We start from the raw sequence: 69,895 nt of genomic DNA on the forward strand, positions 1-69,895 counted from the left end.
CAAAACTGATTTGGACGCATGAAGTCTAGAGATTTGTGGAAGAGCAAACAGAAAAAAGAAAGAGAAAAGAAAAGAAAAGAAAAAAACGATCTTAGTTTATAGTCACAGTGTAGTTGGGTGTGTGTATTAAGACTTTCGGGATTATATAAAACGATGTAATGACATAGAAGGAATCGGTATGGAATGTTTGTCCATATACATTTTCCGTATTTTTCTTTTAGAGGTGAGTACAAATAATAATAGATTGTAATAAAGCAAGCCTGACCTACACAGCCACTTAATCCCAGAGGGAATGTGACCCAGAGGAGGGAGGGGCAGAGCTCAGGAATGCGTTGCCGTGACACATTGATTCCAGGACGCCCCGGGCTTCATCTGCACCTGAGATATGGACAAAGTATGTTTGGATGCTGTGGAGGTTTCTTTTTGTCCGCTCCCCAGTTAGGAGGATGGCAGCTGGGGTGACTGTGCCACTCCCAAGGGCACCTGGTGTACACAGGCTTGGGAATCCAGGGGCCTGATGGGGCTGAGGGACGTTCCTCTCCCTTCCATACCAAGTGTGTGCAATACCAGCAGCCTCCAGGATTTAAAGGGGAGAACTGGAGGCAATGATACTGATCATAAGGTTCATAAAGACTAAACCGATGATTATAATCAGCATGAGTGCTGGGGAACAATAGAACCTTTATAAAGACATACTTTCCCCTACATATTAATTATAACACATCTCTCTCATAAGAGAATTACCTAGTGATTTTTTAATCCTTTAAAATTTTTGATTGAAGGGTGCCATGAAAGTGTCAAATGTAACTATCATTAGGTAGCATTTTGCTTCATATCATGTGGGACCCAAATCCTGTAAAAGGAGGAATAGTTCTTGACCATGCACGTGGTCCTTCAACTAACACAAAAAACTGCTTTGGGAAGAGCGTTGGCAGTCTCTTTTGTATTCATTGCAAATACCTTCACCCTAGAGAAACTTTATTCAAGCTCAGGAAAATAGCTGACAATCTGGGCACTCTCCCTAACCGCGTGACAGGTAAGGAAAGGCCACCTTTAGCCCTCTCTCTTATTTCCCTTTATATTTGGAAGCCAAGAGCCATCCTAGTGGAAACAGACCTAGTGTCTTTTAAAGTCTACTGTATAATATTGATACTCTGGTTCTCAACTGTTTTCCCCGCTCCAATCTTACTCTAAAGGATGCCACTCGCTCAGATCAGTAGCAGTGGCTCATCATGGTAATAACTGCCCTGCTGAGGAAGGCGACAGAAGGAAAGAATCAATGTGGTTGGTGGGTGGAAATTCTGCCTTGGATTCCCGCTCCCCGCTCTCCCCGCCCCGCCCGCCGCCTCATTTTCACAAGCTCTTCAAATCTAATACGAATTTACAAGCATTTTGGAGCAATCTTTACTTCATTATCTACCTGAAAGAATTTACGTCCTGTAAGTAGAGTTTCTCTAAACTCATCACTGTCAATTTTTTTGTTTGCGATACTGCAAAATTATTCTATTCTTGGGGACAGTTATTCCTTTCAAGTTCCTTTTTACGTTTGTTTGTTTTGTTCTGAAAGCCTTAGAGCTGCAGGCCAGGGTGACTGGGACAGAGGTGGGGTCCCTACCTAGTGAATAGGACTTGGGAGGCAGAGGACTTGTTTTTACGCCGGTAAAGAGTAAAATCCCGAGTCGCAGTTGATTTCATGCAAGCAGGGCTGGAGAGGCCCAGGGAGGACCTAGTTTGGGGTGAGCACCGGGATCTGTGAGCCAGTATTGCTTCAGCGTCTCACAGTACGTGTGGGGGGAGGCAGGTCCCCTGTCCCTCCTGGTCCCATTGGCACTACCCTTCACCCCAGTCTCTTTGGAACTATATTAATAGAAGGCGACACTTCACATTGGCGCTCAGACCCCAAAGGGAGTCTGGCAATGGCTTGGCAGGTGGGCAAGAAGCCGGGAGATGGGTGGGAGAGTGGGGCGGAGGCATCGTCGAGCGGCGTTTGGCTCAGCCAATGATAGTTCGGGGCAGGGGTGGCAGAGGCGGAGGCACAGAGGAGGATCAGCCAATGGAGGGCGAGCAACTACTGGAACGACCTGGTGACGTGAGGAGCGTTCCATTCGCCCAGTGGTGGGCGGCTGCCACAGCTGGTTTAGGGCCCCGACCATTGGGGCCCCTTGTCAGGAGGAGGCAGCCTCCGGGCTGGGGAGAAGCCGCTGCCACCTCGGGCGGCCGACGCGGTCCCCTGGGACAGTGCACTTCCTGGCCTCGGTTCCCGGCCGAGTTCTGTCTCCGGGGTTCAGGTAACAAGGGGTGGGGGTGGGGGTCTCCGGGGTTCGGCCGCGTGGTCTACCGCTCCCGCGGCTACTCCGGGACGCGCGGACCCTGGCTCTCCCCTTCTCGGCTAGGCAACTTCCGAGCCCCTGGCCGAGGGTGACTACACGTGGCGGGGCGTGTGTGAGTGTGTACGAGCGTGCGGAGGTGGCGCACGTCCCAACCTGCCCGGGGCGGTGGTCGGCGGCGTGGCCGAGGCAGGGCGGGCCTCCCGAGGCCGCGCCCGCCGCCCGCCTGGGACTCCGGCCTCGGCCCCGTGCCGTTGGGCCGGTCGCTGGTTCTTGACGGATTTTGATCTTTGTTCTCCCAGGCCCGGCTCCCCTTCCTGGTCTCTCTTCTCTCGCTGGGCCGGTTTATCAGGAGAAGATTGTTTTCCAGGTTAGTTTTACACAAAGGAAGTGTTCTCTGTACCTCTGGTGCCCCCTCCCCTTTCCCAAGCCTTCCACCTTCTCCTTTTCCTGCTCAGTTCCTCGTCTCTCTTGGGACCCTTACCCTCTCCAGCCCAGGAATGATTTCGAGTTGGTTGTTTCTCATCAGTCAGTTGGGCTGCAGGCTTCCGCCTCATTCTTGCCAGCGCGGGGCATGTGGTATCAGTAAATAGAGGCCACAGCACCCGACCTGAGAGGAGGAGAAGGGTGGCAGTGGCAGAGAAAGGCTGGGCCTGGGGATTCAGGATGCTAAGTGGAGATGGTACTTCTGAAATGTCCCAGAAAGCACCTTTATGACTTTTCTTGACTGCTGCCGTCCCCCCCCCCCCGCCCCTCCTCCCCCCAGCCATATCAGAACCTCTCCTGCTTAAGTCAGCCTTTCACCTACAGGTCTGTGATGTGGTTTCATTAAGATTCCCACCAATGTTAGGCTAGACCAGCAAGGTTGGTTCATTTCCCGGACTCAGGAAGTTAGGAGGGTTTGATTAGGGGAAATCTGTTTTGAGTAAATACAACCTGGGTTTGTGTACAGAGTGTCCACAACCTCCTAGCTCTGCCAGAGGATGACTTGTTCCCTGGTGTGATTCACATTTGAGTGGCTAATTGAAGAAAGAAGGCGAAGAACTGGAGGAGGGGTGGGAATGGCTCCTTAAGGGCAGAAACTCTACTATTATTTTTAGAGTCCTCTTTGTGATGATTATAGAAAAATATGGTATAGTGGAAAGTTCCCTGGACTGAAAGTCAGCAGACCTGTTTTCTTGGCTTCGCTTCATGGCTTTGTGACCCTGGAGAAGTTATCTCCCCTCTTCGGTCTTCACTTTACTCATTTCCAAAACAAAGTAATTGGGCCTATCAACTACAAAATCCCTTCTAGTTCCAAGGTTCTATGATAATCACATCATCAGTATTATATTGGAAGTAAAGGGGTATATTTAAGAAGATATGCTAGCCCCCTTCTCTTTTTGAGAACCTTTAACCTTTTCTTCTTTTAGGGGACAAAAACAGATTGGAAATAAACTCTCCCATTTCTTCACCCCCATCCCTTCAAGCAGTGCTCATCTTTCTGCCTCTGGGAAAGGAAGATTGAACTGCATTTTCTTGTTCCTGTCTCATTTGTGTGTGTGTGTGTGTGCTTTTTCTTAGGGCTAGAAATTGGACTTCTGATGATGTTTGACCCAGCGGCAGCAATAGCAGGCAACGTGATTTCAAAGCTGGGCTCAGCTTTTGTTTCTTCCCTCTTGTAATCACAAAACCCATTTTGGACCAGCAATTCCAATCATGTCTGTGATGGTGGTGAGAAAGAAGGTGACACGGAAATGGGAGAAACTCCCAGGCAGGAACACCTTCTGTTGTGATGGCCGCGTGATGATGGCCCGGCAAAAGGGCATCTTCTATTTGACCCTCTTCCTCATCCTGGGGACGTGTACACTCTTCTTCGCCTTCGAGTGAGTTTCCATTGAGTACAGTTGCCTGATTATGGTTACCTTGGGTCCAGGGGAAGAACCTTCTTTCTGGGGAGTTTGTGGCTAGTCCTTGGATGGCTGTCATTGTCCTCTTGGGCAGTGTCTATAGATCATGCCAACTGAATTCATTGCTTTGAGCTTATAGCAGAGTATGTGCCTCCTAGAAACACCAAGACCCTTGATACCAATTTTATAGCACTGATTTGGGGCCACCCTTGGAACACTTGGGAAATAAAAGAGTTTGTCTTTATTACTCACCTCCCCTTTTCAGTGGTCTCCTTAGGTGCTTAGTGACAGACTGCCTCTTCCCTACCCCTCCCGAGCCTAGGGGCACGCCCCGTGGTCATAACTCCACCCCATAATACTCACTTATTCTGTTATTCTGGGTCCTATTTCCTTAGGGCTCCAATTTAACAGTTAGCTGTTAAATTGAAAAGCCAACTGAATTGGGAACCTGCAGATTGGTTCCAGCCTCAGCTGTGCCACAATCTAGCTGTGTGTGTGGCACATATGTGCTTATTAAATGTGAGTTGCTCTTTCTTTCACTCAGAATCGCTCAACATAAACAACTCTCTATTCTGTGTGTGCCTGATACCAGCCTTGGAGTTATTTTTTCTGTGATGTAATAGCTAGTACTAGAGCCACTGTTTGAAGTCCGTGTAGGTCACTGCTCAAGGGAAGTGGCCAGTTGGATTCTAGGGTACTGTGGCATGACTCCTGGGTATGCTGAGAATGCTGTACACTCTAGGGCTGGGAGTAATGCTGATCGGTTTGGGATTACAGTATTATGAGGAAGGCCTTGAGGAGCCAAGAGGTGTGTTTGTGGACTGTGAACCACACCTAATAGGAGCCTGCTACAGTTCCTGTGCCCCGTGACCTGGAAATGGAGCTCCCATGAGGGGGTGTGGCCATGGGACGGAGGACAGGGCTTCTTGGCCAGATTTCGTGGGTAATTAAAATGAGCTCTGGTCTCTTGGGGCTCATTTTTGTCTTTCTTCTATAAGGGCTTCAGGCTTACCCAGTGCATCAAGAGTGATTTTTTTTTGGGCTGCTTTACCGGACTTTTTTTTTTTTTTTTTTTTTTTTTGCGGTACGCGGGCCTCTCACTGCTGTGGCCTCTCCCGTTGCGGAGCGCAGGCTCCAGACGCGCAGGCTCAGTGGCCATGGCTCACGGGCCCAGCTGCTCCGCGGCACGTGGGATCTTCCCGGACCAGGGCACGAACCCGTGTCCCCTGCGTCGGCAGGCGGACTCTCAACCACTGCGCCACCAGGGAAGCCCTTTACCGGACTTTTTGATGTTTGCAGCTGGCTTGAGTAACAGCAGAGGAAGGAGGGGGACGTAGTTTATAACAGGGCTAGGAAAGTAAGGTCAGAGGACCTCTTTGTCAAAGGCACTTCTGTTGCTGCTATTGCTGCTGACTTTGTAAAGTATTTGGCAAAGTCAGACAGTTTGATGTTGGCTTCTTAGCTGCTTTCCAGTCTGAGTTTCATGGCTGAGTGTGTGTGTGTGTGTGTGTGTGTGTACTTGTGTGTGTGTGTACCTATGTGTGGTACAAGTGAGTGTGTGCAGGTGGGCAGGCATATGCATAACATTAAAAAAAAAGTTTCCCCACTCGTCACCCTTCTCCAAGTTTTCTTTGTTTTATTCCTGCCTTGCTTCTTTTTGGAAGTGCAGAGATGAACTCTGCTTTCTATCATTCTCACTCCTTCCTCTGCTGAATCACTAGCTCTTTTGCCACCCTCCCTGCCCCGCCCAGGGTTAAAGTTTTGTGGTTGGAACCATTCAAAACAGAGATGAGATTTGTTCCTAGACCCTGAGTGAGCTGGTAATTCTGGGCCCAGGAAACCTCTGGTTTGACTGGCCAAGGGAACTTGAAATTTGGAGCTACTGGCATTTGACCCTTTTTGTATCTGGGAGCCAGACAGAGTCTGATACGGATCTGTTCCACTTCGGCCCTGAAGGCCTCTGAAGAAAACTGCCTGTGGGATGAAGCTTGTAATTAGCCAAGTTACTGTTTGACAGAGGCAGGTTGGGTTTTCTACCAAGATGACTTTTTCCCCCAAGTTATTTCTTGCGCTTTGCCCTCAGATATGAAGGGCGAGGTTGTTTGTAAACTGCCCTGGGTTCCAGCTGTCTGTGGGGTAAATATTTTTGAGGGTAGGGCTTGGGGGAGGGAGTAAGGAGGCCGGAGGGGAGAAGGAAGTAAACGTGTTAGCTGAGCAGTGGAGTGGGGAAGGCTACATCTGACCAAAGGGGAGAGGACCCTGGCAATGAATGCTTTTTTTACTGAGAATGGTAGAATCTGTGTTTGTGAGTGTGCATGCATCTGTCTGTCATATGCAGACACACAGGCACTCTAGGTGGCAGCTGCCTTGAGCCTAACCAATGACAGGCTGTACAGAGGATACCAGCATGCCTCTGAGGAATGACATTTCTTTCTGGTTGACCTTTTTCTTTGGGGTCTGTAATTTACTACCCACCACGTGGTGGTGGATAGGGTTTGGGGGCAGAATATGGGCTCCTTCACTAGTATGAGAACTTAGGGAGACCTCAAGAAATCAGCTGGGGGCTTCCCTGGTGGCGCAGTGGTTGAGAGTCCGCCTGCTGATGCAGGGGACACGGGTTCGTGCCCCGGTCCGGGGAAGATCCCACATGCCGCGGAGCGGCTGGGCGCATGAGCCATGACTGCTGAGCCTGCGCGTCCGGAGCCTGTGCTCCGCAACGGGAGAGGCCACAACAGTGAGAGGCCCCCATACCGCGCATAAAAAAAAAAATCAGCTGATCTAGCCCCCTGCCTTCAGGCAGTTGAGGGTGTCTGAACCACCAGTGACAAAGGGCTGTCTCTTTTCATCTTTAAACTGTCTAGGAGCGTAGACTATATGTCCCCTGGCTGCTGCATTTTGGCCTTGAGGAAGAAAGTTCAGATCTTGAGGCACATCTGGACCTGCATTTAGTAACAGCGTCCTGCTTGCAGCAGGTGCATAGGAACGAGTGCGAGGTGATTTATAACCACCCGTGGCACAGCCCTGGGTCAGCCAGATGGCTTGAGAAATCTGGTCAGGCATGTGGGCGCCCCTTGATGAAAAACATGCAGTGTTAGTAGTGCCAGTGGACATCTTTTTATTTTTGGATTTTGCCTTTACACGTTTAGATTTCTCAAAGGAGGGACCTGTAATTTTCAGTGGACAGACAGTAGGTTGAATACGTAAAATGAGCAAAGGTGGTCCATCCAGGAGCGAGTTAGCTCTGTATTGTTAGAAGTGTTTCCAAAGAAACTGGGTAGCCATCTCTCAGGGCTGCTGTCACAGAGTGGATTCCTGCCTAGGATGGGAAATTGGGCTAGATTATCACTAGGCCTCTTGCAACTCTGAGAGTCTGAAATTCTATATAACTCTTGTGTCTGTCTGGAAAATTCAAATACACACACAGAAAAGGAGGGGATAGAAGATTACCAGTAGGTAGCTGTATTTTAAATGTAATTGTATCTGTAGTAAAAATGTCTTTGAATTTTGAAGCAGAGTGTAAATTGTACAGTACTTAAAAAAAAATTTCCTTGCAAGTAGAGATTATCATACTAAGTGAAGTAAGTCAGAAAGAGAAAGATGAATACCATATGATATCACTTATATATGGACTCTAAAATGTGACACAAATGAACCTATCTATGAAACAGAAACAGACTCAGGGACGTAGAGAACAGACTTGTGGTTGCCGGCGGGCGTGGGGTGGGGTGGGGAAGGGATGGAGTGGGAGGTTTGGGTGAGCAGATGTAAGCTTTTATATATAGAATGGATAAACAACAAGGTCCTACTGTACAGCACAGAGAACTATATTCAGTATCTTATGATAAACCATAATGGAAAAGAATATAAAAAAAAGAATGTATATATAACTGAACCAGTTTGCTATACACCAGAAATTAACACAGCATTGTAAATCAACTATACTTCAAAAAAATACTTTAGTTAAAAAAAAAAAAAACTTCCTAATGTATTCTTAGGATGAGGTATTTAGGAAGTGTGAGCTTTGAGCACATGAACCATTCTCAGTCCTTTTTGCCCAAACCCTGTCCAGCTTGTGTGATGAACACATAGCAAACAGCTTGGCCGGGAATGTTAGGACACTATAGCAGAATGACACTGACAACCTGTGAGCTGTCCAGCTACTGAAAGGCTATTGTGGTATTTAGTCAAATTCAACTTCCTCATAAAGCTTGGGGAAAGGACCAAGTGCACTGTGTTCTGGAAGTGGCTTCCTAGCTGTCTCTTTTAACATTGTGACCAGATCACTAGTGGGGTCAAGGTCCTGAGACTTCTGTTGTGGCAAGAATGATTGTGTGACTCTTGAGCCCTGAAGTAGAAGTAGTTTGCTGCTATGATCAGTGCTTATGCCTCACTGTGCTATATCTAGAGGAAACCGTATCAAGGCACTATCAAACCCTGTTGGACTGACCCTCCTGGGTGCTCCTGATGTACAGAGGAGTCGTTGAATTGGATGAACTGAAAGAAGTTTTGTAGCACTGCTTAGTAATTGTCCCACTTCTAGCCTATTCATATTCTACCTCTTTTTCAAGTCCCTTCTTGAGTCTTCCTTCCTTCATGAAATTTTTCTAGTAATTTCTGCATTCTCAGGACTAATTGTACATACCAGTCATTTAATATGTAATTGACATTTTTTATATTTCTGAATTCTGTGGTGATTACACTTCGAGCTCTTTCAATGTCAGGGACCATCTTCTGTGTCTATGTGGCCCCCACAGTGCCCTCTGCCAGGCCTTTCATAGAGTAGGTGATCAATAAATGTTACTGAATTGATACATTCTGGATGCACTTAAAATGTAACAGTCTTGACTCACAGAATCATAGAGTGATAGAGCCGGAGGGGGCCTTGGAGACTATCCCTATCCTTTTGCAGGTGACAAAACCAAGTCTACAGAAATGGGGTTATTTCATCAAGATCGATCGGCCAGCCAGTGCCTTTATATGACACTACTTTTTTTTTTTTTTTGCGGTACACGGGCCTCTCACTGTCGTGGCCTCTCCCGTCGCAGAGCACAGGCTCCAGACACGCAGGCTCAGCGGCCATGGCTCACGGGCCCAGCCGCTCTGCAGCATGTGGGATCCTCCCGGACCGGGGCACGAACCTGTGTCCCCTGCATCGGCAGGCGGACTCTCAACCACTGTGCCACCAGGGAAGCCCTATATGACACTACTTTTCATCTCATTGTTACCTTTTGAATACGGAATCGTGAAGACGTGCAGATTACTGAAGATGTGCATGGTGCTGAGTGCTGGACACGCATATTCTGGGGTCTTGCTAGCTAGTGTTTGTGTTACCTTAGTGGACTCCAGGTTATTTTGGCCTCCCTAGCCCATGCTCCTAGAAAACGAAGGCATCTTTGTGGAAAACTGACAGCGTTCCAGCATGGCATTCTGGTAGCCTTGCAGGGACAAGGGAGCCCATGTCTAAGTGTGAACTTAGCAAGTACGCTTTGTGTGTTACAAGAGGTTATCACTGCTGTCGCTGCCCCTAGTCCCTGCTGCCGGGATGAGGACAGCTCAGAGAAAAATTAAGCAGTGTGTGCTCCCTACCATGTTACCCTGTGGGTGATGGTGATGAAAGGGACACCGTGTCCCCATGGACAGGAGGAAGAGAAGAGGCAATCTGATAACAAACTTAGCAGGTTTGAGGAGACACAGGGCTGGGTAGACCAGAGCCAGACTCTGACATGGCAGAATATCTGTGCCTACAGTGACAAGGTCCAGGTTCCTGAATTCCTTAGGTGAGATTAGGAAGAGGAAAAAGTGACTTTATCATGATCTCTAACCAAGAGAGTATTCTCTGCAGAGCTGCTCTATGGAGGTTCAGTCTTGTGCTTATCCTGCCCAAGATTCTGTCTGTGACTTGGTCAACCAAAGACAGTTTTAGAAAGGCATAGTTGCCTCTTTGATATCAATCTGTTAACAGTACTTAGCTAAACTCAACTTCCTGATAAAGCATGTCCCCTGAAGAAGGATTGGGTCATGTCTCCTGAACAGTGTGCTTTCCGTTAACAATTCTTTACGGTTCTGTCATTCAGAATTCATCTGTATATTTTCAGCCTCTACTACCTTTTGTGGTAATGAGTTTCACACTGTCAGTCTCCACTGAATGAGTCTCCCATCTTTTGAGAATGAGTCTTAATTGAGTATAGTGATCGTCTATTTTAGGAAAAGTGAGCACAAAGAACAGGGATGTCCCTAGCATGCCTACATCAGTTGAGATGTTTATTGAGGGAGAGGAGTCCTAAATCTTCCTCCTCAGAGATGCCAGAGGTGGTATTGTGTTTAAGAACAAAAAAAGGCATCTTATGCCTCTTGCAATAACAAGAGGCTAGTGAATTCAGGGTAATGAGGGAGATGTGTCTGGAATGGAGCAAGGAGGAGGCAAGAACCTTATGATAATGATTAGATAAGGCCAGTTCAAGGAGGGCCTCGGAATACTGGCCTGAGGAGTGGGGGGCTTAATATAATAGGCAGCAGGGAACTATTCTAAGTTCTTGATCAGGAGGATATTATAATTGAAATTTTTTATATTATAATTGAAATGTGAAATTTATTATTATAACTGAAATTTGGCAACTACTTAGCAGGTTTGCCTGGATAGAGATTTTGGCCTTCCTCAGTGAGAGGATGGCTCATTGCCTCACAATTGAAAAGGTCCCTGTTTGGTTAATTTTCCCCACTGCTCCTGGAGCAAAACAGGGTTATGCATTTTCCTTTGACTTTCACATAGCAGTAAATCTGGAGGGTGATATTAAATTATGTTTTTAGTGTCCAAGGAAACTTTTTCCCTCGTAGCAGACTCTGAGTGTCATCAGAAGAATGTTGAACCAGTCTTATGGGTGGTTGTACGTGTTTACTGTGCTCTAGAGGTAGGTCATACGTAAAAGGACAGACAGCCATCCATATCAGGGAGGACTTATAGCAAAGGCTTATTTCTATTATCTGGGATCAAGGGCCATTATGGGGCTCCAATCCTTGGGTCATTCCTGCCGTTCCAAGCACAGCTCTTCCTTAAAGCCAACCTTAATGGCTGCTATGGGAGCAGTTTCAAGCAGCCATCAGCTTCCCAAGAGAGCTCTTCTCTGACCACTTACAGTCCTTAGAGTCTGACTCACCATGTGAACACTTGATTATTGGTCTTATCTTATTTAGCTGTTTCATATGTTAGTTATGTTTTCCTCAACAAAATTAACTCCCATTTCTCTTGCTCTTCATTTGTTAGACCCATAAATACTTGTTGGCTGATTGATTGCATTGATAAAAGGACAACAACAAAAAGCATAGCAAGAAAGCTATTAGGGAGACTTTGAAGCAGAGTATAGAACAGTAGTCCACACTGCCAGTCTGTGAGGCAGCCCTGCCATGGAATCTGTCTGGTTTCTTACCAGCTCCCCTCATGAATCTCTTTTGAGTTTTTTTGTGTGAATTGAAGTCTGTGTCATTATCATTGTCCCTCCAATGAACGCTAGTGTGCTAGGGATGGGGGATGGGACATGACACACCAGCTCAGCCTGGCACTGCTGGTTACTGCTGGTCAGTACCACCATGTGGGAGTCCTGTCGTCTAGTCCAGCTATGGATGCCTGAGGCCAATCGAGAGGTTGGTAGAGGATGGCTTAAAATGATGATGTCTCTTCAGGTGGCAGAAATGAAGACTTAGTGGGCACATGGTTGCATTTATAAGATTCACAAGGGAGAAAAGCAACTTCTAACCCCGTGGTACTCTGAAGACAAAGGAGAGTTCTGTGTCAAGAAGTGTATGGATATCATTATTCGTATCGATATAGATGGAAACTACTACGGGGTTTCAAAAACAGCTTATATTTGTGGATGACAGATCCGTGTTTCACTAGGACAAATTAGTGATGTTTGAGGGTACTCCTGACTTTTGAGGTCGATACTGGGAATTACCCCCAAATCTTCACATAGCTTATTCCTATACAAGACAGATCTCTAGCTTACTGCAATTATGGGACTGACCTAGGTGGGTATTAAAGACAGACAGATGGGTTGTAGTTCACAGTGGTCTTAGCCGCTGGCTCTCTTATTTCTTCTTATTCGGGGTAGAAAGGCCTGCTGGTCCCACATCTGCCTTGCCAGCCACACCCACTCACTAGTGACAACTGGCTGCCAGTATCCTTGTCTCTGGAGAACAATACAATGGGCCTGTTGTGTACTTGTTGACATACAGAGTGGATTGTTTTAGCAGGTGCAGATGATAGTCTGTGTGGAGATTACAGAGACCTTTATCCTTAATGGCATAGTGTAATTGAAATCTAAGTTGTTCTTTGTCTGGTCAACAAGCAGGTGTTGAAACGGGACTTAGTTAAGCTTGGGTCTTCTGTGCATGGGGGCGACATTAGTATGTGTGTGTGTGGGGTGTGTGTGGGTGTGTGTGTGTTCTACCTTCTCTGTATCTTTTCCCTCTAATAAAACAGTTTAAACTCCCTTAGGTGGCCAATCAGATGGCTCTGATTTTTCTAAGGGTTTTCATTGGAGACTATACACCCAGGGCAGTTTGAATCCTGGAGACGTCACTTCTTTGTTTTCAAGAGTGATTTTAGAGATGGGCAGTGATGAGGAAGATGGCTGTTTTCTGTCAGCATGGTAATTTCATTTGGCTTGTTTGTGAAACGGAGCCTCATGATTCTCCTGTGTCCTTTTGGGTCCCTGGTAAGTGGAGGTGACTTTTCTGAATTCACTTCTTTTTTTGTTTGTTTGTTTGTTTGTTTGTTTGTTTTGTGATACGCGGGCCTCTCACTGCTGTGGCCCCTCCCGTTGCGGAGCACAGGCTCCGGACGCGCAGGCTCAGCGGCCATGGCTCACGGGCCCAGCCGCTCCGCGGCATGTGGGATCTTCCCAGACCAGGGCTCGAACCCGCGTCCCCTGCATCGTCAGGCGGACTCTCAACCACTGCGCCACCAGGGAAGCCCTTATAAATTTTGTTTTTATTTTTAATTTTTGTTTTATTTTTGCGGTACGTGGGCCTCTCACTGTTGTGGCCCCTCCCGTTGCGGAGCACAGGCTCCGGACACGCAGGCTCAGCGGCCATGGCTCACGGGCCCAGCCACTCCGCGGCATGCGGGATCTTCCCGGACCTGGCACGAACTCGTGTCCCCTGCATCGGCAGGCGGACTCGCAACCACTGCGCCACCAGGGAAGCCCCACTTCTTAATTATCTGTACCAGTGAAGGGGAATAGTGGAAAAGAGGGTAATCCACAAGCGAGTGATATGGAAGGACCTTCATTACCCTGAACTCAGTTAGCCAGATCCTACCCTTGGCTTTTAGGAGAAGGAAAAAAATCTTACAAAAGCAAGCTAAGACCAAGGATTTTATTAAAAAACAAACGAGCAGGCAAGCAAACAAAAAGCCACAGAAATCATTTTGCAAGTTCACTCCGTATGTTCACCTTCATGGCAAACTGCTCAGTACAGTTGGTTTGAACTCCCCATGCAGTCGTGTGTGTGGCACGGAGGCAGGAGGAGGATCTCATGGGGATTGTTCCAAACCTGCAGCGAAGGTACAACCCAGGGTTAAACGTTTACTCTGAGTGGACAGCAGCTTGCTTAATCCCTGTGCAGATGAGATAAGCCTTTTTCCTTAGCTTACTTTCTTCACTCTGCCTCTGGTCCTTGCTCATCCACTTATAGTCTGCCTCCAAGAGAAGATGTCTATGTTGAAGGAGAAAATATGCCTCAGGAGGAGGAGAGTAAAAATAGGTCAGTGGTAACTCTAATTACGTATTCCCATTTATTTGGTTTGATACTCAGTTCAACTCGACAAGTATTTGTTGATAGCCTCTTTGTTCTCATACTTGTATTAGGCTCTGGGAGATAGAGAACCGTGATGATAATGTTAATAACTGACGTTTACTTAGCGTTTACTATGTGTCAAGGGCAGTTCTAAGCACTTTATTTCTATTCATGCATTTGAACCACGCAACCACCCTATGAAATACTGTCATTATCATCCTCATTTCACAGATAAGGAGACTGAAGTTAACTCAGTTACCCAACTAGGAGCTGGTAGAGCCAGAATTCAAACCCAGGCATTCCCACTCCTAAAAGACAAGGTTCTTGCTCTTATGAAGTTCAGTTGGGGGAGATGAGGTCAACATAGTGAAAAACAGTGCAGTTTAGGATAGGCCTTTGGAAGAGCCAAGACCTCGCTAAATGCCAGATTCTTCAGCTATTATAGATGTAGTGTGAGAAGTGGATGCTGTAATGTGCCTAAAGAGCTTAGTGCATCTGGTGTGTTCTCAATAAATTGTGGCTGTGTTGATGACAGTGACGGCATTGATGGCTTTGGATCTGAAAGAAGAGTAGAGCTGGGATATCCAGAGAGAAAGAGGAATGGCCTTCCAGGTGAATTATGGAAAGAGGGGAACAAACATGATGTTGAGAAGGGGTGCTAAGGAGATACAATTTTCTTATTCCCTTGCTTATGGTCACTAATCATCTATTGGCTCAGCTCTTTGAGGAAGGAAGAGGAGTGAGTGGATGTTGCAGAGTCAGTCAGCAGCCCTGAAGCTTTTCACTGGCCTTCAAGCATGCTGGACATACCGTCTGTCTGACACTGGGACTCTGCTTCATGACTGGTCCTCATCTTTTCTTCCCCCTCCTTGAGCTCAGGCCTAACGCCAGATGAGTGGATATGAAAAGCTCTAGACATTCCCAGAGTGAGAGCAACCTATGGTGCTTACAATCCAGGTTCAGTTGGGTCCCTGACCTGAACAGGTATGAGCCTTTGCTGAGGTACAGAGGAAATGTGACCCCCAGCAGGCTGATGGGAGGGACTGGGCTTGAGGGTAACGGAGGTTCCTTAGGCTATCTTCTGTATGTTATAGGTGGCATCGATCAGTTAAGTATTTGTTGAGCGCCTAGTATGTGCAGAACCAAATGTTAGGACTTTTCAGTAATTCGAGAGAAGTAAAAAATATGGTCCCTGCCCTTGAGGTACTGTAATTTTGTTGTGGAGATCAGATTGACATACTGGTAACAATTCCAGGTCAGTATAGGGTAGGAATAACTAGATGTTCAATTGCTTGCTTTCTTCAGATGCCGCTACCTGGCTGTCCAGCTGTCACCTGCCATCCCTGTGTTTGCTGCCATGCTCTTCCTTTTCTCCATGGCTACACTGTTGAGGACCAGCTTCAGTGATCCTGGAGTGATCCCTCGGGCCCTACCAGATGAAGCAGCTTTCATAGAAATGGAGATAGGTGAGTTTTCTAACCAGCTGGCAAGATATTGTACAGTGGGTGGCTTTGATTAGTAAGAGAATGGAATCATAATTGTAGTTGCAGACTAATAATCACTTCTAGCCTTTTCCCTCTGAGATCCTGAATCTGAGATCATTACTACCCTGTGAAGAATATGAACTTCATTCTTCCCTGTTCTGTGTTGCATTTGAGGAGGGATATCTTGCCAAGGTCCTGCTGCACTGTTCCCAAGAGGATTTTTTAAAAAACTTTTTGGGGGTCGTCAACTCATTTGATTTTTTTTTGTATTTATTTAATTTATTTATTAATTTGGCTGTGTTGGGTGTTCGTTGCTGCTCTCAGGCTTTTCTCTAGTTGTGGTGAGCGGGGGCTACACTTCGTTGTGGTGCATAGGCTTCTCATTGCGGTGGCTTCTCTTGTTGCGGAGCACAGGCTCTAGGCGTGTGGGCTTCAGTAGTGTGGCACGTGGGCTCAGTAGTTGTGGCTCACGGGCTCTAGAGTGCATGCTCAGTAGTTGTGGCACGCAGACTTAGTTGCTCTGCGGCATGTAGGATCTTCCCGGACCAGGGCTTGAACCCGTGTTCCCTGCATTGGCAGGCAGATTCTTAACCACTGTACCACCAGGGAAGCCCAATTCATTTGATTTTTTTCAAATTTATTTATTTATTTATTTATATTTTTGGCTGTGTCGGGTCTTAGTTGCAGCACGCGGGATCTTTCGTTGCAGTCTGTGGGCTTCTTTCTAGTTGTGGCTCGTAGGTTTCTCTCTGGTTGTGGCACGCGGCTTCTCTCTAGTTGTGGCATGTGGGCTCCAGAGCGTGTGGGCTCTGTAGTGTGGCACACAGGCTCCAGAGTGCACGGGCTCAGTAGTTGCAGCACGCGGGCTTAGTTGCCCCGCAGATGTGGGATCTTAGTTCCCCGACCAGGGATCAAACTTGCGTCCCCTTCATTGGACGGTGGATTCTTGACCACTGGACCACCAGGGAAGTCCCTCATTTGATTTTCTTGATGAAAACTATAAACCTCTTCATAAAAATATTCTTATATGCATCACATACATACAATTTTGGATATAATTTCAGGGATTCATAGATCTTTTGAAGCACATGAGTGGGTTTCTAACCAAGGATTCCTGCTTTAGGGGAACACACAAGATGAGAGGGGACAGGAACCATTGGGAATTATAGGAATGGTAAAGGAAGTAGTTACAGGCTAATCACAGTACAGTCTGCAGCTCAGGGTAGGGCTCTTTGGGACAGAAATGAAGAGCTACACTAACCAGGAGCCAGGGTGCCTTCATGAATTGAAGCAGAACTTCCCAGGAAGCTCCTGGGAGACTCCTGGGAGCTCACACTCCTGGGAGACTCCTGGAGCTCACACTGGGAAAGAAGGCTCTGATGCCAGTACTAGGAGGGACTGGAGCCCACCAGATCCAACAGTGGTGCCTACCTAAATTGTTCTCATATCTGGTACCCAAGTAGCTAGAGTCAGCATCCAAGCCACGTAGAGTAGAAGAAAGGGACCCAGGACTTGTAAGACTAAAAGCTGTACCATTGGTGTACCAATCTGTGGTTAGCCTTTAGTTCTTTCAGGTGCTTTGTTGTTGTTGTTTGTTTGTTGGGATTTTAATATTTTATTGAATTAAAAAGACAGACACATTGGGGTTCTAATAGGTATTATATTTATATATTATTTTTGAGAGAATTTACACTTATATAATTATTATGTATAATTATCCCCAAGAAGATAGTACATCTTTCTGTATTTTTAGACTGAATTTTGTGCCCTTTAATAGAATTTTTATAGTTTTTTTTAACATAGTTTCTATACTTCTCATATTGAGTTTATTCCTGTTTATATGCATGCTATTGTCAAGGAAATATTTTCTCCCAGTTCTAGTTGGTTTCTTTTTTTTCCCCACAGTTTTATTGAGATATAATTGGCATATGACTTTGTGTAAGTTTAAGGTGTACAACGTTTTGATTTGATACTTTTTTAGGTTGCTTTGAAGGCTTCCAGCTTTTGTATTTCTTTTGTTTATTTAGCTGTGTTTATTTAGCTTCTTAGTGGATTTCTTTTTGAAAAATTTCAGCCTATTTTAGTTGCGGTAAGGGGACATAGATTTGTGCACATCTGAGCTCAAACTACTTAGGGGTGGGGAGAAGGTGGGAATTGTGGGAAGGAAACAGAGGCGAGGTGTGTTGGCGCAGCTGGAGTTGGGGGAGACCTGGACTAGTTAGGAGCAAGATAGGAAGGGACAGTTGTGAGTGTAGTCTTTTCTCTCTCTGGGTTAGTCTTTTGTCCTCCTCTTTCCATCACGTATAGAGAAACTGAAGGTCAAGGCAGTGCCTTGGCTTGATCTTGCCTCTCACAGCAGGCTGTTAGCAAGGTTAGCTCTGTTTTGCCAGATTGCTGGGCCCGGGGCCCAGGCTTAAGCTGTCAGGTTGTTACCTCTGCATTTAGCATGTTTCTTTCAATAGTAGAGTGCGTTCTTGAGTTCATACATATGTTTATGTTAGCAAGTTTTTGTCAACTTACATTCAGCCCTGTACTGGGTATGCTGTGGGTAGGGTCTGGGTGGGGGAGAGAAGAAGACATGTGGTTGGTTCCCTTGCATCATAGCGCACCTCATGGGATGGGAGAGCCTTGAACTCTCTCCCAGGTGCCCTCATGTAAAGTACATGCAGAGGAATGTGAGGGTGGCATGCTGGTACTTATATCATCCTCTAATGAATAGCTATCCCCATTCTTTAAGACTTGTGTCACACTGTTATTGTTTGATTTCACAGCATCCACCCCACTCCGCTAAAAAAGGAAAAAAGTTCCATATGGCAGATATTTTTAAAATCAAAGTGAATTGAAAAAATATTCTGTTTTTAGAATTATCCTGCACAGCAAGGGTGCAATGAGACAGGCACTCTCATATGCTGCAGATGGGTGGGCATGCAAATTGATACAATCTGTCTGGGAAGCAGTTTCCCAATAAGTGATATGGGCTTTAAGGGTTCATACCCTTTGAGCCAGTAATTTCACTTCTCTCAGGATTAGCTAAAGGAAATAATCAGAGATTTACACAAATACTTGTAGAAGGATTTTTAATGCATCATTTTTTCTTTTTCCTAGCTATTTTAATGCCAGCAACTTCATATATTACTGCTCAGACTTCAACATGCTTTTCTTTTTTTCTTTATGTTTTAGAAATTAATTTTAACACATGAACATATTCTTGAGGAAGGGAGGAGGGGGTTGGGATTAGGGTGGAGATCAAAGGGGACTTAAGCTTTGTCTGTAATGTTTTAAGTTTTTGCATGCAGCATCATTTAAATAGCAAAATACCAGAGGCAACTTAAATGCCCAATAACATGAATTGGTTAAATAAATTACAGTACATGCATATGATAGAAAATTGTATTGCCAATAATGATGTTTTCAGAAAAAAATTAACAACCATGGAAAAATGCTTACTGTATAACGTTAAGTGAAAAATACAGGGTATAAAATTGTATCTAAAATATAATCTCAAATTTAAAAAATCATGAATGTTTATTTATTTGTTAAGAGTAGAAGGAAAGGGACTTCTCTGGTGGCACAGTGGTTAAGAATCCGCCTGCCAATGCAGGGGACACGGGTTCGAGCCCTGGTCCGGGAAGATCCCGCATGCCGTGGAGCAACAAAGCCCGTGCGCCACAACTACTGAGCCTGCGCTCTAGAGCCCGTGAGCCACAACTACTGAAGCCCACCCAACTAGAGCCTGTGCTCTGCAACAAGAGAGGCCACTGCAATGAGAAGCCCACACGCTGCAACGAAGAGTAGCCCCTGCTCGCCGCAACTAGAGAAAGCCTGTGTGTAGCAATGAAGACCCAATGCAGCCAAAAATAAATAAATAAATAAGTTAAAATTTATTTAAAATAAAAAAGAGTAGAAGGAAATATACCAAAATGCATAAATATCCCTGAGTTGAGAGACCATCAGTGATTTTTTTGTCTTCTATTCATATTTTCTGTTTTTTCCAAATTTTTTACAATAAGCATGTATTACTCTTATTTTTAAATAATTGTTTTTCTGATTCTAAATATTACCAGTCTTTTTTCATGCATATATTTTACTTTTGCAAGGTAAAATGCTTCTTTTTAGTGTACAGTTTCATTTTTCAGTATGTTGTGAATATTTAAAATGTGTACATCATTTGAAATGGCTGCATAATATTCCATCCCATGCACGTATCATAATGTACTTAACCAACCTTCTATTATAATATTAAGGTTATTTTCAGTCTTTCACTATTAAAAGGGACTTCTGTGACAAATACCCTGTGTTACCATCTTTTGTACATCTCTTTGTAATTTTGATAAGTTCCTAGAAGTAGAATGGCTGGGTCAAAAGTATACACATTTAGGAGCTTCCCTGGTGGCGCAGTGGTTAAGGATCTGCCTGCCAATGCAGGGGACACGGGTTCGAGCCCTGGTCTGGGAAGATCCCACATGCTGCGGAGCAACTAAGCCCATGCGCCACAACTACTGAGCCTGTGCTCTAGAACCCGCGAGCCACAACTACTGAGCCCATGTGCCACAACTACTGAAACCTGCGCACCTAGCCCATGTTCCGCAACAAGAGAGGCCATCACAATGAGAAGCCCACACACTGCAATGAAGAGTGGCCTCCGCTTGCCGCCACTAGGGAAAGCCCGTGCGCAGCAACGAAGACCCAATTCAGCCAAAAATAAATAAATAAATTAATTTTTTTAAAAAGTAAGCACATTTAAAATTTTGGTAGTCACTGCCATATTGCTTACTGGTAATGTATAAAAATACCTTCTCCCTATCCTTGCCAACACTGGGTATTTTTATTCTTTTTTTTAACATCTTTATTGGAGTATAATTGCTTTACAATGATGTGTTAGTTTCTGCTTTATAACAAAGTGAATCAGCTATACATATACATCTATCCCCATATCTCCTCCCTCTTGCGTCTCCCTCCCTCCCACCCTCCCTATCCCACCCCTCTGGGTGGTCACAAAGCACCGAGCTGATCTCCCCGTGTTATGCGGCTGCTTCCCACTAGCTATCTATTTTACATTTGGTAGTGTATATATGTCCATGCCACTGTCTCACTTCGTCCCAGCTTACCCTTCCCCCTCCCCATGTCCTCAAGTCCATTCTCTATGTCTGCGTCTTTATTCCTGTCCTGCCCCTAGGTTCTTCTTTTTAATACTTGTTAATATAGAAGGTGGAAATGGTATCTTTATGTTAATTTCTTTGATTATCAGTAAAGTTATATGTTTTCATTTCATATGTTTTTTAGCCATTTTTATTTCTTCTATTATGAATGTTTTTCTTTGTAATCAGCCAAAAAGCTTGAAGAAACACTTTTTTACGTGTACACAAAATAATTGCATGGCACTCAGTGGAATTTGGGGAGGATACTCTGTGGTGTTGAGAGTCTAGTCTGGAAATGCCAGCCTGGCGGGGACAGTGGGCCTAGGGAACATTTGATTACTCCCATTGCTCTTGGAGAGGTGGTAAGGCTTTTGGTCTCAAATAATGGCTAGCAGTGGTGTTAACTGTCTTTACTGATCTACAGAAGCTACCAATGGTGCAGTACCCCAAGGCCAGCGACCACCCCCTCGTATCAAGAATTTCCAGATAAACAACCAGATTGTGAAGCTGAAATACTGTTATACATGCAAGATCTTCCGGCCTCCCCGGGCCTCTCATTGCAGCATCTGTGACAACTGTGTGGGTGAGTAAAACCAAAGAGATGTTGCCTGGGGAAAGGCTGAGTTGAAGAAGAGGGTCAAGGTGATTTTTCTCAGGAAAAATCAGTGGGGGTGGGAAGATAGATTTAGATAGGAAACAAGCTAGATTTTTAGTTAAGAAACTTAAGATGGGAAACAAGCTTCCGAACAATTGCAAATCAGCTGTACTTCTGTAGATCAAATCATAATTTAAATATCCTCTAGTTTAAAAAAAAAACCTCTTTGGTAAATAAAGAAATAAACTTTACCTGTTTTTCAAATCTAGATTTTCTTCTACTGGATCTGTTTCAAGTGGAACCCACCTTACGTAGGGGGAGGAGAATCCTAGTCCACTGGAGGGCAGCATCGGGGAAGGAAGGGCTAAATAAGAAGTGGTGTTCCCAGGAAGAAAAAAATTGCTAGCATTTATTGAATTCCTAATATATACTAGGCACTTGCTAAGTGCTTTCCCTTTCTCTCATTTAAGACTCATAAGAACCCCATAAGATAGGTATTATCCTCATTTTACAGATGAAGAAATAGATGAAGCACCTGTGTGTAGGTTCATATAATTAAATTAGTATGAGATGAAGCTGGAAGAGCTCTGATTCCAAAACCCTCATTTGTTCTTTCTCTGCTTCTGCTGCAAGGGTGGGGGGTGTATGTGTGCATAATACAGAGATCTGTGCTTCTAGCTGCATATATGTGACTTAGTTGTAATCACTGCCTAGTGTATGCTGAGCCCTGGGAAAGATCAAAAACAGGCAGTAAATATGTCTGTTGATAGGCAGATATGTGCAATTCCTTATATTATCAATAGGCATACTTCCAGCATTCTTTATATATGCCATGGAGCATGCCTGAGTACATTGCTTTCCTCTCATTAGCCAATTCTTTTTAGGTTAAGGTTGGGAAGATATATCTTACTTTATATGGTAAAAGCTATATGTAGATAGGATTTTTATAAATTGAAACTCATTTTAAATGAGCCAGGAAACTTGATATTTCAAGGAAGTGTGATGTGAAGGTTTTCAAAAAGTATTCCCTCTCCTTATTAATATTCTTAAACATAAAGAACTCATGCAAATTGATTTTTTAAAAAAGAAGCAATAACATTTCAGTAGAAATATGGACAGCAGATAAAACAGGAAATGCAATTACTTAGTTCACATGAAAAAAATGTTCATCTCTACTAAAAAGCAAAGAAATAAAAATTAAAACAAGATCTTAAACCTAGAAATTTAGCAAGGAAAACCTGATAACACTTAGCCCTACACTGGTAGGAGTGTAAATTGGAACAAACTTTTTGGAAGGCAACCTAATAAAATTCATGAAAACCTTAAAACATGTATACCCTTTGGTGCCAGTGATTTGCCTTCTAGGGATCTAACCCAAGAAAATAATTAGAGATGTGGTAAAGATTTAGGTATGGACATATTTACCTCCAGATTATTATAGTAATGAAAAATTGAAAAGAAACTAATTGTCCATCAGTAGATAAATGGTCAAATAAATTGTGGGACATAACATACAGTGGACTTCTATGGGTAAAGCTCATACCAGAAAGCTAAATGAAATAAAATAGAAGGTAGGCTACATTTATAGTGTGATCTCAGTTACACATTTAAAAAAATGTAAGTATGTATAAAGAATTATGCAAGGAAGTACTCTAGAACGTTTATTGTCTATTATCTATAGGTTGTGGGGTAATAAGGGATTTTGTTTCCTTCATTAGAAAAAAATTATTTTCAAGTTTTCTACAATGAGCATGTATTACTTGTATCAATATTATCAGAAAAAAGTGTGATTTATAATATATTGATGGTAAAAATATTGAATATATCTGTATAAATCTGCATTCTTCAGTGTTTTTTATGTGGCAGCTTTGCTTAAAGTAAGGCTATATCTTCCTTCCCTTTTCTGAAAAGATATAGGCCTTTAACTAGGAGATGCACCTGTTTTTACAGCCTTATTTTTTGACTGGTACACAGCTCACTGCACTTTAAAAATGATATATTTTATTCTTTGTGCTTTTTTCATTCATTAAAATAATACATGTTGGGCTTCCCTGGTGGCGCAGTGGTTGGGAGTCCGCCTGCCGATGCAGGGGGCACGGGTTCGTGCCCCGGTTCGGGAGGATCCCACGTGCCGCGGAGCGGCTGGGCCCGTGAGCCATGGCCGCTGAGCCTGCGCGTCCGGAGCCTGTGCTCCGCAACGGGAGAGGCCACAGCAGTGAGAGGCCCGCGTACCGCAAAAAAATAAAATAATAAAATAATAATAATACATGTTCATTGTAGAAAATATGGGAAGTACAGGTATTAATAAAACTTAATCCCAAACTCACTCTCCATTTTGCTGTATTTCCTTCTAGTCTTTCTCTTGTTTGTGAAATTGGATCATACTAGAGTTTTTAGTCCTGCCTTTGTCACTTACCATTATATCCTGAGCATTTTTCTACACCTTTAATAAATGTTTTTTGAATATATTATTTTAATGACTGCATAAGCCATCATATGGCTATATTCTACTTTATTTAGGTGGTCTCCTATCAGTAGATATTATTCACGATCCTGTTTTATTCATTATTATAAAACTGCAATCAAAATTATTAAATTTAAAAAAATTATTAAATTTAAGGATGTGGCGAAATTGGAACCTTCATACATTGCTGGTGGGAATGTAAAATGGTGCAGCTGCTGTGGAGAACATTTTGGCAGTTCTTCAGAAAGTTAACATAGAATTATATGACCCAGCAATTCCACTCTTGGGTATATACCTATATTACCCAGTGTGCTCGGGCTGCCAACAAAATACCACAGACTGAGTAGCTTAAATAACAGAAGTTGAATTTCTCATAGTGCTGGAGGTTAGAAGTCCAAAATCACAGTGCCGACTGTGTTGATTTCTGGTGAGGCTTGCAGGTGGCCACCTTCTTGCCATGTCCTCACATGGCCTTTTCTCTGTGCTCGTGCGCTTCTGGTATCTCTTCCTTTTCTTCTTATAAGGATACCAGTTGTATTGGATTAGGGCCCCACCCTTATGACCTTATTTAACTTTAGTTACCCCCTTAGAGGCCCTGTCTACAAATGCAGTCACACTGGGGTTAGGGCTTCAATGTATGAATTTTAGGGGGACACAGTTCTGTCCATAACAATATCAAAAAAGAACTGAAAACAGGAGCTCAAACGTACTTGTACATCAGTGTTCACATCAGCACTGTTCATGAAAGCCAAAAGATGGAGACAATCCAAGCGGTGGTTTGGGGGTGATGAAAATTTTGGGAAATAGGTAGTTGTGATGGTTGTACAACATTGTGAATGTAATTAATGCCAGTGAATTTTACACTTAAAACTGGTTAAAATGGCAAATTGTATGTTTTATATATTTTACCACAATAAAAAAATTAATAAAAAAGTATTGAACTTAAATTTCTGTGCACATCTCTATTTCCTTATGAGAAATTATTAAAAATGGATTTATTCTGCCGAAGGGGTGTGAGCATTATTAAGGCTCTTGATACATACGGGCAAATTGCTTTCCAGAAAGGTTCTCTCAATTTGTACTTCCACAAACAGTATATTAGAGTGTACGTTTTACCGTGTTCTCACTAGCACTGAATATTATTTTTTATATTCTTATTTTGATAGGCAGAAAAGTATCTTATTGTTGTATTAGTATTGCGATGAGTTAGTGAATCTGAAAACGTTTAAATATATGTTTATATGGTATTTATTAACTGTTTTGCTTTTTGACTATTTTTGAAGGAGTATTTGTATTTTGTTATTGATTTGTAAGGACTTTTCATAGACTAAGTTACAAAATTCACATACTTTCTCGGGGTTTTTTTTCCTCTTTAATTTTCTTTATAGTATTTTTAACATCTATGAAATATTGTTTAAAGTGTATGGAGTCAAATCTATTTTTCTTTGTCATCTGTGGTTTTTTTCCATTACTTTTATGCTTAGAAAGTCCTTCTCCATACAGGAGACAAATGTTCACCTATTCTTTATGGTTATTTTAAGGTTTCACTTTGTTTTTACATTTAACTCTTTAATTCATCTGGAATTAATTTTGGTAAATAGTGTGAGGGAAAAAGATCTAACCTTATTTTCAACCAAGTAACCAATTGTCTCTGAGTTGTTGATGGAATGATACTTCCTTTCTCTACTGGTTTTGAAGCACTACCATTCTCAGACAGTAAATTTTTATATATTCTGTTTCTGGGTGATTTCCATTCCATTGAGCTATGCCACACCATTCCAGGTATGTAGGTTTATAATTTTTTACTAACTGGAGTTTAAGAAAAACCACGCTACTCATTTTTCAAAAGTCCCTTGGCTATTTACACCTATTTATTCTTCCTGTGCTTAGTAGACACACTTACTAAGACTTTTCTTTGGAAAAGCAAGGTCTCTGCTGTTAACTGACAGTGAGACAGATCACTTAACCCCTCAGTGTCTCAGTTTTCTCATCTGTAAAATGGAGAAAAGAATATCTTCTTTTGCCCAACTTCCAGGACGATTGTGGGGATCAAATGAGATGGCTGTGAAAACACTGTGAAAAATAAAAACCAGTGTTTTTTTTTAAATTTATTTTGGAAGGAAATAGGTGTTTTTGGTTTTATTTATTTATTTGAATTTTATTTATTTTTTTATACAGCAGGTTCTTATTAGTCATCCATTTTATACACATCAGTGTATACAAAACCAGTGTTTTTTACAGTTGAAATAGGCAGCGATCCTAGGGGTCTTGGACTTAGGTATTAAGTGGATGGCAGCGTTGTGCTTAGTTTTGGAGGTTTTGGCACTGGACTCTCTCTTTCTCCCACAGAGCGCTTCGACCATCACTGCCCCTGGGTGGGGAATTGTGTTGGAAAGAGGAACTACCGCTACTTCTACCTCTTCATCCTTTCTCTGTCCCTCCTCACGATCTATGTCTTTGCCTTCAACATCGTCTACGTGGCCCTCAGTGAGTATACAGGGCAGTGTATGTTGCTGGAGGGGTGGGTGGTGGGAGAAGACTTGAGGACAGCTTAGGAGAGTGGTTCCGTATCCTGGCGGGACTTTACCATTGCGAAGCCACCTTAGGACCAGTTAGAAGTGTGCACTACTATCTGCTCCTGAACAGAGCTCCAAACCTCAGCTCACATCAATTAGGATTTACCGAGTGTGTTGGTCTTCTCAGTGGCCCTCTGCTGGAGACCAGCACCATAATTACTGGTCTGTACCTAGAGTACTGGGCATTTCTGAGGTGATCCCAAAGGTTGGGGATGTATTTTTGCCTGTATGTGTCACCTCTTTTGCCTCATAAGACCTGCCCTTGTGTCAGGTGGTAGAAGGGGTTACACCAGAGAAATGTCTTTTAGTGGCTCATGGTCTACTTTGGGAGATAGAAAATATACACCTGTGTGTGTGTGTGTGTGCGCGCGCGCGTGTGCACATGCACACATACACACACATAAAACAGCCCAAGGGCAGATGGGATGAGGAGTTAAAGGAGTGGTCTTAATCCAGGCAGCTTCCTGGGGAGAGATGAGTCCTGAGCTGGATTTTGAGCAGTGAAGAGATATGGATTGATGAAGAGAGAGGATTTTTCTTGGATATTTCTGATTTCTTTCATCTATGAATGAATTTCCCGCTCCATGGCCATAGCTGGAGGCTAGGGAAAAGGGAGGGGAGCCAGATGCTTGGCTTGTGGCCGACTCTCTAGTCCAGTGTTGGGTCCTGTATTGAGAAGGTGGACCCTTTAGTCAAGAGAGTACCAGCTTGGAGGTGTGAGTCCCTTGCCTGAATGAGGGCTTATCTCTTGCCGGCTTGTAACAAGGGATAGGGAGGGAAGAAAGTGAGTAGGCACTAGGGTATGTGTGTATTTTTTACTAAAGTTACTAATCTTTCTCTCTACTCCTCCTCCCAATTTCACAGAATCCTTGAAAATTGGCTTCCTGGAGACATTGAAAGAAACTCCTGGAACATATCCTCCCCTGGCAGGATGTCCCCGTGAAGCCCTCTTAAACTACTTTTCAGCATGCTTTCTGTCTGCAGTTCTCCACCATCTCATTTTTCAGACATCAGAGAGTGCCAACGTCTAAAATTTTTTAAATGTAGCCTTAGTGGTAGCAACTAGAATGGAGGATGGCCAGGGCTTAAAGGGAGGTCTTTCCTTCAACTTTGTCTCCACTGCCTCCCTCCCAAGTCCTTCTGATCCCAGGCTCAGCCCTGCATTCTCTAGTGGGCTATACTTTGCTCTCAATAGACCTCTTGCATCACTTACTAGAAGTCCCACCTTCCTGTTACAGCTAAGCTTATTTTGTACAGAAGTTACATTTCTGAAAAGGAGATTCAGATGGGATTTCTAGAAATCACATTCTGGTTTCTTTCCCACCAGTTGTTTCATCTATAAAGTTTATTTTTTGATGTGTTTTCCATTGGCAGTGATGGCCAACGTTGTTTAGCTTTGGACCCCTCCTAAATGTCCCCTTCGAAGAGCCAATGATGAATAAACAGACAAACACCTAAATAGACTAGATCTGTTAGAGAGCTACTTGTAGTGGATAAACAGGCATCCTTTACCTTTCATGAGGGATATAGCCAGCAAGTTTAGAATTCACCCATTGTTATGTATGGATATATATTTGTGGTATATGTTCCAAGGGGTAAAGATGGTGTGACTGGTGTCATGAGTATGGGCTGCGGCATCAAGTTCCGTGGTGTGGCTTCTTCAATATTCCTTAACCAACACCTCACTGTTCTAGAAGTACTCATTTGCTTCTTCACACTCTGGTCCGTCGTGGGACTGACTGGATTCCACACTTTCCTTGTGGCTCTCAACCAGACAACCAATGAAGATGTGAGTCAACTTTTCCTCTCCTCATTACATATTCTTCTACCAAAAGCCTATTCTCTAATTACCTGCTGGGGAACTGAGTCTCCAGGGCCTGGGAGGTTGAGGCAGGCAGAAAGCCAGGTGTGGGAGATTGTTAAACCAGGTGTGTAGAAGAAAAAGCAGACTGCTTTGTTTGGAGCTGAATGCCTGTAGGGAATTAGGAAGAAGAGATTGAATATGGTTGGGTGAGCACAAGGTCTTTAGCTGTTCATAGGTCCTTAAAAGCTAACTGGTGCCTCTGGGTTTGGAATGGAGAGAGACAGTTGCATTGAATAAGTCCTTGCTTTTAAAAAGTTACCGATTGGGACGTCCCTGGTGGCGCAGTGGTTAAGAATCCGCCTGCCAATGCAGGGGACACCGGTTCGAGCCCTGGTCTGGGAAGATCCCACATGCTGCAGAGCAACGAAGCCCGTGCGCCACAACAACTGAGCCTGCGCTCTAGAGCCCGTGAGCCACAACTACTGAGCCTGCGTGCCGCAGCTACTGAAGCCTGCACGCCTAGAGCCCGTGCTCCGCAACAAGAGAAGCCACTGCAATGAGAAGCCCGCGCACCGCAACAGAGTGGCCCCTGCTCGCCGCAACTAGAGAAAGCCCGCGTGCAGCAACGAAGACCCAGTGTAGCCTAAAATAAATAAATTAATGAATTAAAAACAAAAATTTACCGATTAATCCATATTCATTGTAGAAAATCAGGAAGTACAGATGAGTAAAAAATAGCAAATAAGTCCCTGTAATTTTACCTCCTAGGCATCACCATTGTTAATGGTATGATCTATAGTCTTCTAGACTTGTCTAGACTTGTTCTCACATTTGTTTATGTGAATATATTATGTATTTTTAAATGGAAATAATACATAACGCTCAGGTATCTGCTTTTTTACTCTATTGTGAATATTTTTCCGTGGCTATGCATGTATTTCTCTTTTTTTTTCTGTTGTGGTAAAAGACACATAAAATGCACCATCTTTTTTTTTTTTTTTGGCTGCGCTGAGTCTTCGTTGCTGCGCACAGGCTTTCTCTAGTTGCGGTGAGCAGGGGCTGCTCTTCGTTGCAGTGCGTGGGCTTCTCATTGCGGTGGCTTCTCTTATTGCGGAGCACGGGCACTAGGCGCGTGGGCTCAGTATCTGTGGCACAGGGGCTTAGTTGCTTCGTGGCATGTGGGATCTTCCTGGACCAGGGCTCGAACCCGTGTCCCCTGCAGTGGCAGGCGGATTCTTAACCACTGGACCACCAGGGAAGTCCTTACAATGTACCATCTTAAACCATTTTTTAAGTTTACAATTCAGTGGTATTAGTACATTCACATTGTTGTGCAACCATCACCACCATCCATCTCCAGAACTTTTTCATCTTCCTGTGCTGCATGTATTTCTTCAACATAATGTTTAAGCCTTGGCTTTTATCTTGCAGATCAAAGGCTCATGGACAGGGAAGAATCGTGTCCAGAATCCCTATAGCCATGGCAATATTGTGAAGAACTGCTGTGAAGTGCTGTGTGGCCCCTTGCCCCCCAGGTACTCAGAGGACTAGAAGATCCTGGAACTCTTGGGACAAGCAGTTTGACCTGATCCTGTCACCTGGTGTGATGCATTCTTCTGAACATGGCCTCTTCGTGTCAAAAGAGGTCTTCCCAGGGATTGTCCCTTGGTGCCATATCTACATGGACCATAGGCCATGGGCTGGTTGTTTTGAAGGGATGACCTTTCATTCTTATTTTATCTGTTTGTTCCCTTGTTAATGTGGTATTCCCTGGTTTGTGGAAGAAAAAGTGAATGGAAGGTAGGAGATGTGTGCTAGGATCAGACTAGACTGCCAAAGGGCAGGTTTATATTTTCCAGCACACACAGGAAGATTCAGTGGGGTGGGTGGGTGGAGAGGTGGATGCAAAGTGCTTTGTTAACTCTCCTGTCTCCTTCAGTGTGCTGGATCGAAGGGGTATTTTGCCACTGGAGGAAAGTGGAAGTCGACCTCCCAGTACTCAAGAGGCCAGTACCAGCCTCTTGCCTCAGAGCCCAGTAAGTGTTCCTGACTTTTTAAGGCTTTTAGACTTTAAGACTGAGTTGGGGGTAGAGGGTGTAGACTAAATTTACACCTTAGAGATATAATTAGGCAATTTTGTGTCCAGTCACTCCAGCTTCCCTGTCTCTGCTTCTGCCCTGACATTGCCTTAAGATCTTTGTGCCCTTGACATAGATTGAGATCTAGTCATTTCTTCAACATTCTGTGCCAGCCAATGTGCTAGGTGCTAGGGATACACCAGTGAACAAGTCACATAATGCATCTGCTCTTATGGAGCTCGTTGTCTAGTGGGGACGAGAGAAAACAGGTTATTAGTCCGTGTAGTGAAAAGTGCCTTGATGAGGGAAGCATAAAATGCTATAGGAGCAATGACAGGCGTCAGGAGGGTGGGTTGGAGTTAGTGGTGTGGTTACCTTAGTAGAAGGAGGCTTCCTCACTGGAATATGCAGATGTGGAAACTCTCCGAGCTATACTGATCACATATGCTTTAATAAAGTATGTTCCTAAAATTATTAGTTGAACTTTCTTTTTTTTGTAATAGCTCTGTTGAGATATAATTCAGATACCGTAAAATACCTGTTTAAAATGTAGGAGTCACTGCTTTGTAATATGTTCACAGAACTGTGCTATCATCACAACAATCCATTTTAAAACATTTTCATTGCCCCCCAAAAACCCCTGTACCCATTAGCAGTCACTCTCCCTTTCCCCCCAGTTCCCTCAGCCCCATCCCTAGGGAACTATTAATCTACTTTCTTTTGCTGTAGGCTTCTTCTGTACATTTCATAAAAATAGAATCATATTATATGTGGTCTTTTGTGACTGGCTTCTTTGATTTAGCCTTGTATTTTCAAGGTTCATCTATGTTGTAGCATGTAGCAGTACTTCTTTCCTTTATACGGTGAATAATATTCTGTTATATAGATAGACTACATTTTATTTATCCATTCATCAATTGGTAGACATTTAGGTTGTTTCCACCTTTTGGTTATTATGAATAATGCTGTAATGAACATGTGTATGCAAGTTTTTTTTTTTTGACACAACTCAATTCAGATTTTTTTTAGCAGATATTCATTTTTAATTATTTATTTATTTTTGGCTGTGTTGGGTCTTCGTTTCTGTGCGAGGGCTTTCTCCAGTTGTGGCAAGCGGGGGCCACTCTTCATCGCGGTGCGCGGGCCTCTCACTATCGTGGCCACTCTTGTTGCGGAGCACAGGCTCCAGACGCACAGGCTCAGTGGCCATGGCTCACAGGCCCAGCCGCTCCACGGCATGTGGGATCTTCCCGGACCGGGGCACGAACCCGTGTCCCCTGCATCGGCAGGCGGACTCTCAACCATTGCGCCACCAGGGAAGCCCAGTTGGTTTTTTTGTATATTGATTCTGTATCCTGAAACCTTGCTAAACTTCTTTTATTAGTTCTAATAGATTTTTAGTAGACTTGAACTTTCTTTTAAAATCAAATTCTCCTGGAATTCCCTGGCGGTCCAGTGGTGAGGACTTAGCACTTTCACTGCCATGGGCCGGGGTTCAATCCCTGGTTGGGGAACTAAGATCCCACAAGCCACGCAGCGCGGCCAAAAAAAAGAAATCGAATCCTACTCTTAGATGAATGCTATTTGTAAGTTAGATAATTGTTCTCTACTTTGCCTTTCTTAAATTTTTAATTTTCTTTTTTGAAGTATAGCAAACTCATGTTTATATATCATTATCATCATTTTGAATATTGTTTTTCTGATGAGTCTGATCTTAAATCATTACAGTACAGGTTAGTGATTCTCAGTTGAATGTGGGGAAGGGTGGTATTTTAGAATCACTCAGGAGGCATTTTCAAACCAGATACACCATCTGAAGATTCTACCACCCCACCCTCTTTGGTTTAGAAGCACTGTTCTAGGGAGGTATGTGTTAGGGCCGAAAGAAGATTGAGAACCACCATGTCAGGCCTTGTTAGACAAGTATGTTATGTAACATTGTGTTGTGAAGGAGGGAAGGTGGTCTGTGTAATTATTTGTGATCCCTTTTATTATTATCATGCATAGTAATAGAAATATCTGTCCACAACAGACAGTTAAGAATAGAACTCAAATAAACTTCAATTGCCTTCTACTGAGAAAACGACAGTCTAGTCTTGGTTCTGAGTTTGGTGTTGGTGGCGGCATATCTGTAGCGTCAGTGTGGTTGATGGGTTCAGAGGAAGAGTTCAGTGTCTATGGGTTATCTCCATTTGTATTTTGAGGGAGAGCTTTGTATTGAATTTGATATCTTTTCCTTCTCAGGCTCCAACAGACCATCTAAGCTCCGATGAGATGCCGGAGGACACCAGCACTCCTGAAGAGATGCCACCCCCAGAGCCCCCAGAGCCCTCACAGGAGGCCACTGAAGCTGAGAAGTAGCCTGTCTATGGAAGAGACTTTTGTTGTGTCTGATTAGGGCTGTGAGAGATTTAATGGGAGAAGATAACCTGAGACAGAGAGCAAGTAAGCTGTTCCTATTACTGTTTTTCTTTGGTCTTTATTCACCCAGTTGTAAACTGGCATTTTCTTGCTGCAAGCTTTTTTAAATTTCTGGACTCCAAGCAGTTGCAGAAGATGTCAGTCACCTCTGGTAACTGGACAAATGGGTCCCTTGGGCCCTGGCACTGGTTTTCCATGGCCTCAGCCACAGAGGCCCCTTGGACTCCCCTCTCTTCCCAGATCCCAGCTCTCCTGCTTGGGGTCACTGGCCCAATTCTGGGGTAAAGGTTCCTGAGACTGACTCAGATCCTCTCAAGCTGCTGTGCATCATGAGTCCAAGGGCAGTCAGAGAGAACTCTGGCCAGGGAATTCTAACTGGATTCTTGAGGCCTTCAGAATGGAGGGGGATGGAGAGTGGGCTTGGAAGATTCTCCTGGCTACAAAGTGCCAACATTGCCAGCAAATCCTTTCAGGAATGGGGTAGGCAGTTTCCACTTGTTGTATTTATTCGTGCAGCTTCTCCTTTGTCCCCTGTCCACTCTCTAACACCCAAGCCCCACGCTTTTCCAGTGAGATATATGTAAGTAATTGCAGTATAGATAACAATTCACATTTCTCGTAGACTACCCAGAAACTTTTTAATACCTGTGCCGTTCTCAATAAGAACTTATGAGATGCCAACGGCACGGCCCCTCGCACTCTCTGTCTCATGTCTCTTCCTCTCTCATTAGCCCCTTTTAATTTGTTTTCCTTTTGACTCTTGTTCCCGTTGGGAGCAGGAACGGCAGTAATAAAAGTCTGCACTTTGGTGGTTCCTTTTCCTCAGAGGAAGCCCGAGTGCTCACTTAAACACTACCCCCTCAGACTCCCTGTGTGAGGCCTGCAGAGGCCCTGTATGCACAAATGGGGAAACTAAGGCACAGAGAGGCTCTCCTCTCCTCTCCCCCTATGTCCCCTCAAAAAAGAAAAAAAAAAAGAAAAAAAAGGATAACCAGTACTTCCATTAGGCCTCGGCTGAGTGAGGAGGGAAAGCCCCGCACTGCTGCCCTCCTGGGGGACCCACTCCAAGGCCTTGGCCCACCGCGGGCTTGGTAACCACACCGGGGGCTTCCTCCAGGCCCCGCTCTTCCAGCACTTCCACCGGCAGAGTCCCAGAGCCGCTTCACCCTGGGGGTGGGCTGTGGCCCCCAGTCAGCTCTACTCAGGACCTGCTCTATTTCAGGGAAGAAGATTTATGTATTATATGTGGCTATATTTCCTAGAGCACCTGTGTTTTTCTAAGCCAGGGTCCTGTCTGGATGACTTCCGGGGAGGGGGGGGAGTGTAAAGCAGAACTTTTAATCTATTTGAAGGCGATTAAACTGTGTCTAATGCAAACTGCCTGCCTCCTCCTTCCCCCTTCCATTTCAAGAACCACCATGGGGGTGTGAATATCTTTGGGGGGTGGGGTGGGGGTGGGGGTTGAAGGGGGTGCCTGTTACTACACATACTTCCATTTTCCAGGGGGCCCTTGGGTTGGAGAGGTAGCTCCCAAACTCTCCATTGACCTATACTACATTCTGGGTTGAAGTTTACCGTATTCTTGACTATGAAAAGAGGCCTTTCAAGGCCATGAACAGTGTTAGAAAGATTGGGAGGGTCAGGGGTTATATTAAATTAAGAGAACAAGTTCTTTAATAGGATATTGTTTTTATGCAGATGGATGCTGTTAATTGCAAATGAGTCTTGGTTATTAAAGCAGGCTCCTCAGGGCCTCCCCTTGGAAATATTTTGTTAGTGATCTTTTACAAGTGATGGTATATATTTCTTTTTAAATGGTCTGTAATCAAGATTCCTTACCAGTTCTTGTCTCGCTCTTCCCAGTTAATCAGAAGTAATGACAAAAAAAAAAAAGAAGTAATGAAATTCGGCCGCTCCTAGCTTTTTCTCTATGTCTTCCTATTTTCTTGTAGCAGGATTTGAGTTTAGCAATCCTTAGAGAGACAGAGAGACAGACTGGGACTCTGACTGACTCAGATTCCGGTCCTATCTGCCTCTACTTTCTCATTCTTTTTCTGGCTCTCTCAGTTTTGTCCTTGTAGTTAGATTTTAGTTAGTTCAAAATAAGGCCAAGCCTGGAGAGTTGGGAAGATACTAGGTTTTTCCAGTTAACCTGCCACTCAGATGAACCCATTTTTAGTCAGTTCTCAACCCATCCTGTCTTAGCCCATCTCCTCTCTCCTCCCTCAACTTACCTCAGCCACTCTTCTGTTGACCCTTGTGTGAGTTAGAGAAGCTTTCTTTTTCTGAGGTCAAGGGTCAGAATGGAAACCCCTTATCATTAGTGTGAAATGATCTTTTTTTTTAAAAGCTTCTGCTTTTCCCTACTCCCTACCCTTGTTCTTTTCCTATATAAATCTTCTGCATTTAAGACCTTGGCCTGAAGATCTGTCCCGTTCATACCATGCACCGGCTGGGACTGTTCCTAGTCTGAGTTCTGATCAGAGGGGAGATTGAAGAATTGGTCCCTCCCAGGGGAATAGGCTTTAAATTGTTTGCTCTTTTCAATGGCTGACATTCTTTCCACCTCTCCCCTTCCTCCCCATTCCTTAAGTTTCCTATGCACCCCACTTCCCCAGACCAGGATGGTTGGCACGGATCCAAAACCTCTGGGGGTTGGTGGAATTTGGCTCTTTGAGGCCTCTTTTTTTTCTTTCATGTCCCTTTGGCCCTGGGGCCCTGCTTGCCACAGTGGAGAACACCATCTCCCCCTTTGCTTTTTTCACCAGTGGCGGCAGTGGATTCTAATTCTATAGCAGCTAAACTCCATTCTTCCTGCCCTGCCCTTCCTGCGTTTACCCTTAAGGCCCCTTTTCCTACTGACCAAATCTCTTTACCTTGTTGGGGGGAAAAGAAGTATTTTGTTTTTAAATCTATTTTCTAACTTAAATGCAATTTAATATGTAAATCTCTGCACTTTTGTGTGAGCCTACAAATGTGTATGTGTGCTGGGTTTTTCACTCTGGTGTTTCGTAATAAAGAAATCCTTCTTTTCGGGGGGAAGCCAATTAATGAAGGAGACTTGAATGGTTTTAGAAATACAGGGATGTCTGTTTCTTTGTGCTTCTGCCTCATTTCTTTACTTGTGCCTAGCGTGCGTGACCGGACCCCTCCCCCACCTTTTGACCCCCTTCTTTTGAGAGGGCCTTCAGCCTAGTGGGGCAGAGAGAGGGACCTGAACTGTGTGTCTGGTACCCCTCTGAGACCACTTGGATTGGCTCAAGTGGTAACCTAGCAACCTAGCCCTCCTCCCTCTCCCCATAGCCTAGGCCCGTTAGTCCTTTTCTTCTAGCTCAGTTCATTTTGTACCCCTTGAGGCTTGGGGCCAGGCTAGGGAAAATCACCAAGGGATCACAGTAAATTTTTTTTTAATGATAATTTGCTCTTGTGCCTTGGTGATACTAAAGAAGACCAGTACTTCCAATAATTCAAAGAGCATTTGTGTCAGTTTTGAGAATACATTCTAGGAATTGCTTGCTGTTCTTGAGCAGTGCGTTTTAGAAACTGTATCAAAGGCTAGAACTGCAAATATCGTTAGTTTTAAAGGATGCAAGCCCAACTCACAAAAAAGGGAGTCATTGTGGATTTCATGTTTTGGATAAATATGAAAGGGGAATGGGAACTAACATATTTTTATAGTTTTAATATCATACACTGAATTTCCAGTAATGCAACAATTGTGTAAATTGAGTGAAGATGGTACTTTATTTTATTCAGAAGTTTACCAAGAGTTGTGATCTTTGAAAATCATGTCGCCAGTAGCAATGCCATTCATGGATTTTTAAGTTGCCAATACTTAGTCTTCCTCTGTAGCAGCTGCATTCGCAGTGAATCTACATATATAAGTGGAAGCATCTGACTGTTAATCTTTTAGTATAGTCTTGTGCAGGCATTTGTGTACTGAAATATCTATTATCTGATTATAAATGACTTTCCTTTTATTTCTCCTTTATACTATAGTTAGTGTATTATATTGCTATTCTGGAAATTACGTGTATAAGCAGTTTATATTAACTATGAGATTCATTTCAGGGTGGCGAAGGGTACGCTGCAAAATATTGTATATACCAACGGAGGGCTGGGGCTGATAGGGTTGAGAACTGTTGGACTAGATTATCTCAAAGGTCCCTTTCTACCTCTAAATATTTGGAAAATTTAGAAAATCAACAAACACCGCCCCATCCCCTTATACCTTTAACGTGCTTTTTAAATTTTAAAAGTAACACATGTTCATCAAATTTAAAAGTAGCACATGTTGAAATTTTTGAAAGTACAGGAAAGTAAGAAGATTGAAAAATCACTCATAAACACATCACCAAATATAATAATCACTGTTTATGTTTTGGTGTATTTCTTTGTGGTCTTTTTTCTGTACATATATATTTTTGAACATAACTGGAATTCAACTATAAATATAGTTTTGTAATCTTGCTTTTTTTACTTAGCGTTTTCCATATCATTAGAAATTATTTGAAAATACTTCTTAATGACTCCATAATACGTGCATAACCTTTTCCCTATTGTCAGACATTTAGGTGTCTCCAATTTTTCATTATTATGAATATTGCTGTGATGAACTTCCTGATATATGGGCATATCTTATTTCCTTAGGATAGATTCCTAGAGGTGGAATTACTGAGTCAAAGGGAGCGCTCTTTTAAAGGCTCTTGATAAATATGGCCAAATTGCTTTACAGAAAGGCTGTTCCAGTTTGTCCTACCAGCTTTGTATCAGGGAGCCTCCTTCAACACACCTCAGTTAAACATTTGGTAATTTAGTAGCTAGCTGTAAACTGGTATCTTGACGCCTTCATTTCTTAATTTCTATTTCTTCCGTTAATAATGAGGTTAAACATTTTCCACACCTCCCCCTGCTTTATGTTTCTTGCTTTTTGTATTCTGCGAATTGGCCTTCCAAGTCCTTTATCTTTCTTCTGGTATTAGGGGGTTTTCTACTCAATTAATAAATGAAAGCTTGGAGCTCACCCTCCACCATGGGCCAGGAAGTGAAGGGGCCTTGATTTAGAAGTTGTTTTACAACTCTGGAGCATGGCATAGAATTACCTCCCTAAAGTTCCATGTCCCTTCGCTCTCTTCAAGCTCCCCTCCCACTGCCTTTTCTGCCAGCCACTGCCCATCTTCAGCTTCTGACTGTTCCAACTTGGCCAAGTGGGTGATAGTTTTGTGCCCCAAATTAGAGACATGATTGTCATAAAACCTGGCCTCTGTCCATGACACCCCTGAAAGGAAAACACTGATCATGTAGAGTCCACGTTGCTTGTGCTCACTCTTGCTGCCTCTCTCTCTCATCAGAAAATTAAGTACTGTGACTTATCTAAGGTCACATGGACAGTTACTGGTAAAGCAGAGACCATAATCCAGATGTCCTCACTCCCAGTCCAGAGAGTTTTCTGGCATAACCCCCTGCCCCTCAGTCGAGCAGGTGTAGACAGAGAAAGGAGTTTGAATAATTCCAAGTGTCACTTGAATGAAATGAGCCTTTCCTTCATTTAACATTCAATAAATACTTGTTGAAAACTGACCATGTGCTAGGGTTAACTTTAGGAGAAATGGCATTGCTGACCCCATTCTCTTGTGAGTTGAGAAACAGCAATAATTTTAGGATTTTTTTGCCATTTTGGATGAATTTTACCAATGATCTCTCCCTTTTGGGCATGCAGAGGGCTGACTATATATAGTCAGACTGATATGGGGGTAGTTGTTGGGTTTTTGTTTTGGACTTAAATCTCTCTGCAGACCCCTGCACTTAGATTGAACTGGTGGTGGGGTTTCTTTAGCACAGAAAGTCAGGAAGTTGCCTTGCCGAGTTCCCACAGTCAAATCGCCTGTCCCTTTGTGAGGGCCATTGCCCTGGGCTCTCTCTGACGCTATCCCTGGCAGGTCCCAGAGGCAATGGTATACAAATGCTGTATTGGTAACTGTGAAGTTCTAGGAAAAGGTGAAGCCTACATATCAAGTGCTATAGAATTCCGTTTATTTAGGACCTTCCTGGAGGAGGAATGTTGGCTGGGTCTAGAGGAGAGGCAGTTCCTTCCCACTTGATTGTGTTGTTGGCTGAATAATATAGAATGTGGCCCACGTTGTATGAGAAGCCAAGGTAGCCTCTATTGTGAAGGAGAGGTGGGACAGCCACTTCTTTTCCCCAGCTGGGAAACCTCATACCTCATCCTGAATTTCCTGACTTGGGAGGGGGGAAGGTGTTGAACCTCACTGAGACTACCGTGATCAGTGCCCATTTTCCCCTTACAAACCTCTTTTAGCTTTTGTTTTAATGCTCTTGGTCTCCAGTGGCCCCGCTGAGGCCTCCACTTCTGTGAGAAGCCTGGGCGGGGTTTCTATGAGTGAGAGGCAGACCATGCTGCTTGAGAGTCTGGGCGGGAGCAGGAGAGGGAATTTGTGGAGGCGATAGCCATTTTTGTTGGGGGGAGGGGGGAGCTGATCAGGACCTACCTGGGGAAATAAAGTCAAGGAGTGACAGGCAGGGGTGATGGTTTAGCTAGAATGTGCTGATACCCCCAGCTGCTTCCCCTGATGGGCTGGGGCGGTATCTCTAATCCTGAACTGGAGAGGAGCTGGCTGGACTCTATCTACACTTTTTCTTTTTGAATCTGGCCTTTATCTTCTGGCCTCCATCTTCTTTCTAGCAGCCCATGGATGTCCAGCGGAATTGCCTAAAATAAGTCTGATACCCAGGGCTGATCATCGTACTGTAGGCTGGGCAGAGCTAGGGCTGTCCCAGGCTCTCAGGTGGGCTTTCTCCCCATCACCGGCCTCTCGGGACACCAGAGCTGGCACCCTCTACCCTGAATCCTAGCACCCTCTGGGAGCTTTGATATAGCATGTCTCTGAGCTACAGCAGTTAGTCTGCAGACAAGCACATGTCAGAGTGGCCTTTGTGCCCATTCTTGAGCTCAGTACCTTGGAGGTTACAAAAAAGTTCAAAAATCCCCAGCATTTATTGTCACTATGTGCCAGAAACTTTATACGCTATCTCATTTATTTCTCTGATAACCCCAAGAGGTAGGTATTATTAGCTCATTATTCTTTTTTGTTTAATTTAATTTTTATTTATTTTAAATTATTTTTAAATTGAGATATAATTAACATATAACATTGTGTAAGTTTAAGGTGTGCAATGTGTTCACTTGATATATTTATATATCGCAATATAGATCATTGTTCTTATTTTACAGAAAAGAAATATATGTGTATGTAATTACCTCAAATTCTGTAACTAACTAGTAAGCAGTGGAGCCAGGATTTGAAGACACTTTAGAATGCCAAAGCCTTTGCTCTGGGTCACTACACTAGCTAGGGGTCCAAGGTGAGACTAGCCTTGAAGGGAATGGAATGGAGGTTGCAGGGTGGTGACTTGTTATCATTCATTGAGCGTGAATTTTGTGCTTGACACTGTGCTAAGTATTCTACATACACTAGTTCATTCAATCTGTGTAACAACCCCATGAGGCTAGTACTATTATCCCCACTGTACTGATGTGGAAAGTGAGGCTCAGGGAGGTTAAGCGGCTTGTCCGAAGTGACCCAGCTAGTGAGTGACAGGGCCAAGACTTGAACTCAGGTTGGCCAGAGCTCCTAACTGCTAGTCTTCACCTTCCTGCTCTAGAGGAGCCTCCACTTACTGGAAAGGCCCAAGGGCACAGGAAGAGCCCCATTGCCCTCTTGGACCAGCCCTCCCCCACCTTCCAAGGGGAGCTAGAGGCTACGGCTCCCTGGGCCTCTGACATCCGAGGCTGGGGTGGGGGTATAGGGTCTCCAGCTGTGAAGACTCAGCCTCATGGACACCAGCCCTTGGTTTGCTGGGCTCAGGGTGCCACTTGGCATCTTCTAGATGTCCGTGGGGCTGGATAGGAGCTTCCAGCAGCCCTGCCTGGATAAGGGGCTGCAGGCTTTGCACTGCAGACCTACAGAGGCACTGCTTTCCTCGCCCTCAGGCCCTGGCCTGTAGTCTACATTTCCTCATTGCCCCTCTTCACTGGCCCCTCCCTAAGTCTGGTGATCATTGGAGCCCTTGCACAACTACCTACTTTCAGCCTGTATTCAGCCTACAGACCAAACTGAAGCCCTGTAGCTCTGAGACACCCCCCCCCACACACACCCAGGGCAGGGGAGGATTTTAAAACATCATTTTCTCAGTCATTCCTCTTTTTCTGAAATTTTCCTTTCCCCAGCTTGGAGCTAATAGATAGGTATTACCCAGGGGGTTCAAAAGATTTAGGAATCTCCTCTGATAGGCTCCCCTTGGTGTATGTGGATTTTAAGCACTTTGGGTCTTATTCACCCCCACTCCCCATCTTTCCAAAAGCCTCCATCAAAAGGCAGCAGGATCATGACTTTGCTGCTACCGTAAATTGGAGGCTTAGGCCTATTTATTTATTTCGTTTCATTGTTTTCAAATTTTAAAATATTGTTCCTTTTTATAGATATAAAAATAATACTTTTGAAATTCAAATAAGACAAGAATGTATTAAGTGAACACTTCCCTTCCTCGCTCCCCTAAGCCCACCCACCCCCTCACAAGATCACTGGTAACCATTTGGTGCAGATTTTTCTGGTCTTTATTCTTGTGTATGTTTCCTTTTCTTAAATAAAAATGGAATCACCCTATAAATAAAGTTTATTACTCACTTTTCCCCCATGATATTGCACAGACTTCTTTTACAAGAACGTTTGTACGTTATTTGTATAATTTTAAAATTTCAATTTAAACAATAAAAAAATCACAAAGATTTTCCCCGTGTCGTTAAATATTTTTCTACAACGTCATGTTTAATGGTACTGTATGAATGAACCATAAGGTATCTAACTAATTCCCCATTTGCGTTGTTTCCAATTTCTTACACAAAGCTGTCGTGAATATCTTTGTCCATATATTTGTGGCCACTCGTGTGGCTCTTTGTAGGGATGGAATCCTGGGAAGGGAATGGCTGGGTCAGAGGGTGTCAGAGGCACATCACAGGAGTGATAGTTTGCCCTCCGGAAGGCTGGCGGGGCTCTGAAAGCTCGTTGGGCTTCCCACTCAACATCTTCAACCTGTCTGAGCTTGTTTCCTCCTCTGTAAATTGGGAAGATGATGGTACTACCTCAGTGGGAGGGGGATAGCATGAGGATCACAGGAGAGATACATGCAAAGCGCGTGGAGCCCAGCACACATGTCGCTGCTTACGAAATGACAGCAACTATTCAGTACCACTACGGCGGTGAGGCCATTTGGGCTGCCCGAAGCCACTAAGGGTAGTGGGACGAGTGCAGCTGAGAACAAAGCTCACACTCCAGTTTGCCCTCCCTAGTGCAGTTAATGCCGGAGAACCAAAGGAAGCCAGGAGTCTGCAGCCCACCTCCCAGGAGATGGTGTAGCTTCAGTGGGCACGCGGTGGGACCCAGGAAGAGGTGACCTCAGAGGGAAGGTCCTGCTCACTGCAGATCTCCCTCTCTTGGACAGCCCTCGGAGCAGGCCCTTTGTCGTGGGGTGCGGGGGGCAGGGTGGGCAATGAATAGTTCTAGGAAGAGGGGAATAGCTACCCCCCACCCTCAGACCCCAGCAAGCTGGTGGCCACGGGAGCCAGTGCTCTGAGGAGGGCTGGTTAGTGGTCAGCAGGGTCAAGGGCACTGAGCATCTTTGGGGGAAGGGACAGACGGTCCTGACAGTGGAGAACATTTTGCTGAGTCCAGCTTTGAAGGAGACTGGTCTGTTCCACCCGCCCGCCCGCCCAACGCTCTCTCCATAGGAAAGATAACCGGAGACGGTAATTTAGTTCTACCTGTTTATTGCTACCAACCCATCTCCCTTCACCCCCCTCATATTTACACCCAAACCGCTCCCCCAAGATGGCTTCTACCAGAGTTCCTGGGACTAGGTCCAAAAGTGTCCACTAAACAGGCAGTCCAAGACATGGCGGGCACTGTTTGCCCTCAGGCCAGTTGGGCCCCAGGAAAGGGTTACTCTGGGAATTGTGGGCATGGACTTGGCACTGGGGTCAAGTACCAGGATCCTTGACTCTCCCTCCCCTTCTGGAGCTCAAGGTCCATCAAAACCTTTAGCAGAGTAAAGGTGGGACAGTGGACTCCCCAGTATCAAGCTTTGTGCTTTCTTTGCTTGTAAGGACCCACAGGAGAGGCCAAGTCTTGCTTCTGAGGGGCCGGTCTGCCCTTGGAAGTCAGGTCGGGCCATCTGCCATTGGCCTTGGGGGAAGTGTCATTTAAGGGGCTGGGAGTGGAAGGGGAGGGCGCTTGTTGTCTGAGGTGTGGGCATTGTTTTAAGCTGGGGGAGTTGCAGCTTGGCTTGAGTTACGTGGGGAAGTATGGAACGGATGAGCAGGAGATGTTTCATTTGGGAGCCCAAGGCCCCTCCAGCCCCCTTAGTAAGCCCCACTGGTGTCCTGGGCCACAGGTAACGGGACAGCAGACGTTTAATATCACAGAATGTCAGAGTTGGCCCTCAGCAACTATCCATTCTTATTCTGACCTGTCCTAGACCCAGATTGAGGAAGGCACTCAGTTCAAGTGGCACAGTGATTTAGTGGCTAAACCCGTAAGAGAATTAAGGTGAAGGAAAGTAGGAAAGATACATGTACATGTGGCTTCAAACCTTATTTAGAGAATCTGGATTCACCTGTGATCAATTAGAGTCCTTTTCGATGACCAGGTTTCCCTAGGGTATTGAGATTGACCTGAACCACCGACTCGGCCCCCTTTTCAGGAGCAGCGCGACAGGGGAAGGTGGTGTGGAGGCAAGGAGGGTTTGGAGGCCTTGGTGGTGAGGGGCATGGGCCCGGTGCCCCCTCAGTGCCCCCCTGCTCTGGCCGCAGCTGGAAGGGCTGTGCTGTCAAGTAGCTGGTGGAGGGAGGCGGCCCGGCTTCGGCGGCTCAGCTTGTCGTGCACTCCAGCCGCGCCTGTAGGGCTCGGCTGGCCTCTGCTGACCTAGGCACCCCTGGGGGAGCGGGGCCGGGCTCGGTGCCAGTCCTCCGGCCCGGGGCCACCGCGGAAGGCTGGGTCCAGCCCCGCGGCCTGGGCTGCTCAGGCCCAGCCTCGGCCCACACTGCTGCCTCAAGGTGCCCCGGCCAGGGAGAGGCCGTGTAGCTGCTCCTCGGCACCCGCCAGCTCTGCTTCGTCGCGCCCGCTCTCTGAGCCCTCGAAGCAGCCCGAGTCACGCGGGATGTCCACCTTGGGCTCTGCCACCGTGTGCGCCACTGGCTCCTGGCCGCTCTCGGCGCCCTCTTCCGCCTCCTCGCTGCCGGCTGCCAGGGGCCAGGGAGGGAGAGGAATGTGGGGGGCTTGGCCCTTAGCTGGGAGGGGCTTCAGAAACCCTGGGGGCCCCATGTGGGTGGAGGGACCCTGGGAAGCCCGCTGGAGGCCGTCTCTTCTTCTGGTCACCCACCACCAAGCACCCCTGCCCTTTCTCGGCCCTTCTGGTGGGAGTGGTTTCCAGGCCAGCTCTCCCGCCCAGGAGCTCAAGCTTCTTCAGCACTGAGCTAGTAGCCAGGACACCTGCTCTTGAATCGTGGCTCTGTCATTACCCAACGTGAAGGCCTCGAGTCCATGCCGTATCTTCTCCGGCCCTAAGTCTCCCGTTTGATCCCAAAGGGGGTTGAGCCCGATCGTTCCTAAAACCCCTTCTCATCACAAGCTCTGCCCGAGACTGGAATTCAAGTGTGGAAAGTGCCTGCGCACTGCAGAGGCCTGCTGGGGCAGGACCCGGGCAGGCCTCCCCGCCTAACATGCCCAACTCCAGCGCTCACGCCCCCTCCCCCGCTCCTAAGGCCACTCACTGTCGTAGTCCAGCAGCAGCTCAGCAGCCGTGAGCAGCTTGGCCCGATGCTGTGGGTCCATGATATTCAGCTCATTGAGGTGTGTTTCCCGCAGCTCTTTGAAGTCCTCCAGCGTCTGGTAGCCATTGAGCAGCAGGGTGGACGTGTGCTCCTGTGGGCAGAAGCAGGCCACCAGCGCGGCCGCTTACAAGCTGCCCCCACCTACGACCTGTCTCTCCCCGCAGAGCTGACCTGCCCTGGCCCCCATCCCTTGCTCCTAGACACTAGACTAGGTCCCAGCTCAAACCTCAAGGCCGATGCGCTCCAGCAGCTCATGCAGAGTCTTGGGCTTGGGCCTCTTGCCCTTGCTCTGTCGGCGGCTGGGGCGGGCAGGTCCCACAGCCTCCTCGGGCAGCACGTCCACGTAGATGAACTTGAAAGAGCCCAGCCTGCCATTGAGCAGGCCCAGCCACGTGCCCACAGGCGGCTTTTCGATGATCTGGATCACATCTCCCTTCTGTGGGAGGAGAGCAGAGCAGAACAGAGTGGGGGCAAGGTGGCCCCTTGGCCTCCTGTACCCTCTACCTGTATGGGGTACAGCCTGCCAGGCTCAGCAGGGGCCTGGATGCCAACCTTACCTGCAGTTTCAGTGAGTCATGGTCATACGGGCTGGGAGTGAAGTCGGTGTGGACTCGTGCCCGGCCACAGAAGGGCCCTGTGTACTGGGGGGCAGGTGGTTCCTCCCCGAAGCTGCCAGAGCCTGGGCTGGGGCTGCAGAGCTCACTGCCTGCAGGAAATGGGGCAGGGAGGAAGGTCACCTTTGTCCCCGGACAGCTGCGGCAGTGCCCAGCAGGTACCTTCCACGGGGTCTGGCTAGAAATCCCAAGGATACATGCTGGGGAAGAAAACTGAGCTCTAGTAAGTCTCACACTGCAGAAGGGATTCTGACCCAACCCCTCTGCCACCCCGAAGGAGCATAGCTTCCCTCCTGGCATCCCAGGCATGAAAATAGTTGACCATAGAAGGAGGAATGGCTCAGAGATCAAAGACTGGGCAAATGGGGAGGGTCTCTAGAGAACAACTGGGCCAACACCCCAATGAACAGATGAGGAAAACTGAGGCCAGACAGGCCAAGTGACCTGCCCAAGGCCTCTCACCTTATAATTGGCAGCACTGGGTCTGTTAGACTCCAGGCTTCCTGACTCCCACTCCAGTGCTCCTGGAAGCCACCTTCCACCCAGGAAGCCACATCGTGCATCAATATTTTACTTTCTCTACTCAATAAGACTCTGTGTCGAGTTACAACATCACACGGAAACTCAAGACTTTCTCTCTGGGAAGGGCAGGATGAGGGCCTAAGTGGCTTTCAATGGGGATAGGGAGGTGTCTTTGGAGCCAGAGAAAGATCAGAGGGCTTGGAACTAATCCGAAGGGAGAGAACGACAATGCCTCTGTAGGTCTGCAGCGCAAAGCCTGCAGCCCCTTGTCCAGGCAGGGCTGCTGGAAGCTCCTGTCCAGTCCCACGGACATCTAGAAGATGCCAAGTGGCACCCTGAGCCCAGCAAACCAAGGGCTGGTGTCCATGAGGCTGAGTCTTCACAGCTGGAGACCCTATTCCCTCACCCGAGCCTCGGATGTCAGAGGCCCAGGGAGCCGTAGCCTCTAGCTCCCCTTGGAAGGTGGGGGGAGGGCTGGTCCAAGAGGGCAATGGGGTTCTTCCTGTGCCCTTGGGGCCCTCCAGCAAGTGGAGGCTCCTCTAGGGCAGAACTAAGTTCAAGCCTGGGTCACCTTGGGCAAGTCACTTAACCTCCCTGAGCCTCAGTTTTCACATCAATAAAGTGGGGATAATAATAGTACCGGCCCCATGAGATTGTTGTGAAGATTTAACGTGAAGAGGGCTGGGAAAGGTCCCAGCAGGCTGACAGTAAAGGTTCATTTCTCTTTACCACCCCCTCCCAGACCCCGCCCTTTCCTCTAGACTCAGCAGGTGTGCCCCTCCTCCCCTCCTCACCTGTGGATGCCTGGCGGCTGAGTGCTGGGAGCTGCGTCTCCTCTTGCTCAGAAAAGGCCAGCGCCATCTTCTCAGGGCCGGGGCTGTCCAGGCTGCAGTCCGGAGACGTCGGGGAGGCTGAGCCCTCCTCCAGAGTATCTCCCTGGAGGGGAGGAGAGGCAGCAAGCCCTGAGCAGCCCCGGGTGCAGAGGAAATGGGCCTGGGCTCCAGGGAGAACTGGGGCCTGGCTGGAGCCCCAGCTCTGCCTCTTGCGGGCTGCATGGCGCCCTCTGGGCCCTAGTTTCCTCTTTCGTGAAGTGGGACTGACAGTCCTTGCCCTGCCCACGTCATGGAATGAGGCTCGACGGGGGTGCTGTGTGAATGCACTTTGTCAGCTCAAAGTGCCAACTTACACACAGAAAAGGCCTCAGTGCCAGAACTGAGACTCAGAGCTGTTACTAGGGCGTAGCCAGGCAGACCACGGCGCTGGAGAGTCACTACTTTTGACTGTGCTCCTATGTGCCAGACAGAGGATTTCATTTAATCCTCACTTGAGGATATGTGCTCCATCGTCCCAAGTTTACAGATGAGCAGTAATGGAGGAACGTTCCCGAGGCCACGCAGGAGCCCACAGACAAGTCGGTCTGACACTAGGGCTCCTGGGCCTCCCCACACCTCAGTGCGGTGGTAACTTTCACAGATGACTCAGTGGCAATAAAAGCCCTGATCTGTAGAAGTTGCCAGCTCCTGTACTGTAAATATTCCCCACCGTGGCCAACAGAGAGCTACCACTCTGGTGTCACTGAATGAGTAGCATCATCGGCTATTTCCACCCCCCAAAGACTGTAGATGCCAGTAACCTCAAGGGCACAGAGGACAGTGAAAGGTAGTACAAGAATTAGGAAATGAGTTTTGAAGACTGACTTTAGTCTTTTTATTTTTAAAATATAGATTTAATTCTAAGTTGGTAGAAGTTAATTTTCAGTAATGGTTGTATCTCACACCTGGCTCACAAAATTCCCGAAAATTTGACCAACTGCTATCCAGAGCTGGCATGAGCCAGTTAGCACACTGCTGCCAGGGCACCTCCTCCAAGAACCAGGAGCAAACCAGACTCGCTGTGTCACTTTAGCAACTTGGACGTGCCTGCCCCACAGCTGTGTGTTCTGCCCTCCCTCCCTGGGCCAAAGCCAGCCTTCTCGATTTTCTTTCATAGGGCCTCTTTGAATCAAGCCTTCCCAATCACGGGGGCTGGTTCCAAGCAAAAGTTTGCGGTGGATGAATTTGCGCTATGTGATCTCATCTCCTCAGACCTGCCTGCCCAGGAAGCTCCTGTTACCCAGAACTTCATCCCTCCTCAGACCCCACTACTGCTCCCTCAGGACCATACCTTCCTGCCATGTCCATGGCTGAGGGAGCTCCCTTCCCAAGGTGACCTTCCTGCTTGTATGGGGCCAGGCATCGTTACCTGAGCGTGGCTGTCACAGTGGCCGTGCTCAAAGCCTACCAGAGCGGTGCCTGTCCTCCCTGTCCCCTCTCCCATGGGTCCCAGGCCTCACCATCTCCTCCGACAGGGCCTTCACCATCATCTTGCCCATCTTCCTGTTCATGGTTCGGGAAATCACGGCCCTCCACTTCTTCCCCAGCTTTTTGCTGCTCTTTCCAGCATCCTCTGGGGGCGGAACACCTGAGTCATCTTCTGGAATCTGTGACAATAAATGTGCAGGTCCAGGAACCCTGGTGACCATGTCTGGGTCCACGACTTGGGAGCAGAAGGCGGCTTTTGGGTCCTGGCAGATGCTGGAGGGGTGGGAAAGAGAGCTCCCCATCCCTTCCCTTTTAGCCCCAGACCTGTCCTAGGCCCTATTCGTTTGTATTTAAATTGGCCCTATTCATTTGCATTTAAATTGACAATTAATTTGCAATCGAAAAGAATGCAGGTGAGGTTTTAGGGCCCAGAATTTTGCTGGGTGAGAGATGTGGGCCCATTGTATTTAAAAAGACTTTGCCTCAACAATCCTAAAAGGGTCTTCCCCCCACCTCCCCACCATTACCCCACCCAGGGCCGGCAACCAGATCCCCCCAAGGAGGCTCTGAAACTCACATTATCATCCAGATTAAATTCCTTCTCGCTCACCACTGGGGAGCTGGGTTTGGATTTGGCAAAATCTTTGAAGCTGCTGGAGCGCTGAAGCGAGAGCTGGAAGAAGCAGAGGTGTTGCCATCAGTGGCACTAAAAATGGTGGCCGAGTAAGGAGCAAAAAGCTGTCCCTGCTCCCAACACACCGCATGTACCCCAGGGCTGGACAGGGCCACGGGGCTAAGGAGGTGAAGCTACACGACGCCCTGCTGGCTACCGGGCTTCATCCTGTTCTTTAGCTGTGAGCGGCCCCTAAAGCAGGCCGCAGAGCAAGCTCCTCGCCTCAGGAGCCTCCACCCCGGTCAGGCCTCAGACTAAGCCCGGCTTTCCACCAGTACCTGAAGTCTGGTCCCCAGAACCCTGTGGTGAAAGACTAAATGAGTCTGAGTAAACGCGTATCTCCTACTGGAGACATATCTCAGCACGAACCGCAGCATCACCTTTATTTATATAACAGGGCAAACCCTCCCAAACCCCGCAGCCTGGCCTCCAGACTCTGTCTTCCCCAAGCATGGTTTCCTGTGATGGTGATCGTGGCAAACACACCGGGGCCTCCAGGCTGATGCATCTGTGTCCCAAGAAGAGGAAGACAATCCCCCCAGGGGCCAGTAAGACCTGGCATTACGCGTTCTGGAAAGCCACAGGACAGACTGATTCAGAGAAGGTTTCCCCGCAGATTTGAGACACAAATGATTGGGTTGAGTATCGTAAAAGAAAGCTGCCATTTTCTCTGTCTTCATCTCTGCTTTTAACTTAACTTAGCTGCTAATGCGACGAGCTGGCTACACTAGACGTGTGCCAGTGTTCACAGACTTGTAGGCCCGACCTATTGTTTGTGCTGTGAATGAAAAATGCTGCCGGCCATATCAGCAAACAAAGGATGCTGCGGCCAGCAAGCCATCGACCACTACTGCTGCCCAGATGGTGAGCCCCGAGGGAACTCAGGATGGAGACACGGGCTGCCCTCTGTGAAGCCCCCAGTGGTGCACCCTGAGGAGACACAGGGTGGGAAAGATACTAGCCCTTATCTTTGCATAGCAAAGGAATGATTTCAATAAGCCCCGACTCTTGCATCTTCCCATACACAGAAAAGTGCTAAATTCAACTACTTGGGATATCTGGTTTCCTTGAACTAACAGTAATCTTTTGATGTTCCCACTACCTGGTCTTTGCTGCAAAAACCCCTGTATATCCTGGCTTCTCCCTTACCTCTAGAGAGCAGTCCCTCAGAGCTCTCTGAGAGGCCGCCTCCGGGGCTTGAAGTCCTCAGAAAGTCTGCCGAATAAAGCATAATTCTCACCTTTTAGGTTATGCATTTTTTTTCAGTCGACAGTGCTGACAAGCCTGGTTTCAGGAAATGAGCTTTTCTTAACTGTACGTGCCACGCACATGGCAGAATACCAGGAGAAACCCGGGCCAGGTGAGGAGGGCCGACTTTAGACACAAGAGGTGGAGGCTGAGCCCAAATCAAGAGCAACAGTCAAGACCAGAGATACACACAGGAACCAGAGTTCACAGATGGCCAGACAGATAGAGCGGGTCGGCGGCAGACACCAGAGATAAGGGCTTGAGGAACCGAAGCCCCAAACCCGCTCAAAGCTGAAAGTTTCACATCCTCTTTCCTACAAAAGGGGGGTCCAGTGACAATCCCCCAGGGCAGGGGCAGTGTCACCTGCCCCCTCAGCATACACACAACTAGCCCCGGCTCCTGGGGACTGCAGCGGAACACTTCAGTTCTCTTGGTGGGTCTTGACCAAAAGCAAGTCGGCAGTCAGGGACAGCGGCCACACCTTCCTAGAGGTCACAGCAAGCTAGATGACCAGAAACTAGGTCAGTGGTCAGGCCAAGCAGACACCACCACCATGAAGGCCTCCTGGGTGAGGCACTTGCAGCCTCAGGGAGAAAGCCTCTTCCGCAGGATGCTGGGGAGCTGGGAAAGGGGGCTGAGGGGTTACAGGGAGGGGAAAGCACGGCGGTGGGGTGACCGCTCCTGTTCCCTGCATCTCCTCCATCCTCCTTCCCTGGTTTTCCCTGCCCGCTATTCTTTCCTCTTTTTCTTCCTTGCTTTCCCCTTCTCTCCTCCACCTTCCATTCATTTCCTCCTCTTGTATGGCTAAGAGGCAGCTGCCTGGATAACTTCCTCCTTTTATTGCCTGGAAAAGAGGGAAGAGAGAGAGGATGGGCACCAGGCTGGCCTGGGCCCAAGGAGGGCAGGCTGGGGTGCTATTTTTAGGCCGATGGGGCCTATTGTGGCCTCCCCTCCACCCGTCCCAATCCCAGGAGTCTCCCCTGAAGCCCCAGGGACCAGTGATCCTGGAAAGCCAGTAGGAGGGCAGGCGTGGGGCTGGAGGTGGGCTTTGCTGAGGAAGAGTGGACTCACCGCCAGGCTGCCCTCTAATTGCAGTTCTTGCCTTTTTCTGTCATTAAGCTCAGTCGGGGTTGGGGGTGGCTGGGAAAGTGATTTTTGGCTCCTGGGACCTTGTGTCGGGGCCCCTCTGTCCCAGCTTTAGCTCAAAATGGGAGAAAACCACCTAAAAGGACCATGTGGGTGGTGCCGGGACATGGGCCTGGCAGGCCACTCCTCAGCCCAGGGACGGGGAAAGAACTAGACAAGTTCTTTGGGTGACTAAGGGTGAGGGCTGTTTGCCCTGGGGGGCCTCTTGCCCCGCCCACCTCTAAACTCAGGGGCGGCCTCAAATATCCTGAATGCCTTTCGGTGAACCTGAAGTGACCCCCCCCCCCCCCAGCCAGGTGTGAGTGGACATCCTTGGGCCCTTTTGGATTTTCTGCCTGGCCTCCCTTTAGGGTGAGACCTTCCTGGGGGTCCTGGGTGGGAGGTTGTACCGTACACGTCGGCCACTTTTTCATATCTAAGGGGAGGATATGGGCCTCTTGGAAAGAACTACTTTTTTGGCGTCACACATTGCTGAGTTCAGCTCTGGGATGTGTGGCCTTCGGTGAGTTATTTGACCTCCCCGAACATCAGTCTCTTCACCTGGTGTCGGCTAGCGAGAGTTCACATCTTGCTTCTGCCATTGACGAGCTGTGTAAAGCTGGGTCAATTCCTCAACTTCCCTGGGCTTCCGTTTCCTCATGGGTGAAATGAAGACCGGAGCACACACCTCACTGGGTTGTTGTGCGGATGACAGGGGTGAGCATGGGATGCAGCAGCCCCGCGAGGCACGTTCAGGGAGGCTTACTTAGCCTTTCCAACAGCCCACCTCCAGGCTCTTAGCCCTTGCATTCCCCACCTGGAACACTCTGCCCTTCTCTGTGTCAACCATAGTTTTTCCCATCCTTCAGAATCCAGTTTAACTGGAAACAACTCAAATGCTCAGCAGCTGTAGAGTGGATTTGCAAATTGTGGCCGAGTCCCATGAGGGAAGAGCACATGGCAATGAGCTTCGTGCAACTCTCCCCAACAATACGGTGACTCTCACGGCTACACCGCTGGGCAGAAGGGACCCACCACCAGAGTATATTATATGGTTCCCCGTACAGAAAGTTCAAAACCCGGCAAAACTAATCCATGGAGGTCAGAAGAGTGGTGGCCTTTGGGCAGGGGCATGAGGGAAGCTTCTAGAGTGTTGGAAGTGTTCTGTTTGATCTGGGTGCTGCCTACATGGGGATGTTCACTGAATGGAACTCCACTGAGTGCTACATTTATGATTTATGCACTTTTTCTACGGATATTATACTTCAATAAAAAAGGTTTTTCAAATCCGGTTTTAAAGGCACTGCCCCCTGCAGGAAGCCTTCCCTGATCACCCCCTCAGAGCCTCACCCTGCCCCCACTGGCATCTTCTTCCCCTGCTTCCTAAGACCGAGCGCCCTCTGGGCACTGGGCACAGGCCTGTGCATGTGTGGGAATCCGGTAACGAGGGGTCAAACACCGCCCCTGTTCCCAGTGCCCTGCCAAGCACTTTGTGTGTGTCCACTCACTTCAGCTTCACTGCAGCCCTGTCTTTACATCACGCTTCCCATCTGGGCACACAGAATCGGAGAAATGACGCATCCTAGGTGGAGTGGCACAGCTGACAGTGGGAGGAACAGGGCTTTGAACCCATGTCTGTGACTCTGGAAGTCCGTGCTTGTTCCTGTGCTCAGAGCTCAAGAAGTTGCCCCCTAGTATAGAAGTGGATTAAGGGCAATGGCGACTGCAAGCGTTGTTTGGAGGAAGCTACCAGGAGAGCAGGTGGGGGCATGGAGGAAGAAGGGCTCCGGAGGGCTTCGCGGAGAAGGAGGCACATTTGAGCTGGGCTGTAGCAGGGGAGCCAGGATTTCTCCAGGTGGAGTTGAGAAGGGTTTGTCAAGAGTGGGAGTTAGGGATGTTCCAAGCGTGGCGATGGAATGGTGGGTACGCCAGTGCTTGGGGTGGGCAGCGGAGCATAAAAGGCCACAGAAGGCCCTTGCCAGCCATGGCATCAGCCTGTGGGCAATGAGGAGCCACTGGAAATATGAATTGCATGCTGGTGTGGAGGGGGATGCCAGATGTGTGCTGTAGGAAGGGAGCCTGGGGGAAGTAGTGTGCTGGGATTGGGGAACAGAGGAGCAGGGAGAGACTGGAAGGACGGGACAGCTGCACACTCGAATGGGAGCCTTGATTCCTCTCCATTTCTCCTGGTGAGAGGTCTGGGATGTAGCGAAAAGTAGGGGTGTGATGGGGTAGGACCATCCTTAGGGGAGGTAGGTCCCAGGACAAACCCCTGTCGACTACCTACACTCCAACAGACCAAAGAGAGTGCAGAGAGACACTTGATGGAGGCAAAAGTCTCCAAAAGGCAGCCAAGGGGTATTGCTCCCCCCATCCCGGGCGTCTCCCCAATCCTTCATGATGCATAGCAGGTGACACATCCTGACCCCACCATCCTAGAGGGCCTGTTCCGACTCTGCTCTGCTGCTTTGAAGGTCACTCATCCCCTGGCCATCTGGACCTGCCCTGCAGAGCTCTCCTGCCGATAGGCTGAGTCTTTTATGCTCATCAGACTCTACCAGTGCTTTTGAGATCAGTAGGGAGACAAGAGAGTAGAGGGAGAAGGGGTCAAGACCCTGGACACCAACAAATCTTGGCTTAGATCCCTGCTCTGCAGTTTACTAGCTGTGTGACCTCGGGTAAGTCACTTCACCTCCCTGAGCCTCAGGCATAAAATGAAGACAATGCCTGCCCTACTTCACAAGGTTGTCGTGAAGAGCCAACGGGCTAAGGGATGGGTGGAGTGCACAGCACAGCACCTGGCACCTGCTGAGCTGTTAGGTGTTGTTTTCTCCACTTCAGGGCTGGGACCGAAGCTCGGTCCTTGCAGCGGGTTCCCCACCCCCACCCACGCCTGTAGCGTACACCCTCTCGTGGACACATGTACACATGTGACACAGTGCACTCACACGTATTGTTCCAGGCAATCCACACCCTCCTGAGGTGGGCAGATCAGGAACTATCTCCCTTTTCCGAGGTGACGAAACTTAGGCCCAAGAAAGGTCAGTGAACTGTCCAGGGTCCTACAGCTGGAACCTGGTAGATTCCAACTCTGCTTTCTTGTCCTCTGCCCAGCACATTCTCCACTTGGTAGGCCCGAAAGGAGGAGAGGGACAGGAAAGGGAGGCCTCTCTTGCCTTTGTGCTTTCCCTCCACCACATCACCTTGGCCTCTGAGGGAAAGGGACTTGCCCGAGTCACAGTGCTGGAGCCGCGCCGCTGCCTCCGGGCCTGGGGAAGATGCCGTCTCCACCTTCTGGAAAGTCGGCTTTTCTAAGGGCACTCCCATGGGATGGGCCTTGGAGAGTGGCTCTGGAGGCTGGCCCAGGCTCTGCAGGGGCGAGGTAGGCTTTGCCTGGACGATGCTGCCCTAGAGGACATGGTCCTCAGAGTGCCACAATGGCCTTGACTCTCCTGGGAGAGGCCTGTGGGAAATCCCAGAGGCCCAGTCACCAAATACAGAATCTGGATAATGGAAGTGGGGAAAGAAGACGGGACTTCTGGCTTCTGTGAGCCTCTGGGCACTTCCACCTGAGGCGGCACAGCGTGCCAGCGTTGCAGTGTTAGCTCTTTCTCAGACTCTTTCCTCCAGCTCAGCTCCCCTGTGGTTTGGGGCCCAGCAGTGTGTAGGGCGGTCTCTGCTTGCCACCCCCATCAGCCGGACAGCAAGGGGAAGTGGACCCACTCACTGAGCAGTGACAGCCAGTGGTAAGTCTGCCGGGGGCTGGCGCCGTGTGGGGCTTGGACAGGGGTGACAGAGCCTGTGAGAAGATTCATGAATCTCTTTCCCACCCGCCCACCTCCACTGCAACCTTAGAGAAGCAGTTGGAGTGGGGAGAGTACAGCTGGAAGTGGCAGCCACCCCAGGACCTGAGATGGGGCAGGATGTACACCCCAGTGCCCTGATGCTCGGCTTCTCAGCTGGTTCAGTCTCCGTCTGGAAGCTACTCCCCTGACAAAGGGGCTCCCCCACGGAGCACCTGAGCTGGGCTCCAGGGGAAACCAGTGGGGTGCAGTGAGGGCCTGGAGGCCCTGGACCTTGGCCTGTGGCTACGCCTGGCCTCTTGGACCTGGTCCAGGCCTGCTTTGGGATGGTCCTAGGCTCCTGCTGGATGTGCGGAACGTACTTGCTGATTGCCCGGGAGGATCTGACGATCGAGTCAAAAAATTAAGTCTAGAAATCCTCAGATCCAACTAGAGAAACCTAAATGTGGCAGAGCCTTCAAGGAATCTTCTAGTCTGGCCTCAAGACTCCAGGAAGATGAGCACCTCAGAAGTTTTTCCTCCTCAGCCCTCCCTCCTACTCATCGTCTCAGCACCTTCATTTCTCATTCTTCACAAATAATTTCTCTCCACCTGGGAAGAACCTGTATGCCCCCAGCATCCCACTGCAGGTTTGGAGGCCCTTTCCTTAAATCTGGAAATCACGCTGGGCCCCATCTTCAGGTGGGCCCCCTCTCCTTTGGGCCCCGGGATCTACAACAGAGCTGAACCAAGTGAGCACAGCCTGGGCTCTGGCCAAAGGGCGGGGGCCCTGGGAGCATCATGGCTCCTGGCTGGGCGGCCCAGCGGGGCCCTCTGAGTGAGATGGCTCCTGGGGGCGGGCCCGGTGTAGGGAACAGAGAATTAAGTACGGTCTTAGGGTTCAACGTGAGAATTGTATTTTATAATTCTCGAATTCTAGTCTAGGATTCTAGTCCCCAATTTTAAGTCTCTATCTTACCATCGTAGGGTTGAATCCTACAAGTTTTAGACTTCTAAGAATGCATTCTGTAACTCCGTTTCTCTAGAATCTGTCTCTTCTGTACTTCTGTTACTCTAGTTACCTTTGGGCCCACGTCCCATGCCCTTGGGAGTATGGCCCTCACCTACAGACTCAACAGAAGGCCTTCGGCTCTTCCCACTTCCGTGAGTCCCGGAGAGGCTGGGTTGAGAGAGGGAAGGAAGCAGTGAGCTCCCAAAGATGCTCCTCACCTTTTTCTTCTGCGTGGGCTCCTTCTCGCTGGCGTTGGAGGGCTTACGGCGCAACATGGTCCTCTACCCTGGTGATGCTCCGCCCCTGCGCTCGTAGGTATCGAGATGCGGAGGCCTCTTGCTCAGCCTCGCCGGCACCGTCCAGGGGGCACGGCATGGACTGAGCCTCCGGCTGCCACTCTGACTGCTGCACTGGCAGCTTGGGGGTGCGGGCCATGGACACCCGGCGGCAGCAGCATACAGGAAGCCCCGTCACGTGACCTGCTCTTACAGCAATCGCAGCCCCTGCCGGCCCCTAGGGAGGAAGGAAGTCCCAGCTTCAGTCTCCAGAGATTCTGATGCAGACGGCTCTTGGGTTGAACAAGCAGAGAAAAGTCCCTACCCTGCCATCTCATGGCAACCATTGCCAGTCCTTCGGCCAGTCAACCTGACATACGGCCTACTCAAGCCCTTTATCTCACTGACCAGAGTCCCGAAACCGGAAGTGGGACCATCTCTCTGCCTGTGGGGCCAATGCTCCCAGTCACCTTGCATCGCCAAGGTCATCACTGCTATCAGTCCCTCTCCTATCACCCCATAGCCATCACTCCTATCTACAGCCATCAGCCCTGAAGTCATCTCCACTGCTACTGGCACACCTACAGCCACCACTGCTAGAAAAACCATCCCTACAGCCATCACCCCTATAGTCATCACTGCTGCTATCACTGTCACAACCATCATCCTCTCGGCTGTTATCCTTACGGACATTACAGCCAGTCACTCCCATGACACTCTTACCCCACGACCATCATCCCTACAGCCATCACCCCTACAACCATCACCACACCCCTGCAGCCAACACCTTTCAGCTATCATCCCTGCAGTCATTCCCACTGCCATTAGCACCACTACAGCCATCACTGCTAAAACAACCACCCCTGTAGTCAACACCCCTCGGCCATCTGTCTCTATCTGCCTCACCACTGCCACTATCACCGGTACGGTGATCATCCTCATAGCTATCACCCTTACAGACACTATCACTATAGCCAGTCATGCCCACTGATGCCCTCACCCCTACAACCATAACTCCTAGAGCCATCTCTCCTCCACCATCACCCTGCAGCAGTCATCTCCACTGTCACCGGCACACCTGCAGCCGTTCTCACCAGAGCACTCACACCTAGAGTCAACATCCCTTGGCCATCACCACTTATATTTATCACCACCACAGCCATCAACATGAATAAAAAAGCAATTGCAAGCAACTCCACACCACCAGCAAATGTCCCTTTCAGCAGGCATTTCTCGAATGTCTATGTGCTAAGTTTAGAATGTTCGCTTTGTGGGTTATCTGTGGCAGATATTTTAATAACCTTAATTACTTTTTCTTATTACAAAAGCAATTCATATGCGTCATATACGATTTAGAAAACAAGGATAAACAAAATTCAAAAATTCTCCGAAATTATCTTCCATACTATTTGCATGAATATTTTTCTGTTTTTGAGCATTTAACCTCTCTCTCTCTCCCCCCCCCGCCCCCGTGTGTGTGTGTGTGTGTGTGTGTGTGTGTGTGTGTGTGTGTCTCTCTCTCTCTCTCTCTCTCTCTCTCTCCCTGTCTCTCTCTCTGCAGCATGATTTGCACAGAGAGCAGATCAGTGGTTTGGGGGGATGGGGAGGGGAGGGAGAGATCAGGAGGGGCACAAGGACCCTTTTGGGGGTGATGGGTAGTTCACAATCTTGGTTGTGGTGATGGTTTCATCGGTGTATACATATGTAAAAACTCAACAAATCGTATACTTTTAAAATGTGCAGCTTATTGTAGTTAAATTATACCTAAATAAAGCTGTTTTTAAATTTTTAAAAATTAAAGTCCCACTTCACACACTGCATCTGCTTGTCAAACTGAGCACAGGCTCAAGATTTTCTCCTGCCATGAAATGCTCTTCTACGACGTGATTTGTAATGGCCGCCGAGCAGCCCATTGTACGAATGCACCACGATTATTTCACCAGGCCCCTACAGATGAACTTACGTTGCCTTGATATTTTTACTCTTAATTGTACATCCTTAAAGTAAATATTCGTGTATAGCCACGAATTTGTTCTTAGGATAGATTTCCAGAAGGGGAATCCTTGGGTTAAAAGAAAGGTGTGCATCTTTTTAAGGCTTCCCATTCTGGGACGCTTGTGAAATCTGAGCTGTTCCCAAGATGTTCTGGCGACTTCCTCGCCCCTACTCTCCAGCCTGCTCTACGCCGTCCCAGCAGCCATCCGTGGGGATGAGCTCAGGAAAGACGAGGTCCTTCTCCCCCAAGCTGAAACCATACTTCTTTGGCTGCGTCCTACTCAGCCTGCCGGGTAGACTCGCGAAAAGCCCACGCTCTCCCGTCCCCTGCCCCCACGCCGGGCCTGCGCTTTCCAGACTGAAAGTCCCTCCCCTGCCGCCCCAGGCGCGGGCGCGGGAACGGCTGAGGCTGCGCGGCGCGGTGTCGGGGACCCGGCGGGCCTTGGGTGGCGGGCGCGATCGGGGGCGCCGGCTGGGGGACGTGGCTGCAGGGCTCGGGGCTCCTGGGGGTCCGGCGGCCGGAGCGGCCGGCGAGGGAGCCTTCAGGCAGAACCTTCCCGGCCTGCGCCGCGACGGCGCGTCCCGGCCCCGCGCAGGATGTGCCGGCTTCCTGTTTGCTCAGTCCCGGCAGCGAGCCGAGCTCACACACTAACCGCAGAGCCTTCAAAGGCAGCCAGCCACCTAACCCCAGCGCTGGGCGGCCCCGACCGCCTCGCCGAGGCCTGGGAAAAGGCGGCGGGGTGGGGGCGGGGTGAGGGGCACCTCGAGAGAAGTACAGAGAGGCGACCAGCCCCCGGGACAGAAGGGAACGGGTGTTTTCAGCCTTTCCCTTCTGGCTTCTTTTCAGATCTGTCGCTTCTGGTAAGAAGTCTCCACTCCGGGGGTCCTGGGCTCCCTCATCCGGACTTGCCTTCCCGGAATTTTCTCTCCCAGCAGATTGCCTTGGCCCCAGTTCCGTTAGGTCAGGCCCCAGCTGGCTAATGGGCCCTAAACACTTTTTTAATAGGTTTCCCTTCCAGGCAACACATCTGCATTTTATAGGTTCTGATCCAGGTACATAAAGCCCTCAACTAAAGAAGCGATCCGGGTCAGTAGTTCAGTGAACAAGGCCACCTCAAACTTGATAATGGGCTGGCAAACAGGACCTAGGAGCTAGCTCTGGGTCCTCGTGCCAGGTACTCAGAGGAGATGCAAGATAAATAGCTGTCGAGGTCCCTTGCACCCGGGAGCTTACATCCTAGGTGGGGCGGCAAGCTTACATTGCCCAGCACTTTCTTTGACAAGCACTGCATCAGGCACTTCAAAAACGTTATTTAATCCCGGCACAGGCTCCCCACCCCACCCGGGGAAGTAGCTTAAATTGGGATTATTATGGCAAAGATGTGTCCAGTATAAACGTGGGGCAGGAGAGCCTTGATTTAACGGCAATATTGCGTGTGTGTGTGTGTGTGTGTGTGTGTGTGTGTGGTGGGGTAGGGAGGTGTTCCACCAATAGTGAGACTCGTCTGAACCTTCGGAGGGTGGATACCGGGCTTCCAGAGATACAAAGGTCATTGTAGGCATTCACATAGAGCAGCCCCCCACCTGCACCTCCCTGCAAGAGATTCTAATTTGGTAGACGATCATGAGTGGAATATTTGGGCAGATGGGACCCAGACATGTATGAAAGCATCCCTCACTCTGCGAATGGGTACAATCCTGCGTTGAGAGACTAAGAGTTCGGATAAGCGATATCTACGTTTGGAAAACTTGCTGAATAATTTATTCTCACCTCCCCCTGCCACCCACACATATCCAGTCGAAAGTAAGAACACTAAGTGGCAGGCGGTGGGCTTTACAACAACCCTATGAAGCAGGCACTGCTGTCATCCTCATTTTCCAGGGAGGAAGCCGAGAATCAGAGGGGTTCAGCAAACTGTGTAAGACCACACAGCTAGGAAGTGACGGGAGCTGAGTTTTGAGCACAGGCTTGGTCTAGGTTCAGGGCCCGTGCTATTAACCACTAGGCTCAAGTGCCTCTGATGCAGAGTTCCTGAACAAGGACGTGAGAGAATCGACACCCTACGCTGATTGGGGTGCCACAGGGCCACCTTGAAGCAGAGGGGAGTGAAGAGGATGGGGGGAGCATCTGGAAGCGGCATCATATACACAACAGATGGAGAGTTAGGGTTGATCAAGTGGGGGCGATCTGCAGGGGAGCCCTTGTCAGCCTGGGGAGTACTCAACATCTGTACTATCTGGCTTAGAGGGTTGGCGTTGGGAAGCAAGTTGACTTCAAACAGCTGTCGTGTAGAGGAGGGGGATGTATTCTGGGTGGCCAGGAATGACGGGGAAGAGGTAAATGGAGTTTGGGTTCATTTCAAGGAAGACATTTTTGATATTCAGATGGTACTAGCTCAGCCCTGGTAAGTAGTGATCTCCCCGTCTCTAGAAATGTTCAAACAGAGACCACATAGTCCCTTGGAAATACCTGGGCATTTCCAAGGTGAAGTCCATCGTGGTAGCCTGAGCCCTTATCAGACTTCATGGTGGTCATTTTAGGCAGGGAGGGCAAGGAGAGCAGAAGTGCAGGTGGGAGGAGGGCAGAGGAGAGCAAGGGGCCTGGGCAGGAGGCAGCCATTCCCACGCACACAGACAGTACACACGAGCTGGCAGCTCTGGGAACACTAGGGAGTCCCCGGCAGCAGGGGCTCATGGGAGGGAAAGACAGTCATCTCTGAATCTCTGAATTCATGATAAGGTCTTGGTTTAAAAACAAATAAAAACTAACACCTGCAGGCAGCTGTGGCAATTAGCATCAGAAGAGGAGGCTGGGCTTTGGTGCTTGATTAAAAACACACTCGGGACTCACCGGAGGGCCTATCTTTGGGAGACTGGGAGGGACTGGAGACAGCTGTCTAGGACTCTAGGAGAGGAGGAGCAGGATAACATCTCCAATAAATGGAGTCAGGTAGAACTGGATTCAAATTCATCACCACACATCACCTACTGACTGCATGACCTTGGGCAAGTGACTTTGGGCAATGAGCTCTAGATAATGACAATGATAATGTGGGCCTTGCTTCGGGGGGGGAGGGGGGAGGAGTGGTGTGTGTGTGTGTGTGTGTGTGTGTGTGTGTGTAAGTGTAACCAGCATTACCCAGATGGCACGTATGGAGAGAGTGCTCTTGGCCCGGTGCCCAGTGCATGGAAAGTTTGGTCCCTGGTGGGGGACTCCACTGATGTTCACTCCAGCCTCCAGTCCTGCCTTGGCACCTGCTTCTACATCTCATCTGGACCCCAGCTGAATCTCTGCTCCGTGACCTGGTGGCCCATATCCTGTGTGTCTCCACCTTATCGGGGCAGGGTCCCTCAGCCCAAGCTATTCTAGAACACAGGAGGTGTGACAAGCAAGAGGGCCTAGGACTACGCAGGACCACTGGGAGGGAAATTAGCGTTTCAGCTTCAGGACCTTGCCATGGACCACTGGGGCTTTCTCACCCTCCCAGCCTACCTCACTTGAGCTGCTTGCTCAGTTCCTGTTTCACAAAGGAACTAGGAAGTGAGGAGATGGGCCAGCCTTAGGGCAAGGGTTGGCTGGGCAGGGCTGGCGCTGGGGAGTGCCTCCCACTCCCAGCTGAGAGAACCCTGGAGGACAGAGATGGACAGAGAGGAAACAGTTGCTCCTGACTCTTTCATATTCCTATTTTTTGGCACCAAGAGTGCCCACCCACTGAGGAAGTGCCCCGTGAGTTGGTAAACTTCACTGCTGACGTGCTTTAGCTGGTGAAGGGTAGCGAGCCCCGCCCCTTCTGTGGTCCTAGCCCGTGAACAGCTGGAGCAGCTGGCGGGCAAATGAGAGACAACTGACAGTTATCATTTTTTTTTTTTCCGGTATGCGGGCCTCTCGCTGTTGCGGCCTCTCCCGTTGCGGAGCACAGGCTCCGGACGCGCAGGCTCAGCGGCCATGGCTCATGGGCCCAGCCACTCCGCGGCATGTAGGATCCTCCCGGACCGGGGCACGAACCCGTGTCCCCTGCATCGGCAGGCAGACTCTCAACCACTGCGCCACCAGGGAAGCCCTGAGAGTTATCATTTTGAAAGTGAACCATTTAGACTCTTTGTGTACGTATGCAGGTATGTATGTATGTGTCATCTTACCCACGCTCTTTCCTATTCCAAACAGGATTAAAAGGGTCAAAAGTGTAGCTCAATCCCATCATCACCACTGCTGTCACAGCTGTGTGACATCAAACTGGTCTCCATGGGCCTCACTTTGCTCATCAGCGCCAGTGAGGGAGTGACAGAGGCGCACACTGAGAGGCACAGGGGAGCCAGCACAGAGCTGAGTCAGGAATGCTGGGGACTTCATCCCAGCTCCTGGGCAAAGGGCAGTGTCACCTTGGGCAAGTCCCTTCCTTTCTCTGGGCTGCTGTTGCAGTTTCCCCGTCTGGACACTGAAGGGACCAAACCTGGTTTTTGTTTGTTTATTTGGTCCTGGAGCTCCTAGTCAGGACGGCCTATGGCATTTGTGGGGCCCGGTGCAAAATGAAAGTGCGGGAGCCCTTGTTAAAAAAATTCTTAAAGATTTCAAGATGGTGACAGCAGAGCCCATCAAGAGTGGGGCCCTTCTAAGAACAAGGCCTTGCGCGACTGCACAGGTCAGTCACCCAGGAGGTGGCCCTGCAATTGCTTCCAGTACAACTTTATGGGAAGTCCATCCAGCTGCTTATTTTTTTTAATTGAAGTATAGTTAATTGACAACATTGCATCATTTTCAGGTGTACTGGGGCTCTGCTTTGCCTTGTGGCATTTCTGAGGAGCCTTGAGCTCTGGGAAGCATAGCTGGGAAAACAGATTAGATACTTGCTCAAAAACCTGTCTGGTTTTGACAATTTGTATGTAAAATTTTGGTCCCAAACGTTTTCCTTACCTCCCTCCAAAGGTGGGCAGATAATAGCATTTTCATCTCTTGTCTGTGCGGCTTCCTGGCTTACAGAGCGCTGTCACATCTGGATCTTATGGGCTTCTCACCTCATGAGGAAGGCGGTCCAGGTAGTTTACAGAAGGGATAACTGAACACCAGAAAGGTGCAGTGACTTGAGCAAGGCCACACAGCTGGTACAAGGACCCTAGAATCCTAACGCCTAGGAAAAGGGAGTTTTCCACGTGGCCTGCTCCACAGCGGGAATCAGCAGGCGAGGAGGGGTTTGGTAAGCTCTATTCTCCAGCAGAAAAAGCAAGGACCGGAGCCCAAGGGGACATTTATTTATCTTCGGTTCCTAATGATGTCTCAAGTGCCCTGCACGTGTTAGGAGCCCCGCTGTGTGTGCCCTGAACGTTTCCCTGCCTGATCCGGAGGGAAGCCCTTGAAGCAGGATGCTCCGTGTGCCGGGCATCTGAGGCCCTGGAGGGGAGGCGCTCGGGTGGCTGTGGCCCCCTCTGCAGCCAGGCTTCTGAATCCAAAAATGGTGGATTAGAAGAGGCAGTTTAACTGTGGGGAGGAGATGAGGCGCAGCCCTGGGTCTTGCACTAAAGGGAGGAAAGGGGGGCATGTGAGCTGCCCTGGGCTGAACGGCCTGCGAGTGGGTCTTGGCCAGGCACCCAGGCCCTCCTGCTGCCCAGGAACCCCAGGATCAAGTGTCAGGGGTCAAAGGTAAAGGCCTGGGCGGGAAGGCTCTGGGGAAGCAGGATCGTGTGGAGAACATGAGCTAAGTCCTACTCACCAGCCATGTGATCCTGGTTGAGTCTGTTTTCTCATCTGTAAAATAGTGAAATCCAGATCCCTTGCCCTTTTTTGAGAGAATGGGTCCTGGAGTCATTTGCCTGGTTTGATTCCTGCTTTTTTCATATCCTTGACGAGTGACCTTGAGCGACTTGGATAATCTCTATGAGCCTCGCTCTGTTCTCTCACTTGTAAAATGGGAACAATAAAAGTACTTTCTCAGAGGTTGTGGGGATGAAATGGGAAAATGCGATAACGTATGGTATGCTTAAAAATTTCAGAGGGTAGATCTCATGTTTAATGTTCTTACCACAATAAAAATAAAAACATGTAAAAGAGTGCATGTAAAGCACAGTGCCTGGAACATAGTAAACACTCAGTGGATGGTACCTCTGATGATGATGATGATGATGGTGGCGACGATGGCCACTAATTTTATTATGAGCAGCTGTCTTTGTGGGGTGAGCCTGTGGGGGAACAAATGACTCAGCAAACAGAGGCCCGCTGTTGGGTGTTACAGGCTCTCAGTGAGGATGGCTCAGAGCTGTGGCCTTTGGGTGCAAGTATCGGTGGTGATAACTGTCACAGGTCACCCTCACGCTCAGCAAGCTAGGCCTGGTGGTCCCGTCTGGGGGACTCCTCGGCCTGGTGCCTTCGCCCAGCACTCTGCCCCAGAGACTTGCTTCTCTCCTCCCTTGACTCTGCTCCACTTCTGCTGGCCCCAACTTTCTGTGACCACCTTTGCCAAGTCCTCCAGCATGGGGCTCCCCTCATCCGGTCCACGAGGCTACCCGTCCTTTAGCACAGGAGGTGGTTGGCTGGGCGTGGCATTCATGCGAATCCACGTACGCGCACGCATGCTCACTTGCACATTCTCAAACACATGTGCTCCCCAACTGAGCTTCTGGGAGCCTCACATCCCCGCCGCCACCGCAACTCCTCCCCTTCCTCTCCCACCACAAAAGCCACAGGTAACAGCAGTCCCCGGCTGCAGAGCAGACAATGCAAAACCCAGAGGCAGGCTTCCTTGCCAGGCTGTTTTAAGCATTCAGCAGGATGTGAGCCCAGGTGGCTAACGGCTGGGCTGGCCAGAGACAGCTCTCCCCCACCCTCCCCCTGCCCCAGCTTGGCGAACTTGGAAGGGGCTGGGAGGTAGGCTAAGGGATTCTGCATGGTGCCAAAGAGCAAAAGAGCTGGACTGCTGACCCACTCTGGCCCCGCCACGTTCCCACCAAACACGGTGTGTCGCTGGGCAGGTCCCACCCCATCTGGAGTTCAGTTCTCTTATCTGTAAAATGGGGAAACCAGATTCTGCCCACACAGGTTAAAGGTCATCCAAGAGTGTGGAGGATTTAACAGCCTTGTCCCAGTGGCTGCACTTTGGAAAGCTCAAAGGGTGACACACGTGCCGGGAAGTCTGGGAGAGTGATTGGGCACTGTGCCTTAGGTTGTTCTCCGCGTCCTCTCCTACCCCATGGCCAGATTGCTACGGCTTAACTCCCTATGCTGTCAACTGGCATGGAGTCTGCCTAGGGTTTAGGAGTGATGGGCTCACACATGGGTGGGTGGGGCACTGGTGTATGTGCCCCTCACCTGGCTGGTCTCCCTGACCCTGGGGTGGCGGTAACACAGCCAGAGGACTCAGCCACCACCCCCTCCTCTCCCTCTACAGGCACAATAGGGAGCCTGGAGGCAGCAATTGTTCCTTCAGCCTGTGGCTGCAGCCAGGAGGCCACTGCAGGGCCAGGGACAGTGGGGGTGACCAGAGGTGGCCTCAAGGATGCGGGAAGACCAACAAGTCAGGAGCCGGTGTGCGTCTGGCTCTCTCCAGCGGGTGCTGGCAAGGTGGGGCTCTCCTAGGGCCACGGAGCCCCTGCGGGCTAGGGCAGTGTCCTATATTGGTCTTTTGGGGGTGGAGCCGACAACAGCCTCTGCCAGGTTACAGCCTAGGCCTACCGGGTTCATGGGAGGAAAGGGACTAGCTGGCTCCTGTATCCTGGGGCTGGGGGTTTGGGGGTGGGGAGCTGAGGGTGAAATGTCGAAGCCCAGGTGTGGGGGGGAGCTGGGGGTGGCGAAGGTGTGACCCAGAAGCCCTGCACCCCTAGGGCTTGGCCCTGCAGAAGGAGGCTAAGGGCAATGGGTCAGCAGGGGCTCTTGGGGCACGGGTGGGGGGGTGAGGGGAGCTGAGTGAGAGGGTCAGGAGGGGAGTCTCGAGCTGCTAGACACTCCAGCTGAGGATGGTGAGAGCAGAGACTGTCATCAGAGGGGCCAAGGAGGCGGTGGGCGCTGCCCTGGAGGCCAGGGGCTCCGTGTGCCGCTGTAGCCAGGAGAACTCCTTCAGCAGCTGGCGCCGCTGGAGCTCGGGGCCCACCTTTTCGCGGATGGTCTGGTAGTAGCGGTTCAGGTACTGGAGCTGCAAAAGGTAGGAGGGGTAAGGGCCTCCCCAGGCCAAGCTGTCAAGGTGTGGGAGCTTGGTACCATCCAGGTCCCCACAGGTCCCCACAGGTCCCCAGCCATCATCAGGTGAGCAGGGGAGGGATGCCCCAGTGCGTGCCTGTACGTGCCATCAGTGTGGACCCTCCCAAGGGAGGGGAAGGGGCAGAGGGTCTTCACTTAGGGGAAGCAGGGGTGAGAGAGGCCCAGGGCTGGGGAGAAGGCACTTAGTGGCTCGAGGGCTGAAGGGGAAACAGCGCCGAGGGGCGCTCGCTCACCTGCTCGGGGGACAGCAGGCTGACGTCGATGAGGTTCCGGTCATAGGGCACCAACGACACCACTTCAAAAGTCAGGTAGGTCCCTGGGTACTGGGGCGGGGGCACAGGTAAGGTAGGAAGGCAGGAAGTGAGCGAGGGGGAGGAGCTAGGCTGAAGGGGTGGAGGGAACACTCCACCCAGAAGCCCTGGGCATGGGGAACTGACCTTGTCAAGCCTGAACCCTCCACAGTGCCCTTGGCCACCCCCGTGTCTACCACTTAGGCACCCGCCTTTGGTGCTTCCCTCATGATTCCTGAAGTTTAGACTTAGGCCTGTGTTTTTCAAAGTGTGTGCCTCCAGAGCGCCAAGGGAGCCTGTTAAACATGTAGATAGATTCTGCGGTCCACACCCCAGATCGCTGGAGTGAGAATCTCTAGAGCAGAGCTGGGAACCTACATTTAAATACTTTTAAGGTAAGTATTAGTTTTTTATATCTTTCTATCTGATTTCCATCTCTATCTACAGCTCTCTTTCTATCCATATCTCTGTTTCTATCCATTGAGGTATCTATGGAGATAAATATAAAGAAGAAGAAATAGCCCATAATTCCCATCTCCCAGAGAGCTCTTGCATATATGTGCTTAGAAAATTCAAACTACAAAAAGATACTCAATAAAAATGGAAAGTCTCCTCCCTGCCTGGTTTCCTTCCTGAAAACATTTTTGGCACATATAGTATATATATGTGTATATTCTAAAAATTCACGCAAAATGGATCCTACTATACACTTTTCTGCACCTCCCCGCCCCCCTGCCATAGTAAACCTAGGAGAGTGCTCCATATTGGCACAGGGAGGCCTACCTCACTCTTTTTTTTTTTTTTTGCAGTACGCGGGCCTCTCACTGTTGTGGCCTCTCCCGTTGCGGAGCACAGGCTCCGGACGTGCAGGCTCAGCGGCCATGGCTCACGGGCCCAGCCGCTCCGCGGCACGTGGGATCTTCCCGGACCGGGACACGAACCCGTGTCCCCTGCATCAGCAGGCGGACTCTCAACCACTGCGTCACCAGGGAAGCCCTACCTCACTCATTTTAAGGGTCCATAGTGTGCAGATGATAATTTATTTAACCAATGAAGGATATTTAGTCTGCTTCCATTTTTTTTAACTATTACCATCACTGCTACAATCAACATCATCGTATAAACATCTTTATACGAAGTGACGTTTTGCGACTATATCCAGAAGGGATACATCTGGCAGTGGGAATGCTGAGACAAAAGGTATAGGCATTTTCAATATGTATTTTGATAGATATTACCAAACTGCCCTCCCAAAAGGTTGTACCAATTTGTACTCCCCCAGCAGTGTATGAGAGTGTTCTTTCCCCCACAAACTCACAAGCACTGGGTGTCATCAAAGTCTTTCGCTTTTGTCAATCAAATGGTATTCTACTGTCACTTTGATTTGTATTTCTTTAAGAATAAAGTTGAGCATCTTTTCACATTTATGGACCATTTGTGTTGATCTTAGTGAATTGTCTCTTTACGTCTTTTGCCCATTTTTTCCCTTTTCCTTATTTCTGTCTTACTCGATTTTTAAAAGCTTGTGGTAAAAGAAGGACATTCCCCCTTTCTCTGACACACGTGCTATACTCATCATACATCTTTTGAGTTTGTATGTGGTATTGTTCCCATATAGATGTTTTTTATTTAATTGGGTCAGAGTTATCAATCTCTTTCTTCATGACTTCTGAGTCTTACATCGAAAGGCCCCTTTCCTCCCTGGGATTATAAATGAATTCAGATAGGTTTCCTTCTAGATCTTTTATGGTTTCACCTTTAAACCTCGATCCATTTGGAATTTTATTTTAGTGTAACAGTGAGGTTCTTCAGTTTAATTCCCCCCATTTATTAAACAATCTTCCTCTTCTTTACTGTTTTGAAGCACCAGCTTTATAGTAAACTAAATTCCCATCTTGTTTATGGAAATTAGAGGGTCCATTTCTGGACTATTCTGTTCCACTGTTCCGTCTTTCCCATCTCTGGTGTCTTACTGTTTTAGTGATGGCTGCTTCGTAGTGTGGGCTAATATCTGCAAAGGCTAGTTCCCCTTATTGTTCTTTTCCAGAATCCTCCTAGCTATCTAGCTATCTTTGCATGTTTATTTTTACAAATAAACTCTACTATCATTTTGTGAAGTGTTGAAATTGAGGTTGCCTTGAATTTATAGATTAACTTAGGGAGAAATGACATCTTCATAATATTGAGGCTTATTTCCAGAGACCGCCATTTACTTAAATCTTTTTTATGTCCCTCAGTAGAGATTTTCTCCGTGTAAGTCTTTTAAAGTTTATATCTAGGTATTTTATCTTGTTGGTTGTTATTATACAGAATCTTTATACCTAACAGGCTCCCCTGGTGATTATTATGTGCATTGAGAACCAATGATTTAGGGCAAGGATACTGATTCATTTGGTTTGGAGTGGGACCTGGGCATTAGCATTAAAAAAATCTCCACGGGCTTCCCTGGTGGCGCAGTGGTTGGGAGTCCCCCCGCCGATGCGGGGGACACGGGTTCATGCCCCGGTCCAGGAGGATCCCACATGCCGTGGAGCGGCTGGGCCCGTGGGCCATGGCTGCTGGGCCTGCACGTCCGGAGCCTGTGCTCCGCAACGGGAGAGGCCACAACAGTGAGAGGCCCGCGTACAGCAAAAAAAAAAAAAAAAAATCTCCAGGTGATTCTAATATTCTAATGTGCAAACAGGTTTGAGAAACTGATTTATGGAGTTATTCTGACACTAAGGAAGACTCCAAATAAATTCATGACCCTACATTAAATTCTCCTTTGACCTTCCTTACCCCCCATGCAGCCCAGAGTCACTGCCACGCTGTCCACACCTCCAGCCCGCCTCAGTGGCACTTTACCTTGGTCTTTGCTTCTACCACAAGGGCCACATCTTCAAGACGGATCCCAAATTCTCCATCCTGATAGTAACCAGGTTCTGGGAGGCACAAGAGATGCTGGTGACATTAAGTAGGGGAGGGGACCCAAGCCCAGGTTTCCTATGCTGACTGAGGAGTGGCTGGAGGGCCCGGCTGCCCCCAGCACCTGTTAGATGCTCCGTGGCTACTCGGAGGCCACTGCCAGACTTCAGATTCCCCACCCTCCCTTGTGACCCAGCGGGGAAGACTTAAGAGCCCACTTGGGTCCTGGAGGCGCTCCCCTCTCCCTGTGTGCCACTGTCCTGTTACCCTGGCACTTGAATGGAGACTCTGGAGTTTGGATGTACAGCTGGAAACCAACTCCCATGGGCAAAGTGAGGGTACGGGCTGAAGGGGCTTGGGGTTAGAGTGACAACCCATTCGGGGCTGGGAGTGGGGAGGTGAGGGAGTGCAGCGGTGGAGCCGGGGCGGGCCTGTGTGGGGCTGTGCTCCTTGAAGGCTGGCGTTCCCTAGACTGCGGTCCTGGAGGAGCCCCGAGAGC

At 48.2% G+C, this 69,895-nt stretch overlaps 3 protein-coding genes across 4 annotated transcripts in view; 1 reads left to right on the forward strand and 2 right to left on the reverse strand.

Moving 5' to 3' along the window:
* Positions 1-2,099: 2,099 nt before the first annotated feature.
* On the forward strand, positions 2,100-33,986 carry ZDHHC9 (zinc finger DHHC-type palmitoyltransferase 9). Of its 2 annotated transcripts, XM_060001602.1 has the most exons (11): positions 2,100-2,288; positions 2,630-2,697; positions 3,891-4,192; positions 15,314-15,474; positions 21,055-21,213; positions 26,039-26,176; positions 27,130-27,176; positions 27,950-28,054; positions 29,501-29,604; positions 30,009-30,105; positions 32,392-33,986. In XM_060001602.1, exons 3-11 carry the CDS (start codon positions 4,026-4,028, stop codon positions 32,506-32,508), a joined length of 1,095 nt encoding a protein of 364 aa, XP_059857585.1. In that variant the 5' UTR covers positions 2,100-2,288; positions 2,630-2,697; positions 3,891-4,025; the 3' UTR covers positions 32,509-33,986. The 2 variants fall into 2 exon arrangements, with proteins under 2 accessions (XP_059857585.1, XP_059857586.1); XM_060001603.1 differs by lacking the exon at positions 2,630-2,697.
* Positions 33,987-42,414: 8,428 nt separating this feature from the next.
* On the reverse strand, positions 42,415-56,182 carry SASH3 (SAM and SH3 domain containing 3). The gene is made up of 8 exons (XM_060002919.1): positions 55,969-56,182; positions 48,487-48,582; positions 47,942-48,088; positions 46,404-46,545; positions 45,031-45,179; positions 44,700-44,909; positions 44,414-44,564; positions 42,415-43,882 (listed from the first exon to the last, which is right to left on the reverse strand). Exons 1-8 carry the CDS (start codon positions 56,023-56,025, stop codon positions 43,692-43,694), a joined length of 1,143 nt encoding a protein of 380 aa, XP_059858902.1. The 5' UTR covers positions 56,026-56,182; the 3' UTR covers positions 42,415-43,691.
* Positions 56,183-64,699: 8,517 nt separating this feature from the next.
* Positions 64,700-69,895, reverse strand: part of XPNPEP2 (X-prolyl aminopeptidase 2) — a 25,902-nt gene continuing 20,706 nt past the window's right edge. The window contains exons 19-21 of the mRNA XM_060003013.1: positions 69,337-69,413; positions 66,436-66,525; positions 64,700-66,137 (exon numbers count right to left, since the gene is read on the reverse strand). Coding sequence (XP_059858996.1) covers positions 65,943-66,137; positions 66,436-66,525; positions 69,337-69,413 — 362 coding nt within the window. The 3' untranslated portion in view covers positions 64,700-65,942. The remainder of the gene's footprint in view (positions 66,138-66,435; positions 66,526-69,336; positions 69,414-69,895) is intronic.

This window comes from Delphinus delphis, chromosome X (assembly GCF_949987515.2).
Source record: "Delphinus delphis chromosome X, mDelDel1.2, whole genome shotgun sequence".
NCBI lineage: Eukaryota > Metazoa > Chordata > Mammalia > Artiodactyla > Delphinidae > Delphinus > Delphinus delphis.

Bases quoted from the DNA above. Each gene is read 5' to 3' on its own strand.
- ZDHHC9 (XM_060001602.1), top strand. From the start codon at position 4,026: ATGTCTGTGATGGTGGTGAGAAAGAAGGTGACACGGAAATGGGAGAAA. The intron at 4,193-15,313 runs GTGAGTTTCCAT...TGCTTTCTTCAG, and splicing joins ACACTCTTCTTCGCCTTCGA to ATGCCGCTACCTGGCTGTCC. The intron at 29,605-30,008 runs GTACTCAGAGGA...TGTCTCCTTCAG, and splicing joins TGTGGCCCCTTGCCCCCCAG to TGTGCTGGATCGAAGGGGTA.
- SASH3 (XM_060002919.1), bottom strand. From the start codon at position 56,025: ATGTTGCGCCGTAAGCCCTCCAACGCCAGCGAGAAGGAGCCCACGCAG. The intron at 46,546-47,941 runs GTGAGGCCTGGG...CCTCCCCTCCAG, and splicing joins AGGCCCTGTCGGAGGAGATG to GGAGATACTCTGGAGGAGGG. The intron at 43,883-44,413 runs GTGAGTGGCCTT...GGCCCCTGGCAG, and splicing joins GCTGCTGCTGGACTACGACA to CCGGCAGCGAGGAGGCGGAA.